This window comes from Coturnix japonica, chromosome 24 (assembly GCF_054131305.1).
Source record: "Coturnix japonica strain WE chromosome 24, WE-NBRP24, whole genome shotgun sequence".
NCBI classification, from domain to species: domain Eukaryota; kingdom Metazoa; phylum Chordata; class Aves; order Galliformes; family Phasianidae; genus Coturnix; species Coturnix japonica.
The window spans coordinates 3,000,582-3,070,755 of NC_140686.1; the positions used below are offsets into that span (position 1 = coordinate 3,000,582).

The 70,174-nt window shown below is 48.9% G+C and overlaps 3 protein-coding genes, 2 long non-coding RNA genes and 2 pseudogenes across 9 annotated transcripts; 3 read left to right on the top strand and 4 right to left on the bottom strand.

The window, feature by feature from the left end:
* Positions 1–7,491: 7,491 nt before the first annotated feature.
* LOC146757022 (uncharacterized) lies at positions 7,492–12,157 on the top strand. 3 transcript variants are annotated; one of them, XM_085523335.1, is made up of 3 exons: positions 7,492–8,833; positions 9,432–9,542; positions 9,648–12,157. In XM_085523335.1, exons 1-3 carry the CDS (start codon positions 8,800–8,802, stop codon positions 11,333–11,335), a joined length of 1,833 nt encoding a protein of 610 aa, XP_085379461.1. In that variant the 5' UTR covers positions 7,492–8,799; the 3' UTR covers positions 11,336–12,157. The 3 variants fall into 3 exon arrangements, with proteins under 3 accessions (XP_085379461.1, XP_085379462.1, XP_085379460.1); XM_085523336.1 differs by having other exon boundaries at positions 9,651–12,157; XM_085523334.1 differs by having other exon boundaries at positions 7,492–9,542.
* A 4,020-nt stretch (positions 12,158–16,177) lies between these two features.
* LOC146757023 (zinc finger CCCH domain-containing protein 11A-like) lies at positions 16,178–17,609 on the bottom strand. Its single transcript, XM_085523300.1, has 3 exons — positions 17,602–17,609; positions 17,253–17,352; positions 16,178–16,422 (listed from the first exon to the last, which is right to left on the bottom strand). Exons 1-3 carry the CDS (start codon positions 17,607–17,609, stop codon positions 16,249–16,251), a joined length of 282 nt encoding a protein of 93 aa, XP_085379426.1. The 3' UTR covers positions 16,178–16,248.
* Positions 17,610–17,719: 110 nt separating this feature from the next.
* On the bottom strand, positions 17,720–25,776 carry LOC146757024 (zinc finger CCCH domain-containing protein 11A-like). Its single transcript, XM_085523301.1, has 3 exons — positions 25,708–25,776; positions 18,357–18,465; positions 17,720–18,181 (listed from the first exon to the last, which is right to left on the bottom strand). Exons 1-3 carry the CDS (start codon positions 25,774–25,776, stop codon positions 17,886–17,888), a joined length of 474 nt encoding a protein of 157 aa, XP_085379427.1. The 3' UTR covers positions 17,720–17,885.
* Positions 25,777–28,779: 3,003 nt separating this feature from the next.
* Positions 28,780–29,938, bottom strand: LOC146757025 (class I histocompatibility antigen, F10 alpha chain-like; annotated as a pseudogene).
* A 996-nt stretch (positions 29,939–30,934) lies between these two features.
* Positions 30,935–37,792, bottom strand: LOC146757026 (uncharacterized). Its single transcript, XR_014936971.1, has 7 exons — positions 36,412–37,792; positions 34,283–34,422; positions 33,192–33,260; positions 32,979–33,050; positions 32,786–32,887; positions 31,941–32,084; positions 30,935–31,416 (listed from the first exon to the last, which is right to left on the bottom strand). It is a non-coding gene; the product is annotated as an uncharacterized LOC146757026 (long non-coding RNA).
* A 4,901-nt stretch (positions 37,793–42,693) lies between these two features.
* On the top strand, positions 42,694–45,292 carry LOC146757027 (uncharacterized). 2 transcript variants are annotated; one of them, XR_014936987.1, is made up of 2 exons: positions 42,694–42,803; positions 43,219–45,292. It is a non-coding gene; the product is annotated as an uncharacterized LOC146757027 (long non-coding RNA). The 2 variants fall into 2 exon arrangements; XR_014936986.1 differs by having other exon boundaries at positions 42,741–42,803; positions 43,206–45,292.
* Positions 45,293–59,374: 14,082 nt separating this feature from the next.
* Positions 59,375–62,978, top strand: LOC146757028 (uncharacterized; annotated as a pseudogene). Its single transcript, XR_014936959.1, has 3 exons — positions 59,375–59,570; positions 60,169–60,279; positions 60,385–62,978. The product of XR_014936959.1 is annotated as an uncharacterized LOC146757028 (transcript).
* Positions 62,979–70,174: the final 7,196 nt, after the last annotated feature.

Consider the following 70,174-nt stretch of genomic DNA (forward strand, 5'->3'; position numbering starts at 1 on the left):
TATCCTGTTTTTGACATCTGATAAATAGCATTTCCTTTTTTTAAACTATCAGTGAAAATTTTAACACTTATAATGAAACTATTATTATTCATTACTGTATATAATTATTCATTACTGGGATAATTTAAATATGCTGCTGCCTTTTAGGGATGTAACAGTGTTCCCAGAACGACATTAGAGATTAAAAAAATAATTCACAAGAATAAAAACAAGTTTTCTTCCACAGTGTGTTGGGAGCTCAACTGACCTTGCTCAGGTCCCAAACCAAATCTTCATAACGATGATTTTTCATTTCCAATTACATAAATCAATACTGTCCAATACTGTTTATAAACAAAGGCAATAACTCATGTAAGATACCCAACTGATTCGTTTATAAAGGTAGGTTTAAACAATATCACTCCCTGTACAGAAAGAGTTGGGGGAAAACACACTGGACAAATGACCACAGAGTCTCTTCCAGGATCCCACCTTAAGAGGCAAGAGCTTTTCCATTCATTTACATTTATTTTATCCAGCCATTAGATCTTATCCACAGACTGAAAAACTTCTCTACTGTCCTTTCATAACAGGCTCTTTATTCCCATAATATTCCCTTCATTGAATTCCAAGCAGCTTCAATCAATGTTTCTTGAATACAGTAGCCAGAACTGCAAGTAATATTCCAGCTGGAAGAACATTGTACAATGCCTTAATTGCAGCTTATTCTCCACAGAATATCTTTCCCTATACATCTTCCACTCTCCTGTTCACTTCTCTCCAGTTATCCATGCTGCAACAGTAAGGATTTCTACTGTCTCCCAGGAGGGTTGTTATTGGCCTTGACATGCCCAGTCTCACTGGTTTTTCTGTATCTGTACCATGTCCCAAACGCATGTATTCTGCTGCACATGCATTTCCTCAGTTGTCACCTACTGACAACACACCACAAATTCTCATAAGAAAATCCCAATGAGTTTTTGGTGCCAAGGTCATTACTGCAAACAGTGCAAGACTAGCCCTCAATTTGAGCCCTTGGAAAATCCCCTTATTGCCAACATTTCTCGTTCCAATCACTCCTGCAGGAATTTTTGTTGTTGCTTATGGCTTTTGAGGTGGTTGCCCTAAATAAAAAAAAGAACCACAAGCAGTTGTTTCCTTCAGTAAACACCAACTCTCGCAACGATCATCTCTTTTACATGAATTAGCTGTTTACTGTCTGGCACAGCCTCAAGAGCACAAGTGAAGTATGACATATGGGACTACATCTCTTTGTCTGGAGGAAAAAAGGAATTGGTCGTTCTATCAAAGAAGGAATTCAGTTTTGTCTTGCACAACTGATCACCTGCAAATCTACTTGAACTCTGCCTCATTGTTAAAAGATGGGTTAGATGCTCATGATTAAGCCTTGCACATGCTGAAGTCAGGCATGCTTCCATTAATAATGTCAAAGCCTGAACAGTTACATACCACCAGAGCACAGCACAGGAATATACTTAATGCAATACCAAAAATCGTATTTGCTTATTGAGTTCATACACAGCTCACATTCAGTGGGATGCAGGACAAGAATGAAGCTGACAGTTTCAGCTGCTTCTCAACCCCTCCAGTGCAAATACAACATAAACTCATGGGAAGCAGTTCTATGAGTGGCAAAACAACAGCCCCAAGAGCTAAGAGAACAGAAGCAATCCAACCAGTTCTGCCAGATAAGTGCTGTAGTGGGAAGGGAGGTGGTTTTGTCCATTTATTTTTTGCAAATGTTGAGGTGCTAAAATATAATGTGTTTATCCCCTTAGATCTTTTTCACTGTAAATATTCTGTTGTTAATAGCTAGTAAACTAAAGGCTGAAAAGAACAGGCTTTATATTTGTCATAGCAAGCCCATTAAAAGAAAGCAGTATAACCCACAACTCTGAAAACAATCAAACAGAAATCTTCATGAGCATTTTCCAGAAACACAGGAAGGGAAGAGAATGTATTTTCATGTAACTGATTACACTACAAAGTTTTGCATGTAGATGAAACAAGATATATCCATATCTACAGGAATGAGAAGAGTTAACCAAAAGCCTTATCCAACTAAAACAGACCCTGCTGCCCTGAGTCTTCTGTTCACATCCCACTGAATTCAATTCTAAAAAGGCCCTGCTCTACAAACGATGCAATTCTGAATTGCAGACTTGAATTCAGTAGTACTACTGGATGGATTTTAAACCTCAGACTGAGTCTCGGGAATACATCCAGAAAAATCTCAACAGTTAACATTAATCAAAATCAAAGAAGAGATATGGAAAAAATCTTTGAAGAGAACCTGAAGTACAGGAACACACAGTTCATGTTAAGAGATTAGAAGTACTCCTGAAAATAAAGAGGAGGAAGCGTTGCAGCAAATAAAACCAAAGGAACAGAGAAGGAAATGGAAGGACAAAAGTTAAGAGGTAAACAGTGAAATAATTCCCCTGCCGGGAAGAGAACTTTCAGACATCCAGGTGAGAAGATTGTGACAGATGGATTCATTTACTCAAGTAAGACAAATAAAGAGGATGTGCAAAACGAAGACATCACAAAGACAAGGGCAGAAAGCAGAAGATGCAAGTAGACACACAGCAAAGAGTCCGGAATTTCTATTGGGGTTTCATGGATTTGTTAACATAACCTTGTCTGAGAAACAGAGACTCTTGGGAAGCAGGCAGGAATACTCTCAGTTTTGCAAGTTACTCAAAACCAGGAAAGTCTATCTAGTAAAAGACTGGACACTTCTGAAACCAGAAAATAATGCAACACAGGTTTTGAATCTATGTCTATTCAGTTGAGGCAGAATTCAGGCAAGGTGAGACAACAGATCTCAGACTAGAGGACTCCACAGGCAAAGCAGCACAACGGAACAGAAAGCAAACAGTGCAGAAGGACAAGCTGAATCAAATTACTTCTGAGTGCCAACTACATACTACTGGAGACAAAGTACAAGGCCAAAACAGAGTAAAAAACCAATAAACAATTTCAGGATTAAGTATTCTCAACCCTTTGAAATTATGCACAAGCCTTTTCTTTACAGCTGGGAAGCAGAATTTCTGAGAAATTCTGAAGTGTTTAACAGTGGAAACACTTTCCAAAATATTCCTGACTATTCACGTTTTTCCTCTTTGTAAATTTCCTAATTCTACAGTAAGGAAACAGAGTGAAGAAAGGGCTGTCACCCCTGCCACAACTAACGACAACTAAAGAACAAAGGCACAATAGTAAGTAATACATAGATTTCTGAAAACACACAAGCAGCACAGAATAACAGCACTGGGAGGGACTAGGAACAAGTCATTTTGCCCATCCCTCATGTCTTACAGCAATAAAATCCATAACTAGACTAACCCCAATACATGTCTAAGCTGTTACTGATGAAAATTCTGTAGCTTTTCCAACCTATTCTTCCCAAGCTCTACAAGCTTTACTACTCAAAGGCAGTAACTAACACGAATCTTCCTAACTGATACAACCACTAGTTCATAGCCTGTTTGCCATATAACAAGTTTACAATTCTTCTTTACAGCAACCCTTCATATAGTCACATACAACAAAGCAATTAACTCCTTTGTCTTAAGCTTCAAGCTACTCAATATGTTTCACTAGCACAGTCAGTCATTAAGAATTCATTTTACTTAGGTCCCGTGCAGTTGTTTTTTTTTTTTCTCTTTTCTTGTTTCCTAAAACTGTTGTGCAGACAGTGATCACTGACCCTGTGCAAGAAAAATCACAAATACACTCCTCTGTATTTGTCCCAACCAAAGAGTATCCTGTTGAGAAAGTCTGTTCAAGATCAGTTTTCAACCACAACAAAGGACATACTCTTCCTCATTCAACCTCAGCAGCTTCAAGCTTCAGCTTTCAAGCCATGAATGAAGTATTCACTGATACTGTCCTGGAGTCCTTAACCCTCATAGAATAAAAAAATCATTACGGTTGGAAATACCTCTAAGACCAAGTCCAACCATCAACCTATCACCACCACATTTGCAGCGTTTGAGGCACGGACTCAGATGTGAACGATCCAAATCATTTATTACAAGTTCTCACATCCCTTATAGACCTTCACAAGTTGTTATTTTCTAACTTTCCCGTCTGCCCTTACAACTTTCCCAACCACCTTTACATGTCAACAGAGCATTCTACAGAACCCTTTTCAACTGTCCATGCAGGCACGTATCCAATCAGAGCTGTGAGACCCTTCTTCTCCTTGCAGAGGTGTCCTTGGTTCTCATGCTGTTTATCTTGCTCCACAGCTGCTGCTCTGAACAGCTTTTCTTGTATTCCCACAAGTACCAGTGCAGCCACCGCCCTCAGGCACCCTGGCCATCCCTTACTCACTTCCTTGGCAATTTGCAGCTCAGGGGTTTGGCAGATGACTTTTTTCCTGGCAGTTCTTAACTTCTATTTAGGGCTTCATTTTTGGCCCTGATGCCCACACCACTAAGTGTATCATATTTGAGATTGCTGTAACTCCTGGGGGTACAACATTGTTTTGCCCAGTTTGTGTTAAAGCCAGAGTTACAGTTTTTAATCAGTCAATATCGTTGCACTCTTAGCTCCAGTTTTATTCAATTTCTTGCCAGAGTAACCTGGCAGGTACAAGAATTTCTGTATTCCTGCTTGTTTTCTTAGCTTATGTTTAATTAATCCAAAAAAGGAAACCTTTTCCCGTTGGGCAGTAGCATCTACTACTGTTACAAAACCATCTATGGGTAGTAAGAAGCACCCATATCCACCAGAAAATGAACCTCAATATCCTGCTTTCCTAAATGCAATTTCCCACTGCAGTTTGCACACTGCTTTCCTTCCAGTGAGGTCACTCCCAAGTACACTGCCCGGTGCAACTCAAGGGTAGGTATGGCCAGCCATACGGACCACAAACCCACACAGAACCGCAAGGTATCGCTGCACAGAAGACTTATTAGGACCCTTAGACAAGGATCTGGGGAAAGTCGTATTCTTACAGCAGCTTCTGGGTAAAGCTCCTAGCCACAGCTCGGTTCCATTGCAAGAGTTCTGTTCAACACAGAATGTCCTCTGGTGCTGTACCGGAGATTGCCTCTTGCTGGGACATACTCGTGGGGGAGAGGAGTGAAAGGAACGCCAGGACAGCAAGGGAGGGATGCCTGATGACAAGGGTGTGCGAATGTCCCCACCGAAGGAAGCAAAGAGAGCCGGCAGAAAGCGATGCTGCATTAGCGTAACAAAACACAGCCCCCATTCCTCCCTCCCTCCTCCCCCGCACCCCTTCCCATCGCCATCCCCCGGGGGCAGATGTGCCATGAAAACGAGCTCTGGGCGTGATCGTTGTGGGAATTCCTGCCTTCCTGAGCCTGTGCGGAAGAGGCGAGAGCCTGGCTGGAAGCCATCCGGGCAGCACCGCGGTGGCAGGAGGTGCACCAAGGCCGTCCTGCGGCCAGCTCCGGGCTGAGGGCACTCGGCGTCCTCTGCTCTACGCGACTCCGAGGAGCCCGGCTACCTGCACCAGAGCTGGGAGCAGCCTGCTCCGCACCCAAGGTAGGTGCCCTTCGTGGCTCGTGCAGAGGAGCGCACGCTTCCTGCCCCCTGCCAGCAGCACCGGGAGAGGAGCGGGGAGCGGCCCCGGACGGGGCGGAACCCGCCCTGCCGTACCCCAGGCGGGACCCTGGTCCCGGCTCCAGCTCCCGCTCAGCGCAGCAGGTTTGCTGGCCCAGACGGGCTGCAACCAGGGCGGCAGTTCATGCAGCCCGGGCTGGGCTCCGAGGGGCACGGGAACGGGCTGGGAGCTGGGACAGTGAGGAAGGGAGCAGAGGAGGTCAGCGTGCTCTGCTGCCCGGTTGGATCTCTGTAACACAGCGCAGCTGGGGCTGCAGTTCTTCCTCTGGGCCACGGGAGACACGAGACGGCCTCGCTCTGCAGCTGTGCACGCGTGGATTGACGGAAGCTTTAAACCCCCCGATGCCTCCTTTGGAGTGTCTTAATGTGAAGCCTCCAAGTGGAAATTTGCACTCGCCCTGCTCCTCCTCCCCGGCAGCCCCCAGCTTCTCTTCGGGGACCCTGCGGGCAACACGTGCCTCTGGCGACCCTTGAAATGGCGTTACCTTTTGTTTGCTGAGCGCTTGCCTGATGGCTCAGCTGGGGTTGTGCAAACCCCTGGCAAGGCTTTTGTTCAGGCTGTCCCGGCAGCTGCAGATGCCTTGAGCACACAGCTGCGGGCCCTGAGCACGTTCAGCATCTGCAGCAGCTCCGGCACTGGGCTCTGGAACAGACGATGAGAAGCTGGCAGCCTGTGGGCTGACTGGAGCACGCGTTGAGAACACGGCCGAGCAGCAGCAGGTCAGTAAAGCACAGCCCAGGTGCCTTCTGCAAAGGGCACGCGCTGCTGAGAGCGTCCCCTGGCAGTGAGCGCAGTCTGCGTGCTCGGCTGAAGAGGGAGGGAGGAATGAATTTATTGATATCATGCAGGTGTCCTGGAGTGCTCTAACAACTGCTTAACAAGGCTGTTGTAACCACGTGGTTGTTTATTGCCTTAATTGTTCTGTTTAGCACTGCTGCTATTCGATAAGTTGCCTTCACGGTTCAGTTAAAATTCCCAGCACAGCATCGGCTGGTGGTGGCTGTGACCGTCACAGGCTGGTTTGGCTGCAGTGCTGTCAGATACTCTCTTCTCAGAAGATGGAAAAATAATCTCCATGTGGTTTGATGTTTTGTTGATTTATTGTTGTGTTTAAGTAAGCCATCCTATTTATTTGAGAAGTGTGAACCATCCAGTTGACTCCTCGCCGTTTTGCACTTCCTTACCCGAGGAATGTGAGCCATCACCACTTTTAGGTAACATCAGCAGTAGGTGGTTTTGAGAACTACATCAGTCACCTTTACAGAGTACTTTTCCCAACTCTTTTCTGAGGGCTTGCTTGATTTCAGCAAGCCCAGGGCTACTTCCACTCCTGAGAGGATGTACGGACATCTGCCAGAGGATTTAATCCATTTGCCACCAGGTGTTCCCTCACGGATCTGTGGAGGTGGTGCTCCAGCAGGCTTGCTGTGTTTGAGTGTTGGGGGCTGCATTCACGGTGTTCTTCCATGAACCAGGTGCTTTTCTGCACCTCCTGCTGGATGGTTGGATGGCCATACCATTTTCTAACAGTATTTCTGTTAGGGCAGGCAATAAGCCGTCATTCTGCTGCCTCTGTTTGCCTTAACTGTGTAGCGGCAGTGCCTTTAATTAGTGCTATGGGTGCAGTTTTGCATCTGTTTGGAGCCAAACCCTACAGGTGGAGGATGTGTGGCCTAAAGGATTGTAGGCGACTCGGGGAGGTCTTCGTTTATTGTGTGAATAAGCATTACCTGCACAACTTGCACCACGTAGTGCAGCAGAAATATTGTGGAATATCAGTCGCTTTTGATTCTGGGAGGACCGGTGCAGTTCTCTTTTGCTTCATATGTCACTTCCAAACCCGACACGATGCTGATAACACCTTTCCCATTTTGCATCCTGTTACTGCCCCCAGTGACCTCTGCTTTCTGCTCAACTACAGCAGTCGCCACGAGAACATTCACAGAAGAATTTGGGACGTGCTTCATGTCTCTTGTCATCGGTTTGTTTCCCTTCTTGCCATCCTGCAGACTTTGCCCATTGGTCACAAGTGGATCCAAACACAGCATACACTCCTAAGGATGAAGCAGGACTATATTTGTTGATATAATAGGGATATGCTGTAGTGATTTAACAGTGACACAGCAGGATCGGAGGTGGCTGGATACACTTGGTTATTTACTGCATGGAGGGTAGGGTTACGCACACACCTACAGGAGGCCCTCCCATTGAGTCACGAGGCTCAGAGTAGTTCCCCTTTTTTTCTCATGTCTTCAGACCACAGAGGTAAGGAGCTAGGATGTGGCTGGATCCTCTCCTAGTCCCAAGCTTGGTCAAGGCTTTGTGTGGAAGGAATCATACGTGCACAGTCCCTCTAAGACAGAACCTTAGAGAATACATGAAAGCTCCAAAGTAACCATGGGTGTCTTACAGAAGATCTGTATTGAGAAGGAGTCTTGATGTCAAGCTGCAAGGGATCTCTGTGCAGGTGTGAGCTGCAGAAACAGCCCTGCTCGAGGGCAGGTCCTGTGGTGCAGCCCGCTGCTGTGCAGCAGAGCTGGAGGGGCACTTGGGCTGCTCCCTCTTTTGGGGTAAGATGACTGCCTCCTTGCCGTGCTTTGTCTTAAGTCCCCTCTCAGTCTCAGCTGTTGAACTAAGTGTCAGCTACCAGTTGTTTCAGCCTCCCAGTCTGAGACAGCTTTGTGACGGTTCATCTCTTTGAGCCAGACTGTTTCCTGTGCTGCAGCTCATTGTCTTCCTCTGCAAGGCTGGGCAGTGCCCTGCAGAAGGGCTGAGCTGGAACTGGGACTGCTGCATTCCCTCACAGCTCCCCTGCCATTTCTCTTCTCTCTGCAGGCTCCAGTTCAACTTCTGCCTTCCAGCCGTGATCATCCCAGCCTGCAGGAGAGCAGCAAATGGCCGCAGCACATCCAGTTGAGGTAGGGGTTGGGGAAGCAGGCAGGAGAGGCCAAGGGGCCAGGGATGTGAATGCAGGGGTAGAGGGAGGTGCCCTCAGCCAGTGTGTGTGTGCTGGGGACAGAAAAGCAGCTGGGGTGTGAGGTTCTGTCCTGTGCGAGCTGCTTGCCTGGGCCTTGGCTGTTCCCAGCAAGGAGCCTCTTTGCTTGCAGGAGCCCGTGAGCTTTGAGGAGGTGGCCGTGTATTTCAGCAGGGAGGAGTGGGCGCTGCTGGACCCTGTGCAACGAGAGCTCTACCGGGATGTGATGTTGGAGACATACCAGTGTGTGGCCTCGCTGGGTGAGAGCTTGTCTGCCTTTCCTCCTCGTTAGGGCACCTTTGGCTGTGCAGAATGAGCCTCTGCAAGCCGGGCCTTGAATAAACACCATGCAGCTACATATTGACTCACACCACAGTGCCAGCAAGAAAGGAGATACTGAAAAGCATGAGTTTCAGAAGGGATTAGTATGCACGGCACTCTGATCTAAGCCACAGAGTCAGTGCTGGCAAGCAGGCATCAGCCAGGAGGGAGAAAACCAGCCCTTGTGTTGTGTGTTGCTTGGTGCCACCAGCTCCAGCTCACAGATGAATCCCTGGTTACTGCTATGGAATTGAGGATTTTCCATGCAATTGCCATCAACATTTTGATGCCTTGACCTCTGGTAGACTGTAAGAAAACAAATAAGCTGTTGTAAAGTTAATTTGAAAGAAAAAATATCCCTTCTCAATGTTCAGAGATGTCAAAACATTCTTTGCTCCAAGGGAAGCTGTAGGCACAGTGTCATTTAGACCTAAATGGTGGTTTCTCCTTCGGGAGGGGCACAGAGTGGAACTGTTGAACAGGCACTGTGCCAGCATGAGGGAAATGCTCTCTTGTTCCCTGTTTCTCTCCCTGAAGCTCCACTTCCAGCCCCCAAGCCCATGCTGATCTCCCTGCTTGAACGAGGGGAAGACCCCTGGATCCCAGATGTGCGTAGCCCTGAGGCCATGCCAGGAGACCTCAGCCCAGGTGAGGTGGTGGAGGGAAGGGGAATGTTGGGGCTGTAAGAGCCTTCTCTGCCTGTGTTTTATTTTGGGCACCGTGTGCTATTGCTGCATTTCCTCTGTCATCCAGCAGCTGATGGGATCAAAAATACAAAGGAGGTTCCGCAGAGAAATTGTGTAGTGGAAATGCAGCAGAATCGCATCTCTGTGGAAGAAATCAGAAGGGATGTCCAGGAAGTCCTGCAGCAAGGTCAGGGTGAGCACATCAAGAAGCCCCTGGGAAAGCGTCTGGGAATGACACTGAGGAACCCAGTGGACTCCAACATAGGTCCAAAGCAGCCTGAGGAAACCAGGAGCAAGGATGTGTGCCAGATGAAAAAGCAGAATCCATGCACTGAGTGTGAGAAAAGCTTTAAACTGGATTCCAGCATCACTAGCCACCAGTGCACGCACTCAGCAAAGAGGCATTATGAGATCTGTGATTCTGCAGAGAGCATGAAATGGAGACTCCACCCCACTGGCCAGCAGTGCATGTACACAGGAGAGAGAGCCTTTGAGTGCTCTGACTGTGGAAAGACTTTTACGGACAGTGGGAGCCTCACTTCCCACCAGTGTATCCACAGAAGAGAGAGACTGTACAAGTGCCTTGAGTGTGGGAAGAGCTTGAAAGGTATTTCTAAACTCAAAATACACCAACGTGTCCACACAGGAGAGCGACCGTATAAGTGCCTTGAGTGTGGGAAGAGCTTCAAAAACAGTTCCAGCCTCACCATCCACCATCACATTCACACAGGAGAGAGACCCTGCAAGTGCTCTGAGTGTGGGAAGAACTTCAAAAACAGCTCTGAACTGAAGGTGCACCAGCGTGTCCACACAGGAGAGAGACCATATAAGTGCTCTGAGTGTGAGAAGAGCTTCATAAGCAGTTCTAATTTGAAGCTCCACCAGCGCATCCACACAGGAGAGAGACCCTGCAAGTGCTCTGAGTGTGAGAAGAGCTTCATAAACAGTTCTAATTTGAAGCTCCACAAGCGCATCCACACAGGAGAGAGACCATATAAGTGCTCTGAGTGTGAGAAGAGCTTCATAAGCAGTTCTTATTTGAAGCGCCACCAGCGCATCCACACAGGAGAGAGACCCTGCAAGTGCTCTGAGTGTGGGAAGAGCTTCATAAGCAGTTCTGATTTGAAGCTCCACCAGCGCATCCACACAGGAGAGAGACCATATAAATGTCCTGAGTGTGGGAAGAGCTTCAAAAGGCGTGCTGAATTGAAGATGCACCAGCGTGTCCACACAGGAGAGAGACCATATAAGTGCTCTGAGTGTGAGAAGAGCTTCATAAGCAGTTCTGATTTGAAGCGCCACCAGCGCATCCACACAGGAGAGAGACCATATAAGTGCTCTGATTGTGGGAATAGCTTCATAAGCAGTTCTGATTTGAAGCTCCACCAGCGCATCCATACAGGAGAGAAACCCTTTCAGTGTCCTGAGTGTGGGAAGAGCTTCAAAAGCATCTCTGAACTGAAGGTGCACCAGCGTGTCCACACAGGAGAGAGACCATATAAGTGCTCTGAGTGTGAGAAGAGCTTCATAAGCAGTTCTGATTTGAAGCACCACCAGCGCATCCATACAGGAGAGAGACCATATAAGTGCTCTGAGTGTGGGAAGAGCTTCAAAAGGCGTTCTGAATTGAAGATGCACCAGTGCATGCACACAGGAGAGAGACCCTATAAGTGTCCTGAGTGTGGGAAGAGCTTTAAAAGGTGTTCTGAGCTGACACTGCATCAGAGCATCCATCAGGAAAAAGAGACCCTGTGAGTGTCCTGAGTGTGGTAAGAGCTTCAAAGGGAGTTCTGAATTGAAGCTGCACCAGCATATGCACACAGGAGAGAGACCATAGCTTCTGTCAGACATTTTAGAACATTTTGGCCAGGCCTGCATGCAGGGAGATGCCTGGGAACTTGTCTTTTCTCTCCCTCAGAGAATCCCATCTGCTGTGTTACCAGAATGTCTGCACCAGTGAGCTGAAATGGCAGGAAGCCTTGAGTGTGAGAAGGGCTTTGTGCCTAGCAGAGAGCTCCTCACACTCCCAGAAGAACTTCATGCAAAGCTCAGTCCTCATTAAACATTGCAGTCCACAGGACAGGTAGCTACTAGGACTGCATCTCCTGCAGGAAGAGTTTCTCTCAGGGCTGGTGCCTCATTTCTCATGGGAAAACCCCCAGCAGGAGAGATCCTCAAAATGCTGGAGAGCCCAGGGATGAGGGAGACCAATGCTTCTCCCCATGCAGGAAGAGTTTGCAAAGGAGACGGCATCACCGACACCCTCTGCAGAAGGGACTTAACCCAGGAGCTTCAGATGGCCTTTCCTTGCTGCCCAAAGCACTTCTCTCACCATGCCCGCTTTCCACTTCTACTCTTCCCACCAGCTGCTTTTTGATGCTGTTTCCTAGTGGAGAAGTGGTTGTGTAGGGATCTGCTGTGTGTCTGTGTGCATGTGTTGCTCTCAGTCATTTCTGAGCGCACTGATGCATCCCAGAGAAGGGTCAGCAGAGCAGTAACGTGGCTCTTGGAGGTTTTCTGAGAATCTTCTGTAGTGGAAAGAGAAGGGGGTGAATAAAGTAGCTGAGTTGTTCTGGAGCTTTCTTCACTGTAGTCTTGTTTTTGCTCTTAAAATAAATGTCAGCATGTGGAATGAGGAGAGGGAAAGGTGCAAGCAGGGTTTGGTTTTGGTGCCCTCTCCAGCCCACTGCTTGCTTCTGGACAAGGCATTTCCTTTCTTAATAGGGGAGATGCTCCAGGCCCTTCACCATCTTCGTGGCCCTCCGCTGGACTCTCTCCAAGAGATCCCTGTCTTTTTTGTACTGGGGAGCCCAGAACTGGACACAATATTCCAGATGAGGCATTAATAGGGCAGAGTAGAGGGGGAGGATCACCTCCTTCGACCTGCTGGACACGCTCTTTTTAATGCACCCCAGGATGTCATTGGCCTTCTTGGCTACAAGGGCACACTGCTGGCTCATGGCCAATCTGTTGTCCACCAGGACGCCCAGGTCCCTCTCAGCAGAGCTCCTCTCCAGCAGGTCTTCCACCAGCCTGTACCGGTGCATGTAATTATTCCTCCCTAGGTGCAAGACTCTACACTTGCTTTTGCTAAACCTCATCCGGTTTCTTACTGCCCAGCTCTCCAGCCTGTCCAGGTCTCGCTGAATGGCAGCACAGCCTTCAGGCATGTCAGCCAATCCTCCCAACTTCGTGTCATCAGCAGACTTGCTGAGGGTGGTCACTATCCCCTCATCAAGGTTGCTGATGATGTTTCACAGAATCACAGAATCACAGAATTACCCGGGTTGGAAGGGACCTCAAGGATCATGTAGTTCCAACCCCCCTGCCTAGCAGGGCCACCAAACATACACCTTTACTAGATCAGGTTGCCCAGGGCCCCGTCCAACCTGGCCTTGAACACCTCCAAGGACGGGGCATCCACAACCTCACTGGGCAGCCTGTTCCAGGACCTAACCACTCTTCTAGTAAAGAACTTTCCCCTAACATCCAACCTAAATCTTCCCTCCTTCAACTTAAAACCATTTCCCCTAGTCCTGCTATTATCAGCCCTTTCGAAGAGTTTACTCCCTTCCTGGGAGTAAGTTCCCTTCAGGTACTGAAAGGCTGCAATGAGGTCACCCCACAACCTTCTCTTCTCCAGGCTGAACAAACCCAACTCCCTCAGCCTGTCCTCATAGGGGAGGTGCTCCAGCCCCCTGATCATCTTTGTGGCCCTCCTCTGGACCCTTTCCAAAATCTCCATATCTTTTTTGTACTGAGGGCTCCACACCTGGACACAGTACTCCAGATGGGGCCTCACAAGAGCAGAGTAGAGAGGGACGATCACCTCCCTATCCCTGCTGACCACCCCTCTCCTGATGGAGCCCAGGATCCCATTTGCTTTCTGGGCTGCCAGAGCGCACTGCTGGCTCATGTTAAGTTTCTCATCTATCAGGACCCCTAGGTCTTTTTCTGCCGAGCTGCTCTCAAGGACAACTCCTCCCAGCCTGTACAGGTGCCTGGGGTTCTTCCGGCCCAAGTGCAAAACCTTGCACTTTGCCGTGTTGAACCTCATTAGGTTCACCCGAGCCCAGCTTTCCAGCCTGTCAAGGTCCCTCTGAATGGCATCTGTTCCCTCCACCGTATCGACTGCACCACTCAGCTTGGTGTCATCAGCAAACTTGCTGAGGGTGCACTCCATTCCCTCATCGATGTCATTAATAAAGATGTTAAAGAGCACCGGTCCCAAGACAGACCCTTGAGGGACGCCGCTCGTTACCGGCCTCCACCTGGACATAGAGCCATTGACCACCACCCTCTGTCTGCGGCCTTTCAACCAATTGCTTATCCATCTAGTTGTCCACCCATCAAATCCACCTCCCTCCAATTTGGAGATGAGGATGTGATGGGGGACCATGTCAAAGGCCTTGCTCAGGTCCAGGTAAATGACATCGGTCGCCTTCCCTTCATCCACCAACGCCGTCACTCCATCATAGAAGGCCACAAGATTAGTTAAGCATGACCTTCCCCTGGTGAAGCCATGCTGGCTGTCTCGGATCACATGCTTGTTCTTTATGTGATCAAGCATGTTGTCCAGGAGGATCTGTTCCATAATCTTCCCAGGCACAGACGTGAGACTCACCGGCCTGTAGTTACCCGGGTCGTCCCTGCTCCCCTTCTTGTAAATGGGAGTGACGTGACCCTTCCTCCAATCATCCGGGACCTCACCTGACAGCCACGACTTCTCAAATATGATGGAGAGCGGCTCAGCAACCACCTCAGCCAGCTCCTTCAGGACCCTGGGATGCACGCACAGTATGTATGTACCAGGCTCACTGATCCCAGCACAGTCCCACTACCCCCCAGGCCTTTCCAGCAAAGCGTTGCCCTTCACCTTCCTGCCACCCCGGGCCTTTGTCCCCATTCCCAGTGGAGCAGCTCTGCCCCTTTAGCTGCTCACTGCTCTGCATCCCACCACCACCCTGCACTCTGCTCCCTGCTCTGCAGTGCTGCACTGCCTGCTCCATCAGCCCATCCCACACAGCAGCAGGTGCCTTTTCTTGCTCAGAGCTGTTGTACAGAGCCCAACTCCTGTTGGTGAAGGCTTTTTTTCTCTGCTGGGTGGTGCAGCCCAGCACTGCGCTCTGGGTTTGTCAAGGTGTGTACAAATATTTGATCCCTCGATGTGTTCCTGTAAATAGTGTAACTTATTTCGCTCTCATGATGTACGTTGGTTTGAATTGTTTCCCGATGGATGTGTTTGTTCCTCGCCTCTTTGTCTTCACAAATAAAGCGTTACTGAAAGGAAGAGACAAAGCAGTGCTGACTGTTATGGGGAAGAACAGAGCTGGGAGCCGCCCGTCCTGATGTGCATCCTGTCCTTCTGTGCCGTGGGTGCTGTGAGGAAGTGAGCACATGGGAACAGGGTCCTCAGGGACTGCAGGGATGTCCCCGTGGCTCTGGGATGTACCTGAGCAGCTGCCTGGGCTCAGTGAGCCAGCTCAGGGAGCAAAGTGCATTTTGGGGCACTCCACCCTACAAAAAGGTCCTTGAAAGCATCGCAAGGAGGCGACAAAGCTGGTAAGGGCTACGAGGTTCATCCTGTAGGAGAGGCTGAGGACCCCCGGCTCGTCCGAGCTGCAGGAGATGGGGCTGAGAATCCGTCCCGTTGCTCGTTGTGGCTTCCTAAGCAGGGGAATGGCACAGAGCTGCCCGTAACTGATGAAGGAAGCGGGGGAGGGCTGAGAAACGCGTCTTTGCCGTGGGGGTGGTCCAACGCAGGCACGGGCCCTTCTGGGGGGTGGTGGATGCCCCGAGCCCGTCACTGACCGAGTGGCGTTTGGACAATGCCCCGAATGTGGTGCTTAACTTCAGGGCAGCCCTGAAGCGCTCAGGACCCGCTCGGTCCCTTCCGGCTCCTCCATCCAATTTAATTGCCCCCGCATTTGTCCCATCCTGGGGGCGGCCCGGCTGCTGGAACCCCCGGCAGCGCTGCGGGGACAGCCGCCAGGTGGCAGCGCGGGCTGCGGTGCGGGGACGGCGGGCGGTGGGCGGTGTTGGCACCGGGGCCGTTTGCGGGATGTTGTGAGGTTCCTCCCTCCCTCCCAACTCCTTTCTGCCCCCCCCTCGCCCCCGAGCCGCGCTGACTGCGCTGCAGTGCCCGCAGAGATGATGATGCTGGCACCGCGTTGTGCCGCACTCCGGGGTGATGGCGTCAGTGGGTCATACCTCGCACACTGGTTTGAAGGGAGCAGCAGGGAGAACCCGCTGGGCTCCCCCCTCATCCCAGCACCACGCGTGCCAGGGGCAGCACCAGGCAGGTGGGTGCCAGGCTGGAGGCTTGGGCACATCCCAGGGCACAGATCCCCACTGCTTTCTTCTCTTGCTGCTGAAAGGAGCCAACCAGGATCAGGGACAGGACCTCAACTCTGACCAGCAGGAAAACTCAGGACAATGGAATGCAGTCTGCCAATCTTTTACCAGTTCAGCTGTGCTTTATGACTCATTATTGCAAAGACTCTTTTAGTAAAGTACCACCCTGGGGTATCCAACCAAAAAGAAAAGGTTTTTATTAAATTAAAGGGTTTTTTTTTGGTTTTTTTGTTTTTTGTTTTTTTGGTTTTTTGTTTGTTTGTTTGTGTTTTTTGTTTTTTTTTTTTAACATACTATAATAACTACTACGCAGTTCAACAGTCAGTCATCTCAGAAAGTTCACGAAGGAAATCATCCTCATCCTTCTCCAGGTCCAAGTCAATTTCTGCTTCCATTTCCCCTCCTGAGATTTCCGAGATGAACTTTTCAGTGTCATCTTCTACAGCCTTGGTGAGCAGGCTGACCTCCGGCAGGGCTGGAGCAGCAGTCTGGGAAGAAGGAAGACAAAGTCAATGATTGCTCAGGAGATCCTTCCTCTGCGGTGCTTCTCCTTCAGCACTGCTGATCCTGAACCCAACACGGGGGCTAAAGGGCTCCTGAAGGATGTTAACAACCACGGGAAGTCTGCAGAGCACCTCAGGTCTTTTTAACAATGCAGCATTAATGGACAAATTCCTTCACACTACAGAGGAATCACAGGGCTGCAGAGCATTGTGCACACACTGTCATTCATCCAGCATCCTGCACACAGTGACTACTTTGAAAGGAAACCTGCAGAACATTTCAGTTCTCCACACTTTCTACAGGAGTTGTATCTCAGTATCAGCCTGACCAGGACAGCACTGACACTTCTTCCCCTCCTTACCAAAGCTGCTTTTTTAGCTGGAGGCTCCTCTTCTTCAGTGCTCGTTTAAATCAGCACAGTGCTAGAGCTGTTACATACCACATTCTATTTGAGCAACAGAAAGTCATTCCTGTTCCCCTACACAACATCCACCCACAGTCTGATTTCATTGAACACGAAGCCATTGTGACCTTTTTGTATCCAGTGCTCCCACGTTAACCTCACAAGTTGTACCTGGTGCCAGCAGGGTTACTGCCTCACTGCCAGATATAATCAGATCAATTCTGAGTTTGAGGAGTGCAAAGCTGTCTGGGAAAGCCATTGAAAGTACCAGGATTGTGAAACATGGCTGCAGCTCTTCACCAAAGGCAGGAAGGTAGGAATGCACTCATGATGGTGGCACATGGTGAGCAGTGAGACACGAGAACATGTGAAGAAATTGTGTCACTGGGTCCATCTACAGAAGGGACTCACCTCTGCGGGTGCAGAGACAGCTTTGGGAGCAGCCCTGCTCCATTCCACAGTCTTTTCCTCTTCTCTTCCAGGTGCTTTAAAACAAGGAAAAAGAAAATCACTTGGTCAACAGCAAGCATAGAAAGAAACCTGAGTGCCAGTGTTTCCTCCATGTGCTTATTTCCTCACATTCAACAACAAAGAACACGAGAGAGGCGATATCTCGCAGTCCATACAGTATCCAAGCTCTTCCCTCCTTCACATGCTGTCTCTTCACGAAGCCTCTCTTACCTGCCCAATGAATAACTCACCCCCCTGACCTTTCTGACAGAGGTTGGCCCCCATGTTAAGGACTCAATCCTGGCTTTACAAACACATTTACATATTAAAACAAGCAACACGCCAAAGATGAAGATAACCTTGGCGTCAACACACAGAACATGCCACACAAAAAACATGGCAGAAAGAAAGTACAGGAGAAACTGAATTACAAAACCTCACAGCGAATGAATTTTCCAGAATGAAGCAGGCAGACACCACGGATTCAATGGAAAAACACATGGATGGACATCTGGCACTTCCTGCCTTTGCATTTGGTAAGAAACAGCCCAGGCAATTCTAAGCAAACTCCATTTGCTTGACAGGGGAAGCACTTCAGCAGAGCAGACAGTGAAACACCTCGTTACCTGCTGGCTTTGCGATCTGCTGCATCCGCAGGGCTTTCTCCTGCTTGATTTCTTCCAAGCTTTTAATATGCATTTCTTCCAATCGCTTGATTTTACGCGGTGGCTCTTCCAGTTTCACGTTACCAGGCTCAGGTGGAGGGAAAATTCTCTTCTTCTTGCGCTTATCCTTAGATCTCTTCTCAGTAAGAACCTCTTCTACTTTTTGCTTCTCTTCTTCCAGTTGTCTCTTCTTCCAGATCTCCTCTGCTGGCTTGGCACCCTTCTCTGTCATCATCAAGAAAGGAGAAGCATAAGGATTACAAGAAATTCCAACGAGAGCTCAAGTTTCCAGATTTGTCATAATATTACAGAATATACGTGTTCCCAACAACAACGCTCCTGAGAAAGAATAAGCAGAAAGCCTAGAGAATCTGTGCAGCAAACACCGATGACCATTTACCTCTCCTTGGTGCTCTGTCAACCTCGATCTTCTTCCCCAGCCTTTCTACGAGGCTGCGCTTCAGCGGAAGGCCACTGACATCAGCTACAGAGAGAAAACAACAACATTCCTAAGATAATTCCTTTGGAGAAAGATTTTTACAAGTCAACCACAAACTTTGGTTTCTCCAAGTGTATGTTCTCAAATTCACCTTTCAGCTGCTACACTTGTGTGCCACTTGGAGTCATCACAGACCCACGACACACTTTCCTCCCTCCTGCTTCAGCAGTGCCCTCCCATTTACGTGGAGGCAGCCAAACAGCAGCTCACAAGCAGCCCTTACCTACAGAGGATTTCCGTTTTCCAGGTTTATCAGCAGTATTCAGTTGACTCACAGGCACCTCCCCTAAAACAAAGAAAAACAAAGTGCTTATTTGACAGAAACCAACAGAATTACTGTCTTGTCATCCCATTTCCCACCCAAAACAAATACAACCAAAAGACACCACTTTGACAGCCCTGACACAAAATAATATTGCAACTGTAATGCACTCAGGGTAAGTCCCAATTGTAATTTATCCATTCCACTTAGGAGCCACCAAATGGAAGCAAAGGTACTCATCATTACCCTGCTTTGCAGGCAGCATCACAGTGCTGACCAGTGTCCGCACATTCTCCTTCTTAGGCACACGAACAATCTGAGATTTGAGCCGATGAGCAGGAGCTCCTGAAGGTCCTTCTGATCCAAGTGTTTTTATTCCAGCATTCAAACTGTCATCTGGGAACACAGAGCAGTAAATGAGACTGAGGGACAGAGGCACACGCTGAGGACCACAGCTCTGCAAACTGCCTCCTGCTCAGAAGCATGCAGAACAAACCCTGTCAGCTCTCCCCACAGCTAAGTGCACCATGGACCTGATGTCTGTCTGCTGCCCTCCTTTCATCCTTCTGGATATTAAAAGTAGGCTTTATCCCTTACTTTATCCCATCCACCTGACATTAGATTCCTCTATCAGCAAATGTGGCTTTCACCACTGGTTGAAAAGATGCACATACAGGCACTTAAACTCCATGCTGTGTCCTCGTCTTGCTCTAATGATGTAAACAAAGGAGTTTACCTTCCTAATCTGAAAGGCACATGAAGTTACAAGGTAGGAACAAGATCATGGAAATAGCTGATTCCATTCAGCAACCCTATGTTCTGTTGTGTTTGTACAATAAATTGCTTTGGAGTTAATTGGCAAGTGCTTCTGATTAATCCTGGAATACCTTGTTTTGTATCAGCATCAGATTTTGTAGTGGAAATTATCTGCAATCCAAGATGGTTTTCTTCAGCTGGTTGCTGGACAGGTGTTTTTGTTTCTTCTCCCTCCTTAGAAAGCTGGTCTGTACAAGCAAAGAAAAAATCAGTCTCTTCAGTTATGCGGTAGGAATTCAATCAGATTATCCACTGCACAAAGATGGCAGGCAAGGCTGAAAACCCACACAGATAAATGCTGAGTCTCCACTTGCCCATCCAAATGGCTTCTCTGTGAACAAAGAAATCCCCCCCTACACAACATTCATCTCCCTGACACCCAGTAAAAGCTTAAATGCAGGAGAACAACCTGCAAGGCAAAGGCCACAGGAGCAGAGAGAAGCTGAGCATGCAAGATAAAACTGAGGTATCAGAAGTGCACAAAGTTCAGCTCTGAACCTATCTATCAGCTCACAAGTGAACGTTACCTGGCGTTCTTTATGACACTATACCCACCTGTGAGTAATAGAGTTAATCTTTCGTACCTAAAAAAGACAAACTCACTTTGGCTTGGTGGAAAGAAAACCCCATTGAGGTAACGTCCCTTGGTGTGATGGAAGGCACAGTTGGATTTCTGGCAGCCTCCTGGCTGGTTCTCCCAGTAGCAGGAAATCATGCTGCGTTTTTTCTGAAGACAGAAAGGAAGAAGAGCTGATGGTAACGTGGACCTAAGATCTGCAAAGGGAGACTGAGCTCCAGATGGTGCCAGTGAGCAGACTGCCACAAAGCAGCACTCAAACACCACTCTGAAGAGTGCGCAGGCTGGGAGCACCAGGCTCACTGAGCTTTCCTAGCATTCTGTGGGTGAGGACACCAGTTTAGAAGGGGTTAAACTAACACACCTTGCAGAATGCTTGTCTGATTGATGTGGTTCTTTAGTATCTGTTGAGAGAACACTGTTGGTATCAACTACAAGAATATTCTGCTATGATATACCAATGCCATTGAGCTCTCTTCCCTCTGCTTCCTCCCCTATTCTTAACCGTAGGAACCATCATCATTTCAAAGCAAATGAACCTAATCTGCAAAAGCACATTCAGCCCACCTAAAGAAATGAGAAGTGGGTTTGGTGATAAACTCTGAGGAGCCAACACTCACACTGATCTCCATGTGCCTGAACCTGCAGACATTCCTGAAGCAGCGGCCCTCCTTCCACAGCGTGCAGATGGTTTCATTGCCCAAAGCGGCTTCACAGTGCCTGAAGGGACAGTTGTCTCCCTGTAACCCAATGGAAACCAAGAGAGGAAAATGAAATAGTACAGCCTGAGAACTGGCCATGCTTTGAGCTCATTTTTAGCGAGTTGCTCTATTGTACAATGCAATTAGTTATGAAGTTTGCTGAAGACCAGTAATACTTCTACTTATTCTACCCATTCCTCTTAACTTCAGAACTGAAAGAAAGAAAAAATGAAGGAAAAAACCCAAGCAGACCTTTTTACAAGTGGAATAGAAGTAGAAATAGCAATCATTTCCTTTAATCGACATGCTGGACGAGCGCACAGAAGCAGTTCTGGTCTCGGGGATCTCTGTGCAGCTCTTCCTGTGCTTCTCAAAGAGCTGGCTCGTGCTTCCTTGGACTGAAAGTCTTCTACTGTCTTGATCAGTGAAATCTTCTTTTGAAAAGGAACCCTAAGCAAAACACCAAAAAGCAGAAAAGAATGAGGAATGCCCACCCGTCTTCCCAGCTTTGTTCTCTTCATTCAATCAGTCTCTCAGGAGCAGTTGTTTCAAAACATTGCCCTCCTCAACACTGGTCAAACTCTAGTAACATCACCCTGACTCAGCACGGAGTCCCTGGGCTGCACGGCTGCAAGCCCTCCAATGGAGCCCCTCCTTCAACACCACGAGTGACAGCAGTGAGTAACCCCAACACATTTGTCTGACCGCTGCAGGTCTTCAGGCTCAACCACCTGGACAACCTCAGCAAATACAGTGATCTTCAAAGCTTTGCAGTTCACTTCTCCTGTAGGCCGAACCAACACTGAATCCGTGAATTAATTAATTATAACAGGTTAGAAAGAATTTTCCTCCTCACTTTGCCTATGTCAAATTCTGTAAGTTGGAATTTCTGGTCTTCAAGGATTCTTCACCTTTGAAGAATCCACAAAAACCATCCTCCGTCTTTATTACCTGTACAGCAAAAGCATGCCAGTGCGTATCAATACACAAATCCACACACATGTGCCTGTATACTGTAACTCAGCACTGCATGGAGCTGCAGCACGTTCTGCTCAGCCACAACAAGGGTTTGGGTTGGTTCATTTTTTTTTTTTCTTTTCTGATGTAAAAATCAAATATTTTGATATTTAAATTTGTTTTGTTGCTTTTTTTTTTTTTAAGGTACCAAATGCAGTAAAACCTGCAACCAGGCCAGACAGAAGATCAAATTCAAGTGATTCAGAACTCTTTCATTAAAGTGCTGCACATTTCTGAGCTAAGCATTTCCGATAGTCAATAAAGGTTGGAACCTTTTACTCACACAGACACTAGTGAATTTTCGAGGAATTTTTTTTTTTTTTTTTTTTCAGGGAATTTCCCCAAATCTAAACTAAAGAGAGGAGAAGTCGGGCTCTCAAGTTAGTTGCTGGATTGACTGCATGACAAAGGGAACAAAAACAGCACTTAAGGACAAAGTTTCCTACCCTCCTCCAGTACTGATAGAAATGCTGCCTTTTACCTTTAGTACCTTCACATCAGATTCCTCTCTGCCAGATTCCTATGCTTCTAACAACCTCGGTGCTGCTCAGCACAGAAGCCGGGCACCAACTGTCACTGGACTCCGCACCATGGAACACGCACACAGCTCAGCACTTCTGTTTCCTCACAATTGGAAGGGTTCTGGAATCGGGAGCATGAAGCGGACTAGAAATACCTCACATCCCTCTGCTCCTTACGAGCCCTTCCATTTTAAAACAAGATAACCCCAGACACATTTGTTAGCACAGCAGCCCAAATGCTAACCAGAACACACAGTGTGTAACGCTGAAAGTTCCAGTTTAATGCCGCACCACAATCCCTATATAGTGGTACAGGTGACCACCCCTATAAGATACCCATGACCTCCATGACTCCACTGCTGGTGCATGCAGGCACCACCTGCCCAATACCCAACATCTCCCCCCTCTTTATTATCTGCAGCCCCTGTAAAGGTTCCCCTGCATACTCCCTGTTACCCCAAAGGTGATTTGCACATTTAAGGCTATTCCGCAAATGAATCAATCATTAAACATATGCGAAAAACAATGAAACTGTCATAATAACATACCAAAGAGATGCAGCTGCAGTGACTACAAACCTGAAAGCACACAACAGCAATCTGCCTAAAAATTGTGAAATGCTGTATGGCAACACTTAGTCAACTTGTACAGAACAGTGCATTCAAGTTCAAGATAACAGCACAGTACACAATGGAGATACAACTTCTCCAAGTTCAATGTAACACTATTGTACAGAATCTTCGTGGCATTCCAGTTCTGTCCAGTGTGCATTATAATGTCACACTCCATAACCAAATAAGAAGACAAAAACATATTGGCTGTGCAGAATCGTTCTGAATGTCCACCACTGGGGGACTATCCAGGAACAAGGTCTCCCCCTCTCACGAACTATCAGTCCGGCATGAAGGCTGGATTCCCAGTTCGGACCTTCAGGCACATTGGGAGCAACGCTGTCTCATGTGCCGTTACCAGCAGCCGCTGCCCAGTGCTGACGTCAAATCACTGGCTGCACTGGAGACATTAACCAAGGAGTTGTTGACCAAAACTGGTGCTGAGATGTTCAGATCCTCACGGTGCACAGGATGGCTCGTCATTTGGTGCCGGCTTAACCCAATGTGCCGGCAGCCAGCAGGGCCCACTTGGGGTCCCGACACAGACGTGTTTCCTGCCCTTGACAAGGAGTGGCATAGGGTCTGGGAGCCATGGCCCTCCGTCGGGTCTGATCAGGACCTGACCTATTGGTGTCCATTTGGTCAGCTGATGGTCTCCCTTCCAATTCTCTCAGTTAACTTTCTAAGAGCACCAAGGGTGGGTAGCAGCTTCTGCGCCTCTTCGTCCCCTGCCAAAGCTCACAGAACTCCATGCTGGCTTTCTCTAATGCTCACCGACTCACACAGTGAGAAGCTCCGTCAGCCAGACCTCTCCGCATTATCCACATAATAAGCAGATTGAGGTCCTCATCACACACTCTGTGTCATTTCTTGTCAGCATGTCCTGTCCCATCCCTGGCTCTCCAGCAGGACTGTAATGCTGGGGTGAGCAACACTGGGCACTGTCAGTGTGTTTTTCTTGCAAGCATCTTCCAGGGAAATACGTGCAGGCATTCCCCACTCTTGGCTGTATCTCTGCAGTGCTGGGTCCTGTGTGAGCAGAGTTCTCTGCCCCAGAAGCCAAGTCACTGCTGTGCAGAGCTCAGCCTCGGGGTGAATGTGCTCCTGAGTTTGTCCCAGTGCAAGGACAACCTTCTCATTGCCCTTTAGGAGCACCTCTGGTGCTGATGGGTGCTCTGCTCTCAGCAACCACTGGATACACAGCTCCAGGCGCGTGTGTGCTTTGTCGCCTTGAGCTGTTTGCTCTGATCGCATCTCACCCTGGGGAGCCGGGATTTCCCTTTGGTCTCGGTGTCACTTCGAGACCAGTAGCAACACTAGGGGTCAGAGGAGAGCTGCTGAATGTGTGAGCAAAGCTGCTAATTGAGAAGGAGATCGCACGCGGGTGACTTCGAAACCCGAATTAATGAGCTTACCTTCACCCTCCTGACTAATGCAGACCTCATGCAGCCCTGGGCCTGCCCTTCTCCAGCCTCCTGCCTTGTTTTGCCTACTCATAGGAAAAGATTTAGCATAGCTCAGAGCCCCAGGCAGCGCTTGGAATGCCAGCAGGAAAGAGCTGCTGGTGTCCACATAGCTCAGGACTGCAGCAGTGGGGCTGCTGGACCTCAGTGTTCTGAACACTCTGATGTGGAAGTGATTGGCAGATGCTGTGGCCGGAGGGATGAGGTGCCTGCAGGGCGTCCCTTGGAAGAAGGTTTGGTGAGGATGGATCCTCTGAGCCAGCATCGGGCACAGGGTGCTGGGTGCAAATGCCAGTGCTGCCCCCTGTCATCCTTTTGGTTTTAAAAGGAGTACAGCTCCGTTTCCAAACTTTGCCAACCACGGGCTGGCTGGCAGCTTGAAGGAACTGCCATGAAATTGGTCTAATGAAGCGTTCCTGGCAGAGCTTCAGAATGGAGAAAGTGCAGTTTGTCCTCAACTGAGCTGAGGTCCAATGAGCTGAGTTTCCTGGCTCAGAGCAGAGGCCGTGAGCATCATGTCTCACAGTCTGTGTCACCTGGGCAGAGCCGTTAGGCAGGGGCTGCTAGTGGGGAGATGCCAAGGTTTTCCATGAAGATGATTGCTCAGATATGCCTGAGTTCAGATGGAGGGGCCCATTGCCCTACCAGGAAGTGGAAGATGCTTGGGGGTGAGGCAGCTCGTGCTTTCCCATGCCTGTAGGACCTTACAGTGCTGTGCCTTTCCACATACCTACCCCACCTTCTTTCTTTCCCATGCAGGGGGCATCATTAATCCAGTGGGTGGCACCAAGAATGCCCGGACAGCCCCACTGCAGTGCGTCTCTGTGGCAGAAGGACACACCAAGCCTGTGCTCTGCCTGGATGCCACCGATGAACTGCTTTTCACTGCCTAAAAAGGTATATGTTGGACAGAACAGGTGTGGGGGCTGCTGGCTTTTTATGCGCTATTCTCATAGATCTCCCCAGGCTGGCGTGGGGAATTGGGGTGCATGGCAGGGATGGCTCCTTCTGGGCTGCTCCCCTATCCCTGCCTTCTGATGTCCAGGTGCTGGAGCAGGCTGGCTCCATTGCCCTGGAGAGGAGCTGTGGGTGGTGGGAGGCAGCGCTTGGGAAGGAGTCGGTGCCTCCACGCCACGGAGGAACTCCCCAGCCCAACTCTCTCAGTCACGTTCTTCTTCCTACAGACCGGAGCTGTAAGATGTGGAACTTGGTGACGGGTCAGGAAATTGCTTCCCTCAAGGGTCACTCAAATAATGTCGTTTCCATCAAGTACTGCAGCCACACGGGGTTGGTGTTCACTGTGTCCACGTCGTACATCAAAGTGTGGGATATCCGGGACTCAGCACACTGCATCCGCACCCTGACGTATGTAGTGGGAAGAGTGGTTGTGGGGGACTGTGGACAGCTCTGGCTTTGCAGAAGATGGTGTGAGGAACTCCTGGGGTCCCACAGGCTGGAAACAGAGCCCAGCTGTTTTAGGATCAGTGCCTACAGCTGTAGGAAACAGGGAGGCTTAGGGAGATCTTGGAATGGAATCTGTGGGGACCCTCTGCATCAAAGGCTCTAAGGAAAGGACCTGGAAGTGGTTTTCAGCCCTTCCTGGGGGTGGCCAAGAGCACCAGCAAGAAGGGATGGGGATTTTCTTTTTTGCTTCAACTAATATGCCACAGGAAGACGACCACATTAACCCAGCTGTATTTGTTGTTGTGGTTTATCTACAGCATGAAGCATTTCACTTGGAAAGTCTCTGCTGCCACTCATCGTACAACAGACTTAAAGCACAGCACTTGGCACCTAGCAGTGCTGTGAAGGGTTGGAAAGGCAGCGCATCATTGTGCTGAGGGCCAAGAGATGGTTCAGACAATAGAAGCATTTGTCCACATTTCTGACATGAAGGCTGTCGCCTCCCGATCCGGCGACAAATCAAGGCTGCTGTGTGAAAGTACCGTGCCTCCGCACATGGGATCAGACGGGACTCACACACAGCGTGTAACACCGAATGTACCAGCTTAATGCCACGCCACAAACCTACCCAATACCCAACAGGGGGGACCAGTCAATGCTGCTCATCCGCCATCAACCCCAGATGCTGGAGAAGGCAGACCATGTTGTGGTGCTGGAGCATGACACCATGGCTGAGATGGGGACACCCACCGAACTGAGGACCCGCGGTGGACCCTACAGCTGGCTGCTGCACACTGAGGACCACAGGGCAGCTGGAGTGGGATGCGATGGGACATGGGGAGCTGTGGCTGTCTCCGCTCCCCGCTGCAGGATGGGAAGAGTGGGATGCTCTGGGATTTGTATGGAATAAAGTGGAGATGTTTTGTAGAGGAGCAGGTTGGGATGTGGGGTGTGGGCAGCTCAGCCTCAGTGCATGGTTGGTTATGGAAGCTGGGTGTCTGCCCTCAGAATGTGGCTGTGGCAGCACTGTGGGTTATGGGGGGGAAGCACAGCTCAGCCCAATACTAGATGAACTTTCCAGTCACGTCTTCATGCCAAAGCGGTGCAGATAGCACAGGGAGTGCAAAGGGGAGGAGGAGAGCAGCAGTGTGAAATGGAGCAATGGGCAAAGAGTGTGGGGTGGGGGGAGGAGGGATGAGGGGAGGTCCCCTCATCCACCCCAAAACCAAGCACGGCACAGAGCAGAATGCAGGCAGGCTGAGCACAGAACAGCCCAACACTTTATTTCACAAGAAGCAGCACAGGAAAAGCATAACAGCATAGGAAGCAGAGGGAGATGTGAGAGGTAGAGGGGATGGGGCTGTGTTCATCACCGACCCCAAATGCTCGTGTGGCCAGTTGGCCCCTTGCAGGCTGAAGCACAGCACTCAGACGGTTTGGTTACTTCCTGTGTGAAGAAGAAGAGATGGTGTCCCATAGGGCCACGTTCACATCCCAACCCTCAGCTCCCTGCAGAGTCCCAGCCCAGCCCTGGTGCAGCACCACAAGGAGCACAAGGAGCACAGGGACCCCTTCCAACCCCCAGCCCCACACCGCAGCTGTGCTCGAGTTGCTGGTTCCACCTTCCTGGCCTGTAAGGTAAGAAGAGCCATTGTCTCAGCCCAGTTTGTAGGAGGGAGGCAAGGTTCTTTGATATACATATACCTGGTGCGGGAGTAAGAAACAACGGTTCAAACATTGGTCCGACCAGTTTATTACAAGACTTTATCAGGGAGATGGGGAAGGGGAGGACGGACGCTATTATGGTGTAGGGTGATGGGGAAGGGAATGCAGTAAAAATATGAAATAGAAGCAAGGAGTCTCTGTAGGAAGCAAGAGGGAGATATTCACCACCATGGATCCATCGAGGTTTGTAGTTCAGTCATTGGTCTTCAGTCGTGGTGGGTCGTCAGGCGTTGTTCTGTTAATGGTGACCACGATGACAATTTCCAATGGTAGCACCAACTTATTTATATGTCCAAAGTGGTCAAGTCAGCTCTCTTTGGAGTGACAGCTCGAATCCAAAGTAGTTGAGTCAGCACTCCTTGGAATGGAAGCTTCTGGCTCTGGGATCTTAGCAGAAATTCCTTTGTTCCCATCTTCTGAGCCTTGCCAGCAGATAAGAGGGAGCAGGGATACCCATCCGCATCCTGTTTTTCACAGGGCACGATGGCTTCATTACCCAGTTTTCCCACACCAAGCTGGAGCTATTTAGTCCCGGGCCAGATCTTCCACTCATAAACAGTCCTGAGCACTCTTCTGGAGGCAAACAGCTCTGAAGGAAGGTGCTTTCAAATATTCAAATACCCAAAAAGTGATATTGATTGTCACACAGTAGCACCCATTACTTGCCACTTCAATAAATCATTGAGAGTCTTCTCACAAGAAACACCTCAGGAAGCAAGCTTGGAGACAGAAAACAAGGAAGGACTCTCACAGCCATGAGCCCCAGCCCTGTTCATGCTGTGGGGCATGGAGCAGCTTTAAGCACCAGGAAGGGGAACCCTGGGAGAAAGCGGGGACCTCAATGCTGCCCTGGCACTGGGCAGAGGTGGGGGACAGCGCTGCCCTCATCACTCACTGGGCGCCGTGTTGTAGCCTTTCTCCTTCTTCCCTGCAGACAGAGAGATGCATCAGCACAGGTTCACATCATAGCCAGGCTGAGGGCTCCTGAGGGAGCCTCAAATCCCCCCACCGCCCCCACTGTCCTCCTACACCCCTCCACTTTTACCTGCATGGCGTCTGTAGATGATGAATCCAACGCCAGCCATGATGGCAATGGCCACAACGGCGACAACCACCCCCAGCACGTTGGGCACCAGGCTGGACTGTGACCGCTCTGGGGGAAGGCAGAGCTGTCAGCAGGGGAAGGGGCAGCCCAGAGCCCCCCAGCCCCACATCCCCTCACTCACCCTATGAGTAGAGGCTGGGTTGGGGCAGGCTGGCGTGCTCCACGCAGCACTGGTACTTGTCCCCGTCCCCAGGCACCGCGTCGATGGTGACCAAGGTGTGGTAGGTGCCGTAGCTGTTGGGCACGATGCCCCCCGAGTGGGTGTCCTGGCCCAGCACCATGCTGTCCTTCATCCAACTGACGGCGATAGGCTGTGGGTAGAAGCCGTGAGCGTGGCAGGACAAGGTCAGGATCCCGTCGGCCTTCTTCCCCCACACTCACACCTCGGGTTGCTCTGAAGGTGGGCGGCAGTGAGGGCCGGGCTGAGCTCCCCACGCTGAGCCCCCGCCCCACCTGCAGTCTCACACCGCAGGCCCCCCCTCACCTGTCCTCCCCAGCTCTGCCTTCCCGTTCTCTACATGTCTCTGCAGCCACTGCACACAGGTTTGCTCCAGGTAATGTTTCCGTCTCTCAGCATAACCAGGTTCCTCCCACGCTCTCTTGGTAGGAACTGCCTCTGGAACCGCTGCAGTAAACATCATCGTGTCTTTGTCGAAGGCAATGAAGTCTCTCCCATCATAGCCATACTGATGATAGCCCCGGGTGGTGCCGTCCTCGAGGATGTCACAGCCCAACATCCGCTGCCATGTGTGAGACCCTGAAACACAGCCAGGCAGGGGTTGATGGGCCCCTCCAGCTCCAGGGGACCCACTGTACTGGGGATGGGGTTGGGGTCCCCCAGGGTCGAGCTCGGTGGGGCTGTGACAGGCAGCCCCGGGACGGTGCCGCCGGGCAGGACCAGCCCTGGGGGGTGCGGGCGGCAATGCACCATGGAGCCCCATCCCACAGCATGGAGCCGCGGTGCCAGCTGTGCTCACCGCCGCTCTGGTTGTGGCGCCGTGCCGCATTGACCAGGCTCACGCAGCTATTCTGCTCATTGCTCAGTGCTCTCTGGGTGTTCCTGTCCCAGTACTCGGGATCCACAGCTCCAGGTGCCTTCATCCACTCGGTGCAGGGCACGTAGCTCCGACCGGAGCTGTTGTAGTGCACGAAGATTTCGCCATCCACGTACCCCACTTCAAAGAACCAGGGCTGCTCGGGGCCGGATTCCGTCATCCCTATTTCAAAGTACCGCATGGAGTGGAGCTCTGCGGGGTCGGAGCGCGGCGACCCCCCCTTTTTTATTAATTAGCAAGCTACTGCCTATAGAATAACAACACTACTTATATTAATAACATAACCATTATAACTCAATCAAGGCCTCGATTGACAATACTCTAGATGTGAAAAAAGAGACAAGTCAAACACAGCATAACAACATTACTGTTAAACCTACTAAAAAGAACAAACTCGTTTGCTCTGCAACCTAAGTTTCTGCAACCTGGAAATAAATCCATGAGGGTCCCATTGTGTTCACATGTCACTAGTTAGGAAAAGTCTTCAACTTTCATATACTCTGATATATTGATTTTTAATGGCCACTAACTATTGTGCAACAAATGCTTTTAGGATGCTCATAACCATGCCTTTGAGCTAATAATTGATAATTGAACTTTATGAAGTTGCATGTCAGATAGAACCAGTTTTAGAGGACAAATGTGCTGGAGTATCACTAGGGGCATTATTATTTATTGACCCTTGAGAAACAGCAAACCGTGTTGGTGGTGGTTGCGACAGGCGGTGCCAGCAGGGCCTTCCCTGCTTCAAAGTGCACCTTTCCTCTCTCACCCATCACAGATTCTCTCCTGCATTCAGGGTCTGAAGGATTTCTTCCAGTTGTACACCATATCCGCATGGCCAGTGCGTGATACAGAGCCCAAGTGGAACAGCTGCCTGGAAAACAGAATAAACTATCAAATTTAGTTCTATTAGTATGCACTTTTGTCTCAAGTGATGCATGGTCATATTTTTAAAATCCCAATTAGTTGGGTGTAAGAAACGTATCCATTCTACGATACAGGGTCATCCCTTTGCCTGGGATTCCTTTCCAGGTTTTGTCTTTGCAAATTAAGAAAAGCTAATTAATAGGCTAATAACATCATGAGTGAGCAGTACTAACATACTAAAAGAGCTATTCCCATAGATTACAGCACTGATTACATCAAATCCTTTCTTTAACACACATTTGATCTATGGATAATGCCTAAAATTCTAATTCTTGAGACTGCATTGGTAACACTGAAAATCACACACTATGTCAAACCATTACTAATATTATTTATAACACCGCAAGTTACAAAGCAATTCCACTAGGAAAGAAACACACAAACACAGTTACTATAAAGGCTGGATGCTATTTTCTGCCTTGAGATGAGACCAACAACGTATTCTGGTGGTGTTAGTAACAACCGCACAAGATTAGAAGTGTCTAGTGTCATATGAGTATCCTCAGTGAAAATCCATTGAATGATTTGCTAAGAAGCTTCAGATCGTTTCCCATAGTCAGTCACAGTCTTACCAGCCTGCTGTAACAATTTCCAATGATGCACTTCCCACCGAGCAGCTCCCTGCTGATCGTCTATCAGCAGGCAAGCGAGCTGAAACACAGCTTGACACGGTCCCTCCAATATCATGTCTCTAATGACTCCAGACCAACGCAAAGGTGGAGGATCGCTACATGTGGGGGGGAACAGCCTCTGTGCTTTTGCCTGTGTTCATCCCTGGAAGAAATGAGACAATGTCCCACGTTACCTTCAGCTGCGCTACAGATAATCTCTCAGTGTGCTTCATGGACCCAAGAGGTCATTTTGTCAGTGGGTGCCTCCGTCTCTGGTGCCGAAGCACCGGAGGACAAGAAGGATTGCTTCCACCTCTCGTTGGGTACGAAGAGGCTGCAGAGGCACTACCCGTGTCCTCCTCTGGGCCGAGAGCTGGGGCTGTACTCTGGGGTCTGGGCTTGGTCTGTGGGGAGAGCTACAGAGCAGAATCCCTCACGCTTTTCCCGGCATGCGTGTCCTGAGCTCTCCTGTGGGACGCCCCCCAGGCTGAAGGTCAGGCTTCAGCCAGCACAGGGCACAGCCAGAGCCAGCCCAGGGGAGAAACACTCCTGCTTCTTTTACATGTGCTCTATGCTCACACGCTCAGGTCTGGCTGCTGACCTGGTGTGCAAGAGCTGGCAGCAAGAGCCTGCAGGCACGCAGTGACTCTGGTTTGTGACACCGTATGATCATGGGACAGAAATTACCTGGCATGCTGGTTGGTGCTGCCTGCATTCCTCTGTCCGGGATGGGCTGTGTGGGATATCCACCTTCCTGGAGTGCATCCGGGACTGGCAGTGTGGGATATCCACCTTCCTGGAGTGCATCCCACTCACTTTGTTGGTCCGTTCCTTTAGAAAGAAAGCAGGGCAGTAGGATTGGGATGTCACGTGCCCTCATCAAAAACTGAGCTTCTCCAATCCCGAGCTCAGGTAAAGTCCAGGCCCCCCCCCCAGTACACTGTGAGCCCCTCTGTTACCCAAGGGCATTTTGGGCCCTCCCAGCTATTGGACAATGCTGACTCCCTCACACCTCTTGAGGAATCAGCTCCTGTGCAAGGCCCTCACATTCTGTGCTGTCACCAGCCCGTCACAGCCAGGTAGCTGCAGGCTGAAATCCAAGCTCTAACACACAGTCCAAGCCTTCAGAATTAGCATCTCCACCTCATTTCCAGCATTAGCAAAGGCAGCCAACCCTGCTCAGGATGCTCCTCCTGCCTTGAACTTGCTCAGCTGCACGGAGGGCTTTGGATGAACAGAAGCACAGCGCTTGCCACTTGCTGCCATCTGGGTGCCAACGACTGCACAAAGCAGCTCTGACAAGTAATGGTTGTGCTGGGGGAGCAGCTGCCTCTGGGTCTTGGCTGGATGCAGACCATCTGGCAGCAGACCAGCTCTGGTGCTTGACAGCACCTGCAAGGTGATACATGGAACACGGCTGCAGCACGGCTCTGACCCATCCCTTCCTGCTGTGCAGGCTACAGCCTGCCCACACCTGCATATCACACCTCAGCTTCCCAGGTCCCACAGTGAACAGACTGAAGTATACCCACCATGCTCTGCCTTCTCCATTTCCTTCAGCAGTCACTTCAGGAGACGGGATGAGCCCTGAGAGTATTTTCCTCGTTTGTATTCATCCTCTTCTCTTTCCGGACCTTAACAGAATGTATGAAGTTAAATATCACGTGCATGAAGTTTTGAAGATCAGCGGCGAGTCAGCCAAGTCAGTGAAGACAGAGTACTCACTGCTGGGATTCCAGCTGGGCTCCAGCACAGGAGGAAACCGATGACCGGGCAGGGCCCACACTGGGGGCACTTCTGCAACCAAAGACCCATGAAAAGTTTCAGTCACACACTACAGCATCAACTGAGTAGCAGAGCGTACAGGGGACTGTGCCATGAAATGGCACTGAAACGGGCAGCAAAAGCTCTCTAAAGAATTTCAAAGCTATGACGTACCTGCGCGATCCGACAGAGTTTCAGTTCCAGATCTCAGAGAGGAAGCTGGATCAACTCCTCTAGTCAAATCTGCAAATGAACACAGGACAAAGCAACTGCTACTGAGCATCCCTTCAGCCACAAGGTCGCAGGATGCAATTAAAGCCAGGGATTCCTTCACAACACTATTCTCTCCCTTCCGCACAGGGAAACAAGGGGCCTGGGAGAGCAGGAAGGATGCAGATAAGGAGTGAGACCTCACGGAAGTCATCAGGCAAGGAGGAGAATAGATGTTGTAAATACCAGAAGAGGAGTTGCATCCCCCTGATAAGAACAAGAGGGGGTCTGCATGCTAAACAACTATTGAATATGTATCAGAATTCCGAGAAATCACTGACTATGTATGAGATGTACCTATATCTGTGTCACGATTTTACAAGTCCATGTGCAAGTTTGGTGGAGCTATCCCCCTTGCACCCAGCACTGGAATAAACATACCTGCTTTATAACCCATCTATGTGTTATAGAGTTTGATTCCGCAAGTCACTTACACCCCATATTTTCCCTAACAGCCACACTGGGTTATCTGGATTCGTTACATTTATCCATTGTTGCTGGCAGATGTTTCTCTCTCTCTCTCTGTCTTTAATCCCCACACAGCCCATCTTCCCAACTGTGGGTTTCAGTTAGGAGGTATGCACCCATAGGGTCCATGCCCTACTTGTAGATATTTATCCTGCCCAGCCCCAGGTGCCCAATTTGAGGCAATAGTTGCACATCCCTAATAGGCACAGTAATATGAGCCTGGGTGGTTACAGTATCCCCTCCCTAGGTTTGAGCTTAGGCAAAAATAGTAACCCTTTTGGTTTAGACTGGGCTGTATAGGTACCAGGTCACACAGGGATGTAAGGAAGCTTGGTGTGGGTGGCGTTGTGCTGCTATACAAAATGTGATCACTGTGAGAATCCCCAAGTACCAATGGATACCCCTAAGGCCCATCTTTCCCCACAATTCACTCCTCTGCCTCACTCGTCAACTGGGTTGCAACCAGCTACGAGGGGTTTTTTTAGTTCTTCTCAGCAGCAGTAGTGTTCTTCAGGGGAAGCCTTTACCTGGAATACCCATTGGGCTTGTCGCATTGTGAGTTTCAGGTCGTCACTCCCGGGAGCTACCTCCCACTTCTCGTCACCGATGGGTCCTTTAACACGGCTGGCATGAGTCCATCCTCTCTCTGCGGTTCGAATAGCTGTTTCTGCAGTAAATAAAACAACATAGGGACCTTCCCCTTGTGGTGTTAGTGTAGCTTCTTTCCAAGTTTTTATTAGGACCCCATCCCCCGGCTGTATCCTATGGATTGCTATCTCCAATGGGGACTGCTGTGCAATCAGATCCTTCTTGTAGTTCCTTGCACCCACTCATTAATTGTATAAGATTTTAATTGATCATCTTGTAAATGGGGGTGACCAAGAGGTATTTCAAGATTATAGGGCATACCATACAGCATTTCAAAAGGTGAAATTCCCAGATCAGTTCTGGGCTTCACACATATATTTAACAGAGCTAACAGCAAGCATTTTATCCAAGATGTCTTAGTTCCTATCATTAATTTTCTAAGTTGTTTTTTAATTTCCCCATTCATTCGTTCTACTTTACCAGAGCTCTGAGGGTGCCAAGGAGTATGATATTCCCATTTAATCCTTAGAATTTTCATTGTGTCACGTGTAACCTTTGACACAAAATGAGCTCCCCTGTCAGAATCTATTGCTTCTCTAATTCCATATCGAGGAATTATATTTTCTAATAGTACCTTCACTACTGTTTGTGCTGTAGCCCTTGCCGTAGGGAATGCCTCAACATAGTTTGTAAGATGGTCTACAATCACTAATAAATATTTATATCTCCCAGTTTTAGGGAGTTCAGTAAAGTCCAACTGGATCCTTGCGAAGGGTCGATAAGCCAATTCTCGCCCTCCTGGGATTCTTTTTCTCATATTCTTTGCATTCACCCTCCAGCAAGTCATATGTCCATTAACAATCCCCTTTGCTATGTTATATACCCCTGTACACATAGAATTATTGGCAAACTGATCCACTAAGGCCTGAGTACCCCAATGTAACGTGGAACCTCCGTAACACCCTCATAGCTACTGATTTTGGGGTTTCCCTTCGTAACACGGCGCCTGGTGGCCGCTGTGCTTGGGAGAATAAAAGCAGCTCGGACCGCCCCGCCCGCACGGGACCCAAGCCGCCCGGCGACCCATCAGGACGGCCTGGACCCGGAAGCGGACCGGACCGGCGGCGGACCGGCGCCGCGGGGAGAGTGCGGGTAAAGGAGAGAGGGGAAGGTCGGGTCTGTGCTCCCGGCCCCCTGGCAGACGGGGCCGTGGGTTCAGGTGGGGTTATGTAGGGCGGTGGTGACACTGGGACTTCTAAATCCCTTCTCCTCCCGCCCTCCTTTTTCTTTTAGGTGATATAAATGCCTCCTCGGCTCTGAGGCTATCCAGAGGTGGGCAGACTCACTTTCCTCTGAACTAAAAGACTCCTTAGCATTTACACAGAGGATAAGGGCCTGACATACCCAGTCCTTAGAGAAGCCAAAAAGGGGCCAACATACACTCTCCCCTTTTATGGCCTTATTGCCCCATACTTCTACACAATAATGAATCATTTTAACTTTACTTTTTCCCCGCCTAGAAGGGGAATCATTCCAATTCTTAATCATGAGTCCCAATGGACTGTCTGGGGAATACAGGGTATACCTATAACCTCACCACTAGTTCCCCCACCCATGGGACCAGAAGGCTTACTCTTCTTCTGTCCCATCTTCCTGCAGCACCATCACACACACACACACACACACACGCACACACGCACACACACACGCACACACGCACACACGCACACACACACGCTCACACACACACACACGCACACACACGCACACACGCACACACACGCACACACACGCACACACACACACACGCACACACACGCACACACACGCACACACGCACACACACGCACACACACGCACACACACGCACACACACACACACACGCTCACACACACACACGCACACACACACACACACGCTTCCCCGTTTTCGTGGCCCGGTCCCTCGCGGGATGTGGGAACCGCACTACCGACGGGTCCGCACTCGCTTCGCCCGCAATTGGACGTCTCAGTCGTTGTGCCCCGGGGAACCCAACCCAACCGAACGGCTTCACCGGCCTATACTTACCCACCCCGTGGGTCTTCGTTCGGCCTTCGTGCACAAAGATTACTAGGGGTTAACCGGTTTGCTTGTGCCCTTATTTTAGGTTCGTCGGTGAAGGGTTTGAGGAGCAGTTTCCCCGTCGCCAGGTGCCTTCGTTCCCCGTCCCGAGCTCGTCCAATCCGGAGCCGGTGGGGGCGGAGCGGCGTAACCAGGAGCGGGGAGGGCAGGAGCCGCGAAAAAAAAAGCGAGAAAGCGGGAGCCGAGGGGCGGTTACAAAACCCGGCAGCCCGCTCGACCCCGGTCCCGCACAGCCCCCACCCCCAGCAACATCCCCCCAAACATTGACAAACTGTGACACCCCACACAATGAACAAACGTTTACAAACTGTGACACCCCACACAATGAACAAACGTTTACAAACTTCTTACAATGGGACCCCAAAGGGGCCCATCAGCCCCCGCCGGGCCCCCCCGTGCCCCCATGAGGTGCCCCCCACCCAACGCTCCCCCGGTGCCAGCCCCACCCCACAGCAGCACCACCGACCCCACACGGCAGCAGCCCCAGACGCCGCCGCCCCACAGGGCAGACGAGGAGGGTCCAATGGGGGGCGATAAAGGGGGGGTCGGGGGATAAAGGAGGTGGGGGACAGGGCTGGGGGGGGAATGGAGCACGGACGGCAACGGGAGCACGGCCCTATAGGGGAGCATGGACGGCTATGGAAGCATGGCCCTATAAGGGATCACAGCCCTATATGGGATCAGGGCCCCCTATGGGATCAGAGCCCTATAAGGGATCACGGCCCTATATGGGATCAGGGCCCTATAAGGGATCACGGCCCTATATGGGAGCCGTGGTGCGACTCCATGGGGCTGCCGGCCCTGCTGAGGGCTCTGCTGCGGGAACGGAACCATAGGACTGGACTGAACGGAACGGACCAAACTGGGACAGGACAGAACGAAACGGACCGAGCCGGGACGGGACAGAACCGAGCGGACCAAACCGGGACGGCAGGTATGGGAATGGGGGGGGGGGCAACGGCAGGGGGGGGCAATGTGACCGGGGGGTCACTTGGGGTCAGTGTCACTGGGGTCGCCATCATGGGGGTGTCACCGTATTGGGGGGGTCACCTGGGGCCACCATTACTGGGGTCACTGTCATGGGGGGGGGGGGGTCGCCATAATGGGGGGGTCAACATAATGGGGGTCAACTGGGGTCATTGCCACTGGGGTCACCATATTGGGGGGGGTGTCCCCATCCCTGGTCGCCATTTGCCATGTTCCACCATGTCTGTGTGTGTCCCCAGGTGTGTCGGTGTCACCACGGCTCAGCACAGCATCAGCAGGACCTCCCTTATCAGCAGGACCCCCCCCATGCCCCCATCCCCCCTTATCACCATGTCCCCCCCTATCACCACCAAGGCCCTCCTTCTCACTATCACGACCCACTATCGCACCACCACAGCGCCCCCTGTCGGCCCGCCCCCCCTTATCAGCCCGCCCCCGTTTCCCGTCCCCGTTCTGCCCGTTCTGCCGCCGTAACGGGGAGTCCCGCGCGGTGTGGAGCAGCCACGCTCTGAAGGACGCGCGTGGCCGCGTGCTGTGCCCCATCCTGCGGCGCTACGTGTGTCCGCAGTGCGGCGCCACGCGGGACAACGCGCACACCAGGAGGTTCTGCCCGCTCACCCCGGCATCATATCGCTCTGTGTATGCACCGAGAGCACGGGGACACGGGGACGGCGGTGACTGATAGCAGGTAATGGGGTATGGGGTTATAGGGGCTATTAGGTGATGGGGTTGTGGGTTATGGGGTTATGGGGTTATTTATGGGGTTATGGGGTTATTTATGGGGTTATGGGGGTATGGGGTTATTGGGGTTTGGGGTTGTGGGGTTATGGGGGTTATAAGGGGTTATGGGCTATAGGGGTTATGGGGTTGGCCCCCACATATTGTACTGTGTGTGTCGGGGCAGTTGTGGTGGTGATGATGTTAATTAAGGCCGTAATTACTAATTACTATTACTAATAACGCACTCTGTGTCATCCCCAGGCTGTGCTGAGCGCAATGTGGGACAGAAGGCAGCAGCTGGGCACCAACTGTGCACCATCATTAGTGCACTATCACTTGTGCACCATCATTTGTACACCATCAGCTTTGCACCACCGCTCGTGCACCATCATCTTTACACCATCACTTTACACCTTCAGTTGTGCATCATCACTTGTGCACCATACCTTTGCACCATCACTTTGCACCACTACTTTGTACCATCATTTGTACAACATCACTTGTGCACCATCACTTTGCAGCATCCCTTTGCACCTTCAGTTGTGCACCACCACTTTGCACCATCACTTGTGCACCATCAGCTTTACACCCCCACTTTACACCCCCACTCTGCACCAGGAGCAGAGCTCAGCAGCTGTTCCCTGTTGTGTTGTTGTGTTATTGTGTAGTTGTGTTGTTCCAGCCCTGCTCACACTCGTGTGTTTATTGCACCATTATGGGCTTTTTTCCCCCAATAAAGCCCCACTCACAGCTGCAGCTTCATCCTGGCTCATCCCCCTCCGTCTTCCTCCTCCTCCTCCTGCTGTTGTTCACCCCCCGGCTCCGCTCACGACGCAGCCGCAGCAGCGACTCCAGGGCACGATGGGCGCTCATCACACGGCGGCTGTAGGATAATGGGACCCCATAGGGGATAATGAGACCCCATAGAGACCAATGAGACCCCATAGGGAACAATGAGACCCCACAGAGACCAATGAGACCCCATAGGGGGCAATGAGAGTCCCCATAAGGGACAGTGAGACCCCATAGGGGATAGTGAGACCCCTATAGGGCACGATGGGCGCTCATCACACGGCGGCTGCAGGGACAATGAGACCCCATAGGGGACAGTGAGACCCCATAGAGACCAATGAGACCCCATAGGGGATAATGAGAGCCCATAGGGGATAGTGAGATCCCACAGGGGACAGTGAGACCACACAGGGGACAGTGAGACCCCATAAGTGCCAATGGGACCCTAACCCTAACCCCCCCCCAGCACTCACTTGAGGTTGGACAGCTCGAGGATCAGCCCCCCCAGCACCGCAGACGCATCCTCACGTGGTGCCACCTCATTCCTGGGGGTCAAAGGGGGTGAAAATAGCACCAATCCGGGGCTTTTTAAGCCCAAAATGAGCTCTGGGTTCTGGTGGGGGGAGGGGGGTCCAACCTGGGGGTGCAGCTGGGTGAGGCCGGGTCCCCATCGGCGTCCACAGGGCACAGAGGGGCTGCAGGCTGGGAGGGGGTGGGGGGCTGGGGGGGAAATGGGGTGAAATGGGGGCAACTGGGGCAACAGGGGATGAACTGGGGGGAACTGGGATGAACTGGGGTGAATGAGGGTGAATGGGGGGGGATTGGGGGATATGAGAGTGACTTGGGGGGACTGGGGTGATGTGGGGTGAATTGGGGTGAATGGGGGAGAATTGGGGGGATTGGGGGGGTCTGAGAGTGACGGGGGGGAACTGGGATGAACTGGGGTGAATGGGGACAAATTGGGGGGGATTGGGGGAACTGAGGGTGACTTGGGGGGGGACTGGGGTGAACTGGGGTGAATTGGGGGGGATTGGGGGGATCTAAGAGTGACTTGGGGGGGAATTGGTGTGACTTGGGATGATTTGGGGGTGAATGGGGGGGAACTGGGGTGAACTGGGGCACCAAGGGCTGAACTGGGGGGAACTGGGATGAAATGGGGTGAACTGGGGGGATCTGAGGGTGACTTGGGGGGGAACTGAGATGATTTGGGGTGAATGGGGGCAAATTGAGGGGGACTGGGGGATATGAGAGTGACCTGAGGGGGAACTGGGATGAATTTGGGTGATTTGGGGGTGAATGGCGGAGAACTGGGGTGAACTGGGGTAAGTTGGAGTGATTTGGGGTGAACTGGGGTAAATTGGGACAATCTAGAGTGGAATGGGGGGTAAACTGGGGTGAACTGGAGCTCTATGGGGTGAAGTGGGACAATGTGGGGTGCAGTGGGGTGCTATGGGGCTGTTCCCTATGGGTTCTCATAGTACTCTGGCATTACCTGCAGCAGCTCGGTGTCCCCCCCTGGCACCCCACTGTGCTCCGGTGCTGAGATGTGGGGCAGCCCCACAGTGCCAGCCCCATAGCGCTCCTCATGCTCCGCTTTGGCTGCCCACTCCCCCTCCAATGGCTCTTTGGTGGCCTCAATGCATTCTGTGCCCCCATCGGTGTCACTATGGGGCTGTGGGGTGCTATGGGGCTGTAGGTCCCCCATATCAGGGCTGTTCTGGTCCTCCTGCTGCTCGCAGCCATCCATCCCATCCTGGAACAAACCCCCCCATAACCTGTGTGCTCCCTGCCCCATAGCCATGGGGAGCTGTGGGGTGACGCTGGGGGGGCAGAGGCCCTGTCCTACCTGTGCCAATGGGGCCGCTGTGGGGCTGAGCTCCTCCATCACGCTGAGCTGTGGGGTGGCTGCTGGGCCTCCGTTATCAGAGCGGCTGGGAACCAAACAGACCCCAAACCCCATCAGCTGGGGGGCACCAGGACCCATTGCTGGCCCCAGGCCCCATTCCTACCTCCAAGCCCCATTTCTGCCCCCATTTCCACCTCCAGCCCCCCCTCTGCCCCCCACCCTCCCATTTCCCCCCATTACCTCTCTGTTCCATCTCCATGCACTGAGTCCATCCCTCCGCCATTGTCCAGAGCGTCGCCTCCAATCATGGCCCCCATACTGATGTCCTCCATATTGGTGTCCCCCCCATTTATATCTCCCCCATTGCTGTCCCCCATATTGCTGTCTCCCCCATATTAGTGTCCCCTCCACTTACATACCCCTCATTGCTGCCCCCTCTATTGGTGTCCCCCCCATTTCTGTCCCTCTCCTTGATGTCCCCTCCATTGATGTCCCCCTCATTGGTGTCCCCCATATTGCTGCCCCCTCCATTGGTTTCCTCTTCCTCGGTGCCCCCCATATTAGTATCCCCCCCCTTGGTGTCCCCTCTATTGATGTCCTCCCCCTTGGTATCCACTCCATTAGTGTCTGCCATATTGGTGTCCACCATACTGGTGTCCCCTCCCTTGCTGTCCCTCCCCTTGGTGTCCCTGTCCCCTCCATTTTTGTCCCCTCCATTGGTGTCCACCATATTGGTGTCCGCCATATTGGTGTCTGCCATATTGGTGTCCCCCCCCTTGGTGTCCCCTCTATTGTTGTCCTCCCCATTGGTGCCCCATCCAATCATGTCCCCCCCCTTGCTGTCCGCCATATTGGTGTCCCCTCCATTGTTTCCCCCCTCATTGGTGTCCCCTCTATTAGTGTACCCTCCATTGATGTCCCCCCCCTTGCTGTCCCCCATATTAGTGTCCCCCCCATTAGTGTCCTCCATATTGCTGTCCACCATATTGCTGCCCACCATATTGCTGTCCCCCATATTGGTGTCCCCTCTATTAGTGTCCCCTCCATTTGTGCCCCCTCCATTGATGTCCCCCCCCTTGCTGTCCCCCATATTAGTGTCCCCCCCATTAGTGTCCTCCATATTGCTGTCCACCATATTGCTGCCCACCATATTGCTGTCCCCTCTATTAGTGTCCCCTCCATTTGTGCCCCCTCCATTGATGTCCCCCCCCTTGCTGTCCACCATATTGCTGTCCCCACTATAGTCATCCCCCCCCTTGTTGTCTCCCCTCAGTCCTGCCCTGACTTTGACATTGGGGCCATCATGGTGGTCAACACCTGCAAGAGGAACAGCAGCTGCTTGGACGCCATTTTGTGGCCATTTTGAGGCCCTTTGGAAACCATTTTGTGACCATTTGGTGGCCATTTTGAGGCCATTTTGCGGCTGCTTGGAGGCCATTTGGTGGCCATTTTGAGACCGCTTGGAGGCCCATTGGAGGACATTTTGAGACCATTTTAAGGCCATTTTTTGGCCATTTTGAGGCCATTTTAAGTCATTACCTGTCACCTGGCTGCTCCTCCTTTTGCCCATGGCGCCGCTCACCTGAGGGGAACACACGCCCATTGAGCATTATTTCCTCACTATTTCCCCTCAAATCCCCCCTGACCGCCCGGTCTCTCTCACTCCACGTCCCAGAATAACACCGTTATCCCGCTATAACGAGGCCCAATGGCGCCCATCCCGCCCCAAGGCCCTTCCCGGCCCCGCCGCCATTTTGCTTCACCTCAGCTCCCGCCCGACGCCTTCCCGCCTTTTTCACACCGCGCGCTCTGCGCCTGCGCCGCGCGGGGGACGCTGGGAGTTGCAGTCCCCGGAGAGACGTAACACGGCGCAGCGCGGGGGACACTGGGAATTGCAGTTCGCGGCGCGCCGTAAAGCGCAGCGGGGTGCGGCGCTTTTGCGACAGCGTCGCCGTAAAGTGCGGAGGTGTTGGCAGCCCCGTAGGAGGAAGCGGTGAGTGGGGACGGACCGGGACCGGGGGGGTCCGATGGGGGGGGGGATCGAACGGCGGGGTCCAATAGGGGGGGGATAGACCGGGGGGGGTCCAATGGGGGGGATCTAATGGGGTGGGGGTCCGATGGGGGGGGTTCAGTGGGGGAGGGGGGGGGGGTACAACGGGGGGATACAATGGAGGGCGGGGGGATTCAATGGGGGGGGGGATACAATGGGGGGGGATCTAATGTGGGGGGGGGTCCGATGGGGGGTGTACAACCGGGGGGGTCTGTGCTCTGTCTCAGGCATACAAGCCTGTTGGGAAGGAGTGCATTGAGGCTGCAGCGCCCAAATGATAAACCTGAGTTTGCTGTCACCAGCAACCAAGCTTACGGTTAATTTCTGAAACAAGATTAGTGATAGTATTTCCAGGCAGCTGGCACAGAAGCTTCTTGGATTACAGTGCTGACAACACACATTCACCAGAGCCAGCAATGACAAAAAAATTCCCCACTCCCACCAGAACTTGAAGGACAGAGACCAATTTAGGTTTCTTCACTCTCACGAAGGGGAGTAAGTAAGAAGTTTCACTCAGTAATTCAACCTTACAGAGGCTACTTAGTAATTCTGTGAATTTAAGGAATTATAAAATGATGGATAAAAATCAGAAGTATTTTGTATTTAAATATATGTATACATTATACAGTTATTCTAATGCGACATCAAATGATTACCATTTTGCCCACAGATGTGAGAACTGTTAAGAGAAAATATACTTGCTTTTAACCACTGTAGATCACTCATGGCACATACCTAAGGACAACATAACAGCTGAAAGCAGTAACTGGGAGAAACACTATATAAAGTATACAGATTGGGCTGCACGTGCGTCAAGTGATTTATTAACACAACGAGGTTGGGGGGGAAGAAGAATTAAGTTTGATACCTGTTGTCTTCGTTTCTCCTCTTCAATAACAGCTTTGGCTTCTGCCTCTTTTATCTGTCCAGACATACAAAGTGATAAGTAACTGTTGTAAAAGCAGGTAAAACTATTATCTTACAGAGCCATAATTTATAGAACAGTTCTCAGAAAAGCGAGCAAAACCTTCACCAAGTGAGCTGTGAGCTTACTCAGATTCTAAAACATTCTGTGAGAAACCTCTATCAATTCATGTTTGAAAAACACGGAACATAAGAGACGCTACCATGTTATAAAACTAAACTTCTGACTAACTGGAAAATTCAACTGACAAATATAAAACCTGGGGAAAATATAAATATATATATTCATTAATACCAAGGAAAATTCCTTAATAAAGTCACTCTCTAAGCTTTCAGTAACTCAATCCTCAATTCAGCACACTGTACACTGACGGGTAAATCCTTATATATGTATGTAATTTACACTCACACACTTCATTCCAAGTAATTAAATATGCCCTGACTGCTAGAGCAAAAGGAAATCTCCACTTTTGTACCAAATGACATATTGGATAATGCATACTCATATTGTTCGACTGCTCTTGTCGTAATGGAAACTGTCAATGCAATTACATTTGCTTCACCATCAGAAAGTTTTATGAAAAATAAAACCTGGAACTACAACTGATCACTCTACAGAACTGTTACATAGCATTCAAGACAGCAAATTAAATGCCAGAAACTTAACCAGTTCATGCACCACTTCCTCATGTTTCCATAAAAGGCCTAGAGAAACAATGTGGATACTCTGTCTCTTTAGGTGAGATTATGCAGCAGTTTCTTTACTTCAAACAAAATTATTGGAGAGCATCCATGTTTACAATGGGCTGAAAAGCACATGCAGTTGCTGAAAGCTCTCTGTAATTGTGGCAGTCACCTAATACTGTGTGACAGGAACACACAAGATAACACTTTGCTAACCTTCAAAGTAAAAGTAAGGCCTAAATGAAGTGCTTCTATAGCTCTCACTAGCAGTAATGATTTTATTATCATTGATTAGCACTTCTTGGCTGAAGAGGAAATCTCCAGTTCCAATGTACATTAAAAATAAAGAGGTAATAGAGCATTACCTTAACACAGTGTTTCATCAAGTGAGTTGACACTATCTACAAGTAGTGCAATTCTCAGCAATAAGCCAGATTCAATAGTCCAAAAATTAAATGTGCCATTAAACTGTACGCTGAGTTACACTGCATTTCTTGCTATTACTGTCTTGAAAAAATAACGATCTGCCTGTTTTTTCCAACTTTTCTCAAGGCAATGAAGACAACATAACTAAAATGGATACACCACCTCAGACGCCTTCCGTTTCATTTCCTTGCATAACACATCACACTCCAGTGAAACTTGGCCTTCTTGTATCTTGCTGCACTGTACTTCCTGTTAAGTATAAATTGAATTGTTTGTAATTCATTTCCCTATATAAAAATTTAATTATAACGTTCATTTTGTTGGGAAAATTGTAAAACAATTTTATTCGGTATATTTACAGAATGAAGCTAATAAATAAATATTATTTGAAACTGTAACTGTATTCAAGCATCCTTTTCTATTTTCCTTCTTTCTGATAAGCTAAACTGAATCAAGAATAAATCAAGTGGTTCAGTTTAATTTTTCTTGTTTTTTTTTTCACTTATTTATTTAAGACAAAGCAATATAACCTTGTGAACTGTTACAAAAGATACCATGCAAAGTAACTAATAAGTAACTCTTCTGAAACTTTGTATCAATTCTCTAAACTGGCTGAAACTACAGGGCAAGTTCTGGTCATGGGAAGATCTCCCCTACTTCCTTCTCCTTCCTCCCCCTTACATTGAAGGCCAAAACAAACAAACAAACAAACAAACAACAACAGAAAAAAAAAAAAACCAAAAAAACCACCAACAAAACCAAAACAGAATACCAGCACAGAGAGAAAGTTATAATCTTATAATCTATACTACTTGCCTATGAAGAATTTTGTCAGGAAAGCACAGTAACATAGCCAGAATCTATTCTGGTTTTCATGCTTTCTGACAATATGCAGAACAATTTTCATAGCATACAGCAAAATCCAAAAACTAACTTCTTCAGAGCAATTCCAGCATGCTGAGATAAACCACCTGCCTAGATGGTTAAGAATATGGTCCACTACAAGTTGTGGGTTACAGATTCAAGTGGTTTATACGACCTTGCATGTTTACATGCATAGCCTCATGATGCAACAGTTAACTTCAACACCAGAAAAGGAAGAAAAAATCCTCCTGTTTTGCACTCAAATTATGAGCTCCTACATTTGATATTAATTGTGATGGTTCAGATGAGGCATATTTACAGAGCAGCTTGGAATACGTGTCCTGTCAACCCCCAACTTCACCAGTAGTATACACAGACTGAAGACTGGTAGAGGAGAATTCAGCTGCAAATATTAGGTACTCAATTCTGTTTCTCCTTATCTTCAAGATCACAAGCTGCAGGCACAGAAGACTAAATATACAGGTACACTATCCTATCCAAGCTAAGAAAGAAGTACACTATCTGCTGTAAGAATGCAGCTCCAAGCAAATATGCATAAGGACCTTCTGGAATCAAAGATACCCTAATTACGATCTCAGACAAGGGCAGATGCATAAAGCAAACGTTAAAAGACCTCATCTTTCACACTACAGAAACGAGTCATATTTCTGCAGTCAGATTAGCTGCAACTAATACACAGTCCAATTATCAGTGGCTTATTGGTTCTACCATCATTTACCCTCTACACTGTAGCTCTCTGTACAAAAGAGAGCATGGATTTGGGGCTTGACCTGGAAACAGTGAGATGATATTTAAGGTGGGGATAGTGTTTTCTTCTCTTTCTGAAGGGAGACACCATTTCACTAGGCATCAGAAGGATCACTTCGTGGCTATTTAAATAAGTGGGCTGTCATCATATAAGAATTAATTTTTATTAATTATATAATTAACTCATAACAACCTTTCCACCTTATTAAAATCAAATTTACAAGATTGAGGGGGGGGAAAAAAGTAACCGTCATCATATTTAAGGACCATAAAACTTTCAGAATAGCAGATCTGGAATGTTCCATTTCAGGCCACTGTAAAAGTGAAAAGTGAGCATCCTAAACATTAATTTCATTGCTTCTTGCTACCACATTTCAGTTGGACATCCACATAATCACTGAAGACATCCCGGCACTCTGGGACAATAAAATCTGAACTGGTCTGAAATAGCTATACAGCGTCAGAACTCAGCAGAAGATGATGACACATTTCAGTTTTCCAAAAATAGTATGAAAATTAGGGACAGCAACAACTAGATGTAACAGAGCTATCATGGAAATACCCATCTTCCTTATTCAATTAAGTCTGGCATAAGAAACAAGACCTCAAAGATCATCAAGTCCAACTGTAAACCTATATCTTAAGGAACAAGAAGCAGAAGTATACACGCAACCAATGATATTATTGATTTTACTGAACACAGTAGAGTAAGATAAACTGAAATTAGTAAGAGCACTTAGTCACAACCAAATAATTTATCCTCAGCAGAAGTCAACATTTCAACTTACAAATAAACAAAGTAGTTATTTATAAGCAGAGACTGCTCAATTTGAAGCATGTACTCTGGGCATTACCATCCTTTCTCTTGAACGTGCGCCCTGCAAGATCTGAGATTTCTGAAGACATTTCTTGGAGAAGCTAAGAACTCTGGGGAAACTGCATCTGTGTGGAAAGCTCAGAAGTTAACCGGGTCTTGAAAATAATTTAAGCATGCTTTGTTCAAGCCAGATAGTGAATTTTTCATTAAGTTAACACTTGTCAAGAGGTCACAGCAGCCTCTGGTTTTCCCCTCATCATACTTGATAGCTATAAGCTTTGTCCTTTATCTCTGCTGAAAGCTAAGGATGCTGATGCCTCTGTTTGCTTTAAGGGCCTCAGACAACCATCAATTAGGAATTCAAAACATCTGTGACTGTTCCAATTTATGTAATTATAAACTTCTCAGTTCCTAATGAGGAAAATGTGCTTTGACTTCTTAAATCACTCCAGATCATCTGATTATTTTCCTAATGGAACTACAAAAATTGAAGTGTGCTTGAAGAGAAAGGTATTGCAAATCTGGGAGCTAACATTTTCTACAATGAATTTTATGTTCCTTAGTGAATATTTTGATTGTTCCACCCAGACTTTCAGCTGCTGTTGCTGCTCTGCTCAAGTAACTGATTCTATTCCAGTCTTGACCAGAGACAATCCATGTACACAAGCCTAGGAACATACAAAGAAAATGTGTCACTCTCAGAACTGCAACTTCAAAACTTACCTTTTTCAGTCGCTTACAAGGACACTTGAGTTTAACCTTCTGGCTGCAGTTCAGAGGACAATCACCTGAATGGCAAATCTCTTCACACCGGTGACCACAAGGCAACTACAAGCAAAACAAGAAATACCCCACCAATGAATAACTGAAATTGCATGCAGTCTATGAACTAGTTTTATTTCAGACACAGCAGCTAAACAGAAAACTCATTCAGCTCATCAGGTTTGTCTTCCTACCTGCAAAACTGGAAAGAAAAAGGTCAACTTATTTCACTAGTTACTCAGAGTTTTTTGGTTCACATAGAATTATTTATCTTTTACTGGGAACGCTTGATCAAAAAACAATTTTTTCTTTCAAATGTTACAGGAACAGTCATCTCCACAACGATTCATATATCGACTGCCCTAACTACCTGTATGATGGAGGAATAAAAGTAGATGAAGTAAGAAGAAACTGAAAACTGAAATGAAGTGTGATGTGACCCAGCCTGACCCACAAATTGCTAACAAGAGGGTAGAATTAGAAGCAAAAATACCACAAAACTAGTTTTTATGTGCAAGAACCTTGCAAACTATGCAGGAGTCAAATACAGGCCACCAATATTCTGAATTAATTTCACTAAATCCTAAATTTCTGCATTTGGTAAATTATCCTGTTTTTGACATCTGATAAATAGCATTTCCTTTTTTTAAACTATCAGTGAAAATTTTAACACTTATAATGAAACTATTATTATTCATTACTGTATATAATTATTCATTACTGGGATAATTTAAATATGCTGCTGCCTTTTAGGGATGTAACAGTGTTCTCAGAACGACATTAGAGATTAAAAAAATAATTCACAAGAATAAAAACAAGTTTTCTTCCACAGTGTGTTGGGAGCTCAACTGACCTTGCTCAGGTCCCAAACAAAATCTTCATAATGATGATTTTTCATTTCCAATTACATAAATCAATACTGTCCAATACTGTTTATAAACAAAGGCAATAACTCATGTAAGATACCCAACTGATTCGTTTATAAAGGTAGGTTTAAACAATATCACTCCCTGTACAGAAAGAGTTGGGGGAAAACACACTGGACAAATGACCACAGAGTCTCTTCCAGGATCCCACCTTAAGAGGCAAGAGCTTTTCCATTCATTTACATTTATTTTATCCAGCCATTAGATCTTATCCACAGACTGAAAAACTTCTCTACTGTCCTTTCATAACAGGCTCTTTATTCCCATAATATTCCCTTCATTGAATTCCAAGCAGCTTCAATCAATGTTTCTTGAATACAGTAGCCAGAACTGCAAGTAATATTCCAGCTGGAAGAACATTGTACAATGCCTTAATTGCAGCTTATTCTCCACAGAATATCTTTCCCTATACATCTTCCACTCTCCTGTTCACTTCTCTCCAGTTATCCATGCTGCAACAGTAAGGATTTCTACTGTCTCCCAGGAGGGTTGTTATTGGCCTTGACATGCCCAGTCTCACTGGTTTTTCTGTATCTGTACCATGTCCCAAACGCATGTATTCTGCTGCACATGCATTTCCTCAGTTGTCACCTACTGACAACACACCACAAATTCTCATAAGAAAATCCCAATGAGTTTTTGGTGCCAAGGTCATTACTGCAAACAGTGCAAGACTAGCCCTCAATTTGAGCCCTTGGAAAATCCCCTTATTGCCAACATTTCTCGTTCCAATCACTCCTGCAGGAATTTTTGTTGTTGTTTATGGCTTTTGAGGTGGTTGCCCTAAATAAAAAAAAGAACCACAAGCAGTTGTTTCCTTCAGTAAACACCAACTCTCGCAACGATCATCTCTTTTACATGAATTAGCTGTTTACTGTCTGGCACAGCCTCAAGAGCACAAGTGAAGTATGACATATGGGACTACATCTCTTCTCTTTGTCTGGAGGAAAAAAGGAATTGGTTGTTCTATCAAAGAAGGAATTCAGTTTTGTCTTGCACAACTGATCACCTGCAAATCTACTTGAACTCTGCCTCATTGTTAAAAGATGGGTTAGATGCTCATGATTAAGCCTTGCACATGCTGAAGTCAGGCATGCTTCCATTAATAATGTCAAAGCCTGAACAGTTACATACCACCAGAGCACAGCACAGGAATATACTTAATGCAATACCAAAAATCGTATTTGCTTATTGAGTTCATACACAGCTCACATTCAGTGGGATGCAGGACAAGAATGAAGCTGACAGTTTCAGCTGCTTCTCAACCCCTCCAGTGCAAACACAACATAAACTCATGGGAAGCAGTTCTATGAGTGGCAAAACAACAGCCCCAAGAGCTAAGAGAACAGAAGCAATCCAACCAGTTCTGCCAGATAAGTGCTGTAGTGGGAAGGGAGGTGGTTTTGTCCATTTATTTTTTGCAAATGTTGAGGTGCTAAAATATAATGTGTTTATCCCCTTAGATCTTTTTCACTGTAAATATTCTGTTGTTAATAGCTAGTAAACTAAAGGCTGAAAAGAACAGGCTTTATATTTGTCATAGCAAGCCCATTAAAAGAAAGCAGTATAACCCACAACTCTGAAAACAATCAAACAGAAATCTTCATGAGCGTTTTCCACTTTGGGAATGCATTTAAATCCTAACATTATGCCTGGTGATGACAAAAACCGTCAACATTTATGGATGCTTAACTAATCTTCACCAGCAGGTAATAAGCTATCTGTTAATGCACACATGAGAATAACCCCACTCTTGAGCAGCTGTCACAAAGTTACAAACAAAAGCCAAGCTTATCACTTCCAACCCATGGGGCAGACTCACCAGTTTTAAAGTGTAGCTCTGCTCTCAGAGCTCTGTGAAAACCTCTACTGCTGAAGCTAGACACTGAGAAGGATACATGCTTATGATAGAAGCAAAGCTTTCATTGCACAGTAATAAAATGTAATGGAATACTGGCGGGGAGGTTCAACCTCTACTGCCATCCCACTAACATCTGCCTCTGATGTCATGGGCTGACATAATAAAATAGGAGGCATTACTTTCAGAGCAGCCCTCATAGATGCATTACAATGGGGTCCCATGTTTTACAATAAGATAATAGCAGAATGCACAGTAAAAGCACAAAGTACTGTTATTTTGTTGAAAAAATAATAATTACACGGAGCAAAGAAAAACATGTTAAACAGACCCACAAGTACTGGTAATGGACATGTAAGCAATGAAAACAGATATGACTGTTAAAACTTTCGTTTAAGATCTGTCCCAAAACATCTGCTAACGTGATCATAAGAATTTAATCACCCCTGATTAAAAAAAGTTACATTTCCTTCAACAGGATATTTAGCTATTGCTACCAAACAAAGCAAAGAACTTTTTAATTAAAGCTTCACATCCAACAGCTGTAGCAGTATCAAAGACTTTGCTTCTCCCTTTAAGCAGATAGGAAATACGAGCTGTACCGCACAACATCTGAAGTCTTTCTTAATAGCTCAATACTACCACATGCAAAACAAAAGCATGAAACCTGGCAGGACTTTTCAATTCCTGCTGTATTTTTCCCAAGGCACCAGACAATACAGCTGATTTTCATAATCCTTGGAAGAAGCACAACACCTGCAATTCAAGTACAATGCTTTCCACCATTTCCATTAATCAAAAAGACAAACATCTCAAAGCTTCAGGAGAATACTGTATTCCATTGAACCTAAACTGCACCATGCCGAACGTGGTGGAGTTACAGAATACACTGATTTTTAATAAACATTAGTTTTCCTGAGCTCTTCTGGTAAACCAAGCTCAGATTCTGACACTGAAAAGGAAATTCTCATAAAAACTAACCTGGTATTTACTTTTGGGCTGCTAAGATAACACAAAAACATTTCAGGTTTGGTGTTGAGGAGACAATTCTATTTAGGCATGTAGAAATTAAGAAGAACAGAGAGTACTTCTGAGGTTATCAGAACAGGACTAGGGAAAGCAGGAGGAACAGAAAAACAAGGACAGGAACTACATGAAGCAGGACTGTGCTAACACATTCCAAGAAAATTACTAAGACAGAACTAGAAACACAGGAAGGGAAGAGAATGTATTTTTATGTAACTGATTACACTACAAAGTTTTGCGTGTAGATGAAACAAGATAAATCCATATCTACAGGAATGAGAAAAGTTAACCAAAAGCCTTATCCAACTAAAACAGACCCTGCTGCCCTGAGTCTTCTGTTCACATCCCACTGAATTCAATTCTAAAAAGGCCCTGCTCTACAAACGATGCAATTCTGAATTGCAGACTTGAATTCAGTAGTACTACTGGATGGATTTTAAACCTCAGACTGAGTCTTGGGAATACATCCAGAAAAATCTCAACAGTTAACATTAATCAAAGTCAAAGAAGAGATATGGAAAAAATCTTTGAAGAGAACCTGAAGTACAGGAACAAACAGTTCATGTTAAGAGATTAGAAGTACTCCTGAAAATAAAGAGGAGGAAGCGTTGCAGCAAATAAAACCAAAGTAACAGAGAAGGAAATGGAAGGACAAAAGTTAAGAGGTAAACAGTGAAATAAATCCCCTGCCGGGAAGAGAACTTTCAGACATCCAGGTGAGAAGATTGTGACAGATGGATTCATTTACTCAAGTAAGACAAATAAAGAGGATGTGCAAAACGAAGACATCACAAAGACAAGGGCAGAAAGCAGAAGATGCAAGTAGACACACAGCAAAGAGTCCAGAATTTCTATTGGGGTTTCATGGATTTGTTAACATAACCTTGTCTGAAAAACAGAGACTCTTGGGAAGCAGGCAGGAATACTATCAGTTTTGCAAGTTACTCAAAACCAGGAAAGTCTATCTAGTAAAAGACTGGACACTTCTGAAACCAGAAAATAATGCAACACAGGTTTTGAATCTATGTCTATTCAGTTGAGGCAGAATTCAGGCAAGGTGAGACAACAGATCTCAGACTAGAGGACTCCACAGGCAAAGCAGCACAACGGAACAGAAAGCAAACAGTGCAGAAGGACAAGCTGAATCAAATTACTTCTGAGTGCCAACTACATACTACTGGAGACAAAGTACAAGGCCAAAACAGAGTAAAAAACCAATAAACAATTTCAGGATTAAGTATTCTCAACCCTTTGAAATTATGCACAAGCCTTTTCTTTACAGCTGGGATGCAGAATTTCTGAGAAATTCTGAAGTGTTTAACAGTGGAAACACTTTCCAAAATATTCCTGACTATTCACGTTTTTTCCTCTTTGTAAATTTCCTAATTCTACAGTAAGGAAACAGAGTGAAGAAAGGGCTGTCACCCTTGCCACAACTAATGACAACTAAAGAACAAAGGCACAATGGTAAGTAATACATAGATTTCTGAAAACACACAAGCAGCACAGAATAACAGCACTGGGAGGGACTAGGAACAAGTCATTTTGCCCATCCCTCATGTCTTACAGCAATAAAATCCATAACTAGACTAACCCCAATATATGTCTAAGCTGTTACTGATGAAAATTCTGTAGCTTTTCCAACCTATTCTTCCCAAACTCTGCAAGCTTTACTACTCAAAGGCAGTAACTAACACGAATCTTCCTAACTGATACAACCACTAGTTCATAGCCTGTTTGCCATATAACAAGTTTACTATTCTTCTTCACAGCAACCCTTCATATAGTCACATACAACAAAGCAATTAACTCCTTTGTCTTAAGCTTCAAGCTACTCAATATGTTTCACTAGCACAGTCAGTCATTAAGAATTCATTTTACTTAGGTCCCGTGCAGTTTTTTTTGTTTCTCTTTTCTTGTTTCCTAAAACTGTTGTGCAGACACTGATCACTGACCCTGCGCAAGAAAAATCACAAATACACTCCTCTGTATTTGTCCCAACCAAAGAGTATCCTGTTGAGAAAGTCTGTTCAAGATCAGTTTTCAATCAGTTTTTCAGATCAAAGGACATACTCTTCCTCATTCAACCTCAGCAGCTTCGAGCTTCAGCTTTCAAGCCATGAATGAAGTATTCACTGATACTGTCTTGGAGTCCTTAAACCTCATAGAATAAAAAAATCATTACGGTTGGAAATACCTCTAAGAACAAGTCCAACCATCAACCTATCAGCACCACATTTGCAGCGTTTGAGGCACGGACTCAGATGTGAACGATCCAAATCGTTTATTACAAGTTCTCACATCCCTTATAGACCTTCACAAGTTGTTATTTTCTAACTTTCCCGTCCGCCCTTACAACTTTCCCAACCACCTTTACATGTCAACAAAGCATTCTACATAACCCTTTTCAACTGTCCATGCAGGCACGTATCCAATCAGAGCTCTGAGACCCTTCTTCTCCTTGCAGAGGTGTCCTTGGTTCTCATGCTGTTTATCTTGCTCCACAGCTGCTGCTCTGAACAGCTTTTCTTGTATTCCCACAAGTACCAGTGCAGCCACCGCCCTCAGGCACCCTGGCCATCCCTTACTCACTTCCTTGGCAATTTGCAGCTCAGGGGTTTGGCAGATGACTTTTTTCCTGGCAGTCCTTAAGGTTCAAAGTCCAGCTGTAATCTCATTTCCCAAATATGTCACTTGCTGTTGAGTTATTTGTGCTTTCTGTAAACCAAGAAACTCAGCAAACTCTCAGTCTATTGTACACAGTCCTTTTGTTGCTGTGGCAGCCACGTGCTGCAGTAAAGTTCCACCCTAGGATGGAGGATCCCAGATCTCAGGCTCATGAGTTGACCATCATTCAGCTGTTCTCACAACCCTGGGTAACACTGTCCAGGTTAACTGAGACTCTTCTCCCCATATCAGGGCATTCCTTTTCAAAGGCAAATAACCTTAGGCTTCCTTTGGCCAAACCAGGCAGAAGAGACATCCCTCAAATCCAGAAGGTAAACTTAATCTTTTTGTTCCTTAACTTGGTTAATAAAGTGCATGGATTTGCCACCACTGAGTGTATCCATTCAACTATTCTAGTACTTGCCCTCAAGTCTTGTACCAAACTACAGCACTTGCTATCAAAATTGGAATCCAAACTCCAAAAAGTTACCTATTATTTCTTTTATCCTTCTACAGTCCCATACCCTCAAAGGGCACCGCTTTACGCTGACTAGGCAAGCTCTTGCTTTTAACTTCTATTTAGGGCTTCATTTTTGGCCCTGATGCCCACACCACTAAGTGTATCATATTTGAGATTGCTGTAACTCCTGGGGGTACAACATTGTTTTGCCCAGTTTGTGTTAAAGCCAGAGTTACAGTTTTTAATCAGTCAATATCGTTGCACTCTTAGCTCCAGTTTTATTCAATTTCTTGCCAGAGTAACCTGGCAGGTACAAGAATTTCTGTATTCCTGCTTGTTTTCTTAGCTTATGTTTAATTAATCCAAAAAAGGAAACCTTTTCCCATTGGGCAGTAGCATCTACTACTGTTACAAAACCATCTATGGGTAGTAAGAAGCACCCATATCCACCAGAAAACGAACCTCAATATCCTGCTTTCCTAAATGCAATTTCCCATTGCAGTTTGCACACTGCTTTTCTTCCAGTGAGGTCACCCCCAAGTACACTGCCCGGTGCAACTCAAGGGTAGGTATGGCCAGCCATACGGACCACAAACCCACACAGAACCGCAAGGTATCGCTGCACAGAAGACTTATTAGGACCCTTAGACAAGGATCTGGGGAAAGTCGTATTCTTACAGCAGCTTCTGGGTAAAGCTCCTACCCACAGCTCGGTTCCATTGCAAGAGTTCTGTTCAACACAGAATGTCCTCTGGTGCTGTACCGGAGATTGCCTCTTGCTGGGACATACTCGTGGGGGAGAGGAGTGAAAGGAACGCCAGGACAGCAAGGGAGGGATGCCTGATGACAAGGGTGTGCGAATGTCCCCACCGAAGGAAGCAAAGAGAGCCGGCAGAAAGCGATGCTTCATTAGCGTAACAAAACACAGCCCCCATTCCTCCCTCCCTCCTCCCCCGCACCCCTTCCCTTCGCCATCCCCCGGGGGCAGATGTGCCATGAAAACGAGCTCTGGGCGTGATCGTTGTGGGAATTCCTGCCTTCCTGAGCCTGTGCGGAAGAGGCGAGAGCCTGGCTGGAAGCCATCCGGGCAGCACCGCGGTGGCAGGAGGTGCACCAAGGCCGTCCTGCGGCCAGCTCCGGGCTCAGGGCACTCGGCGTCCTCTGCTCTACGCGACTCCGAGGAGCCCGGCTACCTGCACCAGAGCTGGGAGCAGCCTGCTCCGCACCCAAGGTAGGTGCCCTTCGTGGCTCGTGCAGAGGAGCGCACGCTTCCTGCCCCCTGCCAGCAGCACCGGGAGAGGAGCGGGGAGCGGCCCCGGACGGGGCGGAACCCGCACTGCCGTACCCCAGGCGGGACCCTGGTCCCGGCTCCAGCTCCCGCTCAGCGCAGCAGGTTTGCTGGCCCAGACGGGCTGCAACCAGGGCGGCAGTTCATGCAGCCCGGGCTGGGCTCCGAGGGGCACGGGAACGGGCTGGGAGCTGGGACAGTGAGGAAGGGAGCAGAGGAGGTCAGCGTGCTCTGCTGCCCGGTTGGATCTCTGTAACACAGCGCAGCTGGGGCTGCAGTTCTTCCTCTGGGCCACGGGAGACACGAGACGGCCTCGCTCTGCAGCTGTGCACGCGTGGATTGATGGAAGCTTTAAACCCCCCGATGCCTCCTTTGGAGTGTCTTAATGTGAAGCCTCCAAGTGGAAATTTGCACTCGCCCTGCTCCTCCTCCCCGGCAGCCCCCAGCTTCTCTTCGGGGACCCTGCGGGCAACACGTGCCTCTGGCGACCCTTGAAATGGCGTTACCTTTTGTTTGCTGAGCGCTTGCCTGATGGCTCAGCTGGGGTTGTGCAAAGCCCTGGCAAGGCTTTTGTTCAGGCTGTCCCGGCAGCTGCAGATGCCCTGAGCACACAGCTGCGGGCCCTGAGCACGTTCAGCATCTGCAGCAGCTCCGGCACTGGGCTCTGGAACAGACGATGAGAAGCTGGCAGCCTGTGGGCTGACTGGAGCACGCGTTGAGAACACGGCCGAGCAGCAGCAGGTCAGTAAAGCACAGCCCAGGTGCCTTCTGCAAAGGGCACGCGGTGCTGAGAGCGTCCCCTGGCAGTGAGCGCAGTCTGCGTGCTCGGCTGAAGAGGGAGGGAGGAATGAATTTATTGATATCATGCAGGTGTCCTGGAGTGCTCTAACAACTGCTTAACAAGGCTGTTGTAACCACGTGGTTGTTTATTGCCTTAATTGTTCTGTTTAGCACTGCTGCTATTCGATAAGTTGCCTTCACGGTTCAGTTAAAATTCCCAGCACAGCATCGGCTGGTGGTGGCTGTGACCGTCACAGGCTGGTTTGGCTGCAGTGCTGTCAGATACTCTCTCTTCTCAGGAGATGGAAAAATAATCTCCATGTGGTTGGATGTTTTGTTGATTTATTGTTGTGTTTAAGTAAGCCTTAAGTAAGTTTTGTTTAACTCCTCGCCGTTTTGCACTTCCTTACCCGAGGAATGTGAGCCATCACCACTTTTAGGTAACATCAGCAGTAGGTGGTTTTGAGAACTACATCAGTCACCTTTACAGAGTACTTTTCCCAACCCTTTTCTGAGGGCTTGCTTGATTTCAGCAAGCCCAGGGCTACTTCCACTCCTGAGAGGATGTACGGACATCTGCCAGAGGATTTAATCCATTTGCCACCAGGTGTTCCCTCACGGATCTGTGGAGGTGGTGCTCCAGCAGGCTTGCTGTGTTTGAGTGTTGGGGGCTGCATTCACGGTGTTCTTCCATGAACCAGGTGCTTTTCTGCACCTCCTGCTGGATGGTTGGATGGCCATACCATTTTCTAACAGTATTTCTGTTAGGGCAGGCAATAAGCCGTCATTCTGCTGCCTCTGTTTGCCTTAACTGTGTAGAGGCAGTGCCTTTAATTAGTGCTATGGGTGCAGTTTTGCATCTGTTTGGAGCCAAACCCTACAGGTGGAGGATGTGTGGCCTAAAGGATTGTAGGCGACTCGGGGAGGTCTTCGTTTATTGTGTGAATAAGCATTACCTGCACAACTTGCACCACGTAGTGCAGCAGAAATATTGTGGAATATCAGTCGCTTTTGATTCTGGGAGGACCGGTGCAGTTCTCTTTTGCTTCATATGTCACTTCCAAACCCGACACGATGCTGATAACACTTTTCCCATTTTGCGTCCTATTACTGCCCCCAGTGACCTCTGCTTTCTGCTCAACTACAGCAGTCGCCACGAGAACATTCACAGAAGAATTTGGGACGTGCTTCATGTCTCTTGTCATCGGTTTGTTTCCCTTCTTGCCATCCTGCAGACTTTGCCCATTGGTCACAAGTGGATCCAAACACAGCATACACTCCTAAGGGAGAAGCAGGACTATATTTGTTGATATAATAGGGATATGCTGTAGTGATTTAACAGTGACACAGCAGGATCGGAGGTGGCTGGATACACTTGGTTATTTACTGCATGGAGGGTAGGGTTACGCACACACCTACAGGAGGCCCTCCCATTGAGTCACGAGGCTCAGAGTAGTTCCCCTTTTTTTCTCATGTCTTCAGACCACAGAGGTAAGGAGCTAGGATGTGGCTGGATCCTCTCCTAGTCCCAAGCTTGGTCAAGGCTTTGTGTGGAAGGAATCATACGTGCACAGTCCCTCTAAGACAGAACCTTAGAGAATACATGAAAGCTCCAAAGTAACCATGGGTGTCTTACAGAAGATCTGTATTGAGAAGGAGTCTTGATGTCAAGCTGCAAGGGATCTCTGTGCAGGTGTGAGCTGCAGAAACAGCCCTGCTCGAGGGCAGGTCCTGTGGTGCAGCCCGCTGCTGTGCAGCAGAGCTGGAGGGGCACTTGGGCTGCTCCCTCTTTTGGGGTAAGATGACTGCCTCCTTGCCGTGCTTTGTCTTAAGTCCCCTCTCAGTCTCAGCTGTTGAACTAAGTGTCAGCTACCAGTTGTTTGAGCCTCCCAGTCTGAGACAGCTTTGTGACGGTTCATCTCTTTGAGCCAGACTGTTTCCTGTGCTGCAGCTCATTGTCTTCCTCTGCAAGGCTGGGCAGTGCCCTGCAGAAGGGCTGAGCTGGAACTGGGACTGCTGCATTCCCTCACAGCTCCCCTGCCATTTCTCTTCTCTCTGCAGGCTCCAGTTCAACTTCTGCCTTCCAGCCGTGATCATCCCAGCCTGCAGGAGAGCAGCAAATGGCCGCAGCACATCCAGTTGAGGTAGGGGTTGGGGAAGCAGGCAGGAGAGGCCAAGGGGCCAGGGATGTGAATGCAGGGGTAGAGGGAGGTGTCCTCAGCCAGTGTGTGTGTGCTGGGGACAGAAAAGCAGCTGGGGTGTGAGGTTCTGTCCTGTGCGAGCTGCTTGCCTGGGCCTTGGCTGTTCCCAGCAAGGAGCCTCTTTGCTTTCAGGAGCCCGTGAGCTTTGAGGAGGTGGCCGTGTATTTCAGCAGGGAGGAGTGGGCGCTGCTGGACCCTGTGCAACGAGAGCTCTACCGGGACGTGATGTTGGAGACATACCAGTGTGTGGCCTCGCTGGGTGAGAGCTTGTTTGCCTTTCCTCCTCGTTAGGGCACCTTTGGCTGTGCAGAATGAGCCTCTGCAAGCCGGGCCTTGAATAAACACCATGCAGCTACATATTGACTCACACCACAGTGCCAGCAAGAAAGGAGATACTGAAAAGCATGAGTTTCAGAAGGGATTAGTATGCACGGCACTCTGATCAAAGCCACAGAGTCAGTGCTGGCAAGCAGGCATCAGCCAGGAGGGAGAAAACCAGCCCTTGTGTTGTGTGTTGCTTGGTGCCACCAGCTCCAGCTCACAGATGAATCCCTGGTTACTGCTATGGAATTGAGGATTTTCCATGCAATTGCCATCAACATTTTGATGCCTTGACCACTGGTAGACTGTAAGAAAACAAATAAGCTGTTGTAAAGTTAATTTGAAAGAAAAAATATCCCTTCACAATGTTCAGAGATGTCAAAACATTCTTTGCTCCAAGGGAAGCTGTAGGCACAGTGTCATTTAGACATAAATGGTGGTTTCTCCTTGGGGAGGGGCACAGAGTGGAACTGTTGAACAGGCACTGTGCCAGCATGAGGGAAATGCTCTCTTGTTCCCTGTTTCTCTCCCTGAAGCTCCACTTCCAGCCCCCAAGCCCATGCTGATCTCCCTGCTTGAACGAGGGGAAGACCCCTGGATCCCAGATGTGCGTAGCCCTGAGGCCATGCCAGGAGACCTCAGCCCAGGTGAGGTGGTGGAGGGAAGGGGAATGTTGGGGCTGTAAGAGCCTTCTCTGCCTGTGTTTTATTTTGGGCACCGTGTGCTATTGCTGCATTTCCTCTGTCATCCAGCAGCTGATGGGATCAAAAATACAAAGGAGGTTCCGCAGAGAAATTGTGTAGTGGAAATGCAGCAGAATCGCATCTCTGTGGAAGAAATCAGAAGGGATGTCCAGGAAGTCCTGCAGCAAGGTCAGGGTGAGCACATCAAGAAGCCCCTGGGAAAGCGTCTGGGAATGACACTGAGGAACCCAGTGGACTCCAACATAGGTCCAAAGCAGCCTGAGGAAACCAGGAGCAAGGATGTGTGCCAGATGAAAAAGCAGAATCCATGCACTGAGTGTGAGAAAAGCTTTAAACTGGATTCCAGCATCACTAGCCACCAGTGCACGCACTCAGCAAAGAGGCATTATGAGATCTGTGATTCTGCAGAGAGCATGAAATGGAGACTCCACCCCACTGGCCAGCAGTGCATGTACACAGGAGAGAGAGCCTTTGAGTGCTCTGACTGTGGAAAGACTTTTACGGACAGTGGGAGCCTCACTTCCCACCAGTGTATCCACAGAAGAGAGAGACTGTACAAGTGCCTTGAGTGTGGGAAGAGCTTGAAAGGTATTTCTAAACTCAAAATACACCAACGTGTCCACACAGGAGAGCGACCGTATAAGTGCCTTGAGTGTGGGAAGAGCTTCAAAAACAGTTCCAGCCTCACCATCCACCATCACATTCACACAGGAGAGAGACCCTGCAAGTGCTCTGAGTGTGGGAAGAACTTCAAAAACAGCTCTGAACTGAAGGTGCACCAGCGTGTCCACACAGGAGAGAGACCATATAAGTGCTCTGAGTGTGAGAAGAGCTTCATAAGCAGTTCTAATTTGAAGCTCCACCAGCGCATCCACACAGGAGAGAGACCCTGCAAGTGCTCTGAGTGTGAGAAGAGCTTCATAAACAGTTCTAATTTGAAGCTCCACAAGCGCATCCACACAGGAGAGAGACCATATAAGTGCTCTGAGTGTGAGAAGAGCTTCATAAGCAGTTCTTATTTGAAGCGCCACCAGCGCATCCACACAGGAGAGAGACCCTGCAAGTGCTCTGAGTGTGGGAAGAGCTTCATAAGCAGTTCTGATTTGAAGCTCCACCAGCGCATCCACACAGGAGAGAGACCATATAAATGTCCTGAGTGTGGGAAGAGCTTCAAAAGGCGTGCTGAATTGAAGATGCACCAGCGTGTCCACACAGGAGAGAGACCATATAAGTGCTCTGAGTGTGAGAAGAGCTTCATAAGCAGTTCTGATTTGAAGCGCCACCAGCGCATCCACACAGGAGAGAGACCATATAAGTGCTCTGATTGTGGGAATAGCTTCATAAGCAGTTCTGATTTGAAGCTCCACCAGCGCATCCATACAGGAGAGAAACCCTTTCAGTGTCCTGAGTGTGGGAAGAGCTTCAAAAGCATCTCTGAACTGAAGGTGCACCAGCGTGTCCACACAGGAGAGAGACCATATAAGTGCTCTGAGTGTGAGAAGAGCTTCATAAGCAGTTCTGATTTGAAGCACCACCAGCGCATCCATACAGGAGAGAGACCATATAAGTGCTCTGATTGTGGGAAGTGCTTCATAAGCAGTTCTGATTTGAAGCACCACCAGCGCATCCATACAGGAGAGAGACCATATAAGTGCTCTGAGTGTGGGAAGAGCTTCAAAAGGCGTTCTGAATTGAAGATGCACCAGTGCATGCACACAGGAGAGAGACCCTATAAGTGTCCTGAGTGTGGGAAGAGCTTTAAAAGGTGTTCTGAGCTGACACTGCATCAGAGCATCCATCAGGAAAAAGAGACCCTGTGAGTGTCCTGAGTGTGGTAAGAGCTTCAAAGGGAGTTCTGAATTGAAGCTGCACCAGCATATGCACACAGGAGAGAGACCATAGCTTCTGTCGGACATTTTAGAACATTTTGGCCAGGCCTGCATGCAGGGAGATGCCTGGGAACTTGTCTTTTCTCTCCCTCAGAGAATCCCATCTGCTGTGTTACCAGAATGTCTGCACCAGTGAGCTGAAATGGCAGGAAGCCTTGAGTGTGAGAAGGGCTTTGTGCCTAGCAGAGAGCTCCTCACACTCCCAGAAGAACTTCATGCAAAGCTCGGTCCTCATTAAACATTGCAGTCCACAGGACAGGTAGCTACTAGGAGTGCATCTCCTGCAGGAAGAGTTTCTCTCAGGGCTGGTGCCTCATTTCTCATGGGAAAACCCCCAGCAGGAGAGACCCTCAAAATGCTGGAGAGCCCGGGGATGAGGGAGACCAATGCTTCTCCCCATGCAGGAAGAGTTTGCAAAGGAGACGGCATCACCGACACCCTCTGCAGAAGGGACTTAACCCAGGAGCTTCAGATGGCCTTTCCTTGCTGCCCAAAGCACTTCTCTCACCATGCCCGCTTTCCACTTCTACTCTTCCCACCAGCTGCTTTTTGATGCTGTTTCCTAGTGGAGAAGTGGTTGTGTAGGGATCTGCTGTGTGTCTGTGTGCATGTGTTGCTCTCAGTCATTTCTGAGCGCACTGATGCATCCCAGAGAAGGGTCAGCAGAGCAGTAAGGTGGCTCTTGGAGGTTTTCTGAGAATCTTCTGTAGTGGAAAGAGAAGGGGGTGAATAAAGTAGCTGAGTTGTTCTGGAGCTTTCTTCACTGTAGTCTTGTTTTTGCTCTTAAAATAAATGTCAGCATGTGGAATGAGGAGAGGGAAAGGTGCAAGCAGGGTTTGGTTTTGGTGCCCTCTCCAGCCCACTGCTTGCTTCTGGACAAGGCATTTCCTTTCTTAATAGGGGAGATGCTCCAGGCCCTTCACCATCTTCGTGGCCCTCCGCTGGACTCTCTCCAAGAGATCCCTGTCTTTTTTGTACTGGGGAGCCCAGAACTGGACACAATATTCCAGATGAGGCATTAATAGGGCAGAGTAGAGGGGGAGGATCACCTCCTTCGACCTGCTGGACACGCTCTTTTTAATGCACCCCAGGATGTCATTGGCCTTCTTGGCTACAAGGGCACACTGCTGGCTCATGGCCAATCTGTTGTCCACCAGGACGCCCAGGTCCCTCTCAGCAGAGCTCCTCTCCAGCAGGTCTTCCCCCAGCCTGTACCGGTGCATGTAATTATTCCTCCCTAGGTGCAAGACTCTACACTTGCTTTTGCTAAACCTCATCCGGTTTCTTACTGCCCAGCTCTCCAGCCTGTCCAGGTCTCGCTGAATGGCAGCACAGCCTTCAGGCATGTCAGCCAATCCTCCCAACTTCGTGTCATCAGCAGACTTGCTGAGGGTGGTCACTATCCCCTCATCAAGGTTGCTGATGATGTTTCACAGAATCACAGAATTACCCGGGTTGGAAGGGACCTCAAGGATCATGTAGTTCCAACCCCCCTGCCTAGCAGGGCCACCAAACATACACCTTTACTAGATCAGGTTGCCCAGGGCCCCGTCCAACCTGGCCTTGAACACCTCCAAGGACGGGGCATCCACAACCTCACTGGGCAGCCTGTTCCAGGACCTAACCACTCTTCTAGTAAAGAACTTTCCCCTAACATCCAACCTAAATCTTCCCTCCTTCAACTTAAAACCATTTCCCCTAGTCCTGCTATTATCAGCCCTTTCGAAGAGTTTACTCCCTTCCTGGGAGTAAGTTCCCTTCAGGTACTGAAAGGCTGCAATGAGGTCACCCCACAACCTTCTCTTCTCCAGGCTGAACAAACCCAACTCCCTCAGCCTGTCCTCATAGGGGAGGTGCTCCAGCCCCCTGATCATCTTTGTGGCCCTCCTCTGGACCCTTTCCAAAATCTCCATATCTTTTTTGTACTGAGGGCTCCACACCTGGACACAGTACTCCAGATGGGGCCTCACAAGAGCAGAGTAGAGAGGGACGATCACCTCCCTATCCCTGCTGACCACCCCTCTCCTGATGGAGCCCAGGATCCCATTTGCTTTCTGGGCTGCCAGAGCGCACTGCTGGCTCATGTTAAGTTTCTCATCTATCAGGACCCCTAGGTCTTTTTCTGCCGAGCTGCTCTCAAGGACAACTCCTCCCAGCCTGTACAGGTGCCTGGGGTTCTTCCGGCCCAAGTGCAAAACCTTGCACTTTGCCGTGTTGAACCTCATTAGGTTCACCCGAGCCCAGCTTTCCAGCCTGTCAAGGTCCCTCTGAATGGCATCTGTTCCCTCCACCGTATCGACTGCACCACTCAGCTTGGTGTCATCAGCAAACTTGCTGAGGGTGCACTCCATTCCCTCATCGATGTCATTAATAAAGATGTTAAAGAGCACCGGTCCCAAGACAGACCCTTGAGGGACGCCGCTCGTTACCGGCCTCCACCTGGACATAGAGCCATTGACCACCACCCTCTGTCTGCGGCCTTTCAACCAATTGCTTATCCATCTAGTTGTCCACCCATCAAATCCACCTCCCTCCAATTTGGAGATGAGGATGTGATGGGGGACCATGTCAAAGGCCTTGCTCAGGTCCAGGTAAATGACATCGGTCGCCTTCCCTTCATCCACCAACGCCGTCACTCCATCATAGAAGGCCACAAGATTAGTTAAGCATGACCTTCCCCTGGTGAAGCCATGCTGGCTGTCTCGGATCACATGCTTGTTCTTTATGTGATCAAGCATGTTGTCCAGGAGGATCTGTTCCATAATCTTCCCAGGCACAGAGGTGAGACTCACCGGCCTGTAGTTACCCGGGTCGTCCCTGCTCCCCTTCTTGTAAATGGGAGTGACGTGACCCTTCCTCCAATCATCCGGGACCTCACCTGACAGCCACGACTTCTCAAATATGATGGAGAGCGGCTCAGCAACCACCTCAGCCAGCTCCTTCAGGACCCTGGGATGCACGCACAGTATGTATGTACCAGGCTCACTGATCCCAGCACAGTCCCACTACCCCCCAGGCCTTTCCAGCAAAGCGTTGCCCTTCACCTTCCTGCCACCCCGGGCCTTTGTCCCCATTCCCAGTGGAGCAGCTCTGCCCCTTTAGCTGCTCACTGCTCTGCATCCCACCACCACCCTGCACTCTGCTCCCTGCTCTGCAGTGCTGCACTGCCTGCTCCATCAGCCCATCCCACACAGCAGCAGGTGCCTTTTCTTGCTCAGAGCTGTTGTACAGAGCCCAACTCCTGTTGGTGAAGGCTTTTTTTCTCTGCTGGGTGGTGCAGCCCAGCACTGCGCTCTGGGTTTGTCAAGGTGTGTACAAATATTTGATCCCTCGATGTGTTCCTGTAAATAGTGTAACTTATTTCGCTCTCATGATGTACGTTGGTTTGAATTGTTTCCCGATGGATGTGTTTGTTCCTCGCCTCTTTGTCTTCACAAATAAAGCGTTACTGAAAGGAAGAGACAAAGCAGTGCTGACTGTTATGGGGAAGAACAGAGCTGGGAGCCGCCCGTCCTGATGTGCATCCTGTCCTTCTGTGCCGTGGGTGCTGTGAGGAAGTGAGCACATGGGAACAGGGTCCTCAGGGACTGCAGGGATGTCCCCGTGGCTCTGGGATGTACCTGAGCAGCTGCCTGGGCTCAGTGAGCCAGCTCAGGGAGCAAAGTGCATTTTGGGGCACTCCACCCTACAAAAAGGTCCTTGAAAGCATCGCAAGGAGGCGACAAAGCTGGTAAGGGCTACGAGGTTCATCCTGTAGGAGAGGCTGAGGACCCCCGGCTCGTCCGAGCTGCAGGAGATGGGGCTGAGAATCCGTCCCGTTGCTCGTTGTGGCTTCCTAAGCAGGGGAATGGCACAGAGCTGCCCGTAACTGATGAAGGAAGCGGGGGAGGGCTGAGAAACGCGTCTTTGCCGTGGGGGTGGTCCAACGCAGGCACGGGCCCTTCTGGGGGGTGGTGGATGCCCCGAGCCCGTCACTGACCGAGTGGCGTTTGGACAATGCCCCGAATGTGGTGCTTAACTTCAGGGCAGCCCTGAAGCGCTCAGGACCCGCTCGGTCCCTTCCGGCTCCTCCATCCAATTTAATTGCCCCCGCATTTGTCCCATCCTGGGGGCGGCCCGGCTGCTGGAACCCCCGGCAGCGCTGCGGGCACAGCCGCCAGGTGGCAGCGCGGGCTGCGGTGCGGGGACGGCGGGCGGTGGGCGGTGTTGGCACCGGGGCCGTTTGCGGGATGTTGTGAGGTTCCTCCCTCCCTCCCAACTCCTTTCTGCCCCCCCCCGCCCCCGAGCCGCGCTGACTGCGCTGCAGTGCCCGCAGAGATGATGATGCTGGCACCGCGTTGTGCCCCACTCCGGGGTGATGGCGTCAGTGGGTCATACCTCGCACACTGGTTTGAAGGGAGCAGCAGGGAGAACCCGCTGGGCTCCCCCCTCATCCCAGCACCACACGTGCCAGGGGCAGCACCAGGCAGGTGGGTGCCAGGCTGGAGGCTTGGGCACATCCCAGGGCACAGATCCCCACTGCTTTCTTCTCTTGCTGCTGAAAGGAGCCAACCAGGATCAGGGACAGGACCTCAACTCTGACCAGCAGGAAAACTCAGGACAATGGAATGCAGTCTGCCAATCTTTTACCAGTTCAGCTGTGCTTTATGACTCATTATTGCAAAGACTCTTTTAGTAAAGTACCACCCTGGGGTATCCAACCAAAAAGAAAAGGTTTTTATTAAATTAAAGGGGTTTTTTTTGTTTTTTTTTTTTGTTTTTTGTTTTTTTAAACATACTATAATAACTACTATGCAGTTCAACTGCCAATCATCTCAGAAAGTTCACGAAGGAGATCATCCTCATCCTTCTCCAGGTCCAAGTCAATTTCTGCTACCATTTCCCCTCCTGAGATTTCCAAGATGAACTTTTCAGTGTCATCTTCTACAGCCTTGGTGAGCAGGCTGACCTCCGGCAGGGCTGGAGCAGCAGTCTGGGAAGAAGGAAGACAAAGTCAATGATTGCTCAGGAGATCCTTCCTCTGCAGTGCTTCTCCTTCAGCACTGCTGATCCTAAACCCAACACGGGGGCTAAGGGGCTCCTGAAGGATGTTAACAACCACGTGAAGGCTGCACAGCACCTCAGGTCTTTTTAACAATGCAGCATTAATGGACAAATTCCTTCACACTACAGAGGAATCACAGGGCTGCAGAGCATTGTGCACACACTGTCATTCATCCAGCATCCTGCACACAGTGACTACTTTGAAAGGAAACCTGCAGAACATTTCAGTTCTCCACACTTTCTACAGGAGTTGTATCTCAGTATCAGCCTGACCAGGACAGCACTGACACTTCTTCCCCTCCTTACCAAAGCTGCTTTTTTAGCTGGAGGCTCCTCTTCTTCAGTGCTCGTTTAAATCAGCACAGTGCTAGAGCTGTTACATACCACATTCTATTTGAGCAACAGAAAGTCATTCCTGTTCCCCTACACAACATCCACCCACAGTCTGATTTCATTGAACACGAAGCCATCGTGACCTTTTTGTATCCAGTGCTCCCACGTTAACCTCACAAGTTGTACCTGGTGCCAGCAGGGTTACTGCCTCACTGCCAGATACAATCAGATCAATTCTGAGTTTGAGGAGTGCAAAGCTGTCTGGGAAAGCCATTGAAAGTATCAGGATTGTGAAACATGGCTGCAGCTCTTCACCAAAGGCAGGAAGGTAGGAATGCACTCATGATGGTGGCACATGGTGAGCAGTGAGACATGAGAACATGTGAAGAAATTGTGTCACTGTGTCCATCTACAGAAGGGACTCACGTCTGCGGGTGCAGAGACAGCTTTGGGAGCAGCCCTGCTCCATTCCACAGTCTTTTCCTCTTCTCTTCCAGGTGCTTTAAAACAAGGAAAAAGAAAATCACTTGGTCAACAGCAAGCATAGAAAGAAACCTGAGTGCCAGCGTTTCCTCCATGTGCTTATTTCCTCACATTCAATAACAAGGAACACGAGAGAGGCGACATCTCGCAGTCCATACAGTATCCAAGCTCTTCCCTCCTTCACATGCTGTCTCTTCACGAAGCCTCTCTCACCTGCCCAATGAATAACTCACCCCCCTGACCTTTCTGACAGAGGTTGGCCCCCATGTTAAGGACTCAATCCTGGCTTTACAAACACATTTACATATTAAAACAAGCAACACGCCAAAGATGAAGATAACCTTGGCGTCAACACACAGAACATGCCACACCAAAACCATGGCAGAAAGAAAGTACAGGAGAAACTGAATTACAAAACCTCACAGCGAATGAATTTTCCAGAATGAAGCAGGCAGACACCACGGATTCAATGGAAAAACACATGGATGGACATCCTGGCACTTCCTGCCTTTGCATTTGGTAAGAAACAGCCCAGGCAATTCTAAGCAAACTCCATTTGCTTGACAGGGGAAGCACTTCAGCAGAGCAGACAGTGAAACACCTCGTTACCTGCTGGCTTTGCGATCTGCTGCATCCGCAGGGCTTTCTCCTGCTTGATTTCTTCCAAGATTTTAATATGCATTTCTTCCAATCGCTTGATTTTACGCGGTGGCTCTTCCAGTTTCTCGTTACCAGGCTCAGGTGGAGGGAAAATTCTCTTCTTCTTGCGCTTATCCTTAGATCTCTTCTCAGTAAGAACCTCTTCTACTTTTTGCTTCTCTTCTTCCAGTCGTCTCTTCTTCCAGATCTCCCCTGCTGGCTTGGCACCCTTCTCTGTCATCATCAAGAAAGGAGAAGCATAAGGATTACAAGAAATTCCAACGAGAGCTCAAGTTTCCAGATTTGTCATAATATTACAGAATATACGTGTTCCCAACAACAACGCTCCTGAGAAAGAATAAGCAGAAAGCCTAGAGAATCTGTGCAGCAAACACCGATGACCATTTACCTCTCCTTGGTGCTCTGTCAACCTCGATCTTCTTCCCCAGCCTTTCTACGAGGCTGCGCTTCAGCGGAAGGCCACTGACATCAGCTACAGAGAGAAAACAACAACATTCCTAAGATAATTCCTTTGGAGAAAGATTTTTACAAGTCAACCACAAACTTTGGTTTCTCCAATTGTATGTTCTCAAATTCACCTTTCAGCTGCTACACTTGTGTGCCACTTGGAGTCATCACAGACCCACGACACACTTTCCTCCCTCCTGCTTCAGCAGTGCCCTCCCATTTACGTGGAGGCAGCCAAACAGCAGCTCACAAGCAGCCCTTACCTACAGAGGATTTCCGTTTTCCAGGTTTATCAGCAGTATTCGGTTGAATCACAGGCACCTCCCCTAAAACAAAGAAAAACAAAGTGCTTATTTGACAGAAACTAACAGAATTACTGTCTTGTGAGCCCATTTCCCACCCAAAACAAATACAACCATAAGACACCACTTTGACAGCCCTGACACAAAATAATATTGCAACTGTAATGCACTCAGGGTAAGTCCCAATTGTAATTTCTCCATTCCACTTAGGAGCCACCAAATGGAAGCAAAGGTACTCATCATTACCCTGCTTTGCAGGCAGCATCACAGTGCTGACCAGTGTCCGCACATTCTCCTTCTTAGGCACACGAACAATCTGAGATTTGAGCCGATGAGCAGGAGCTCCTGAAGGTCCTTCTGATCCAAGTGTTTTTATTCCAGCATTCAAACTGTCATCTGGGAACACAGAGCAGTAAATGAGACTGAGGGACAGAGGCACACGCTGAGGACCACAGCTCTGCAAACTGCCTCCTGCTCAGAAGCATGCAGAACAAACCCTGTCAGCTCTCCCCACAGCTAAGAGCACCATGGACCTGATGTCTGTCTGCTGCCCTCCTTTCATCCTTCTGGATATTAAAAGTAGGCTTTATCCCTTACTTTATCCCATCCATATGACATTAGATTCCTCTATCAGCAAATGTGGCTTTCACCACTGGTTGGAAAGATGCACATACAGGCACT

Bases quoted from the DNA above. Each gene is read 5' to 3' on its own strand.
- LOC146757022 (XM_085523334.1), top strand. From the start codon at position 9,329: ATGGTGGTTTCTCCTTCGGGAGGGGCACAGAGTGGAACTGTTGAACAG. The intron at 9,543-9,647 runs GTGAGGTGGTGG...TCTGTCATCCAG, and splicing joins GCCAGGAGACCTCAGCCCAG to CAGCTGATGGGATCAAAAAT.
- LOC146757023 (XM_085523300.1), bottom strand. The intron at 16,423-17,252 runs GTGAGTCCCTTC...CCTTCTTCCCAG, and splicing joins CTGTCTCTGCACCCGCAGAG to ACTGCTGCTCCAGCCCTGCC.
- LOC146757024 (XM_085523301.1), bottom strand. From the start codon at position 25,776: ATGCAGTGTGCTGAGTCCCGGATATCCCACACTTTGATGTACGACGTG. The intron at 18,466-25,707 runs GTGTGGCTGCAG...GAATTATCTTAG, and splicing joins ACACAGTGAACACCAACCCC to GAATGTTGTTGTTTTCTCTC. The intron at 18,182-18,356 runs GTAAATGGTCAT...TGATGATGACAG, and splicing joins TGACAGAGCACCAAGGAGAG to AGAAGGGTGCCAAGCCAGCA.